A 72,089-nucleotide genomic window follows, 5' to 3' on the forward strand; every position below is an offset into this window, starting at 1 on the left:
GGTCACACGCTCGCCTAGAACACGCGCTAAGCATAAATCGCGGACTTTAACAATAACAAGCTCAGACGCCAGGATGAACATACCGTTCCTAGCAGCAGTGGCAGTGGGCTACCAAAGGAGGAGGAGGATAGTCAGGGCCAGAATATTCACACCCAGAACCAGCCTTTTCGGGATGCCTGATGACCAGGTGTATGGGAGGTACAGGTTTCCACCACACATCATACTGGACCTGGTGACTGAGTGGGAGGATGACCTCACATCACCCACCCTGTGCTCCCAAGCACTCAGCCCCCTGGAGAAGGTCCTCAATGTACTGCACTTCTTAGCCACTGGATCATTTCAGCGGACAAGTGCCATAGTGGGTGGGGTGTCACAGGCCACCCAGTCACGCTGCCTACACCAGGTCTTGAACATCATGACTGCACGCCCATCAGTCCGCAGGCACATATACCTGCCCAGAACACCTGCAGAAAGGCATGCTGCCGCCCTGGATTTTTACGCAGTGGCACGATTCCCCAAAGTGCTAGGTGCCATCGACTGCACCCATGTGGCTCTACGTCCCCCCAGGGCATCTGAGCACATCTATAGGAACCGCAAGCACTGGCATTCCATCAACGTGCAGGTAGCATGTAATGCCAAGGGAATCATCACCTCAGTATATGCCAACTATCCCGGCTCCACCCACGACAGCTTCATTTACCGAATGTCCACCCTAAGCCGGGACCTAGAAGCTGGGCGGCATGGCGATACATGGCTGCTTGGTGAGTATGTATGCCACTGCACATGCATGCATGTTGGATACTGAGCAAGGTCACAACCTCACCAATGATACCAATCCCCACCTCCACAGGGGACAGTGCCTACCCTCTCAGCCCCCACATGATGACGCCAATTCGGAACCCCACCACGCCACCCCAGGTAAGATTTAACACAGCCCACATCACAACCAGGGGCATAGTGGAGCGCACATTCGGAGTGCTGAAGTCACGCTTTCGCTCCCTTGACCGTTCTGGCGGGCAGCTGTTATACGCTCCCCCAGTAGTGTGCAGGATCATAGTGGCAGCATGTGTCCTGCACAACGTTGCAACACGCCGGGGCCTGGCCGTGGACATGGTGGTGGCCCCACATCCCCAACCACATGCACAGCCGCTGCGCATGGGAGGGGAAAGGGCACGGGGGGAGGCAGCCCGTACACAGCTAGTGGCTAATTACTTCACATAGAAATCACACCCCTGTGGAGTGCACACTGCCCTGGCACATTCCATCTGACAATCAATGATGACTCAACCTGACACTGATCCTGAATGTGTGGAGAATGAACCGGGAATTCCATGTCAGCCTGAGATTGTTCACCTGGAAGTGTCACAATGTGTGCATCCCTACCCACACAGACACCACCAATGCAGTTTTGTGAAGTTACACATTGAAGCAGCTAAAATGAATACCCACTTGCAAAATGCAACAAGAGGACAGTGCCATGTCAGCCAACCCAACCCCAGCACTGCCACACGACACACCGTGCCATGACATGCTAATTGCAGGTAAACAAAGTAATCCACACAACATGACATCACTCTCACTATGTACAGTGGCACTATTAGAAACCTGCAACACCTGAAATGCTCACAGCAATGCCGGACCAACAACATACTTGAGCACGTAGTACCATTAACATGACATCAAAAATGTAACATATTAGTAGTCTCACCACCTGGAAATGCCTGCACTCCCACCACTACCAACTGTGCAGTGTTGGCGCCATGTAGAGTTGTAGGTGCACTGCTGCCAACATGGTCCCCATCGCCAGACTAGAGGTCCTTGTGTGGACTTGAGGAAGGGACCTGCAAATTGGGAGGTAGACACAGAAGAAGAGTTACACATCAATGCAACATGCAGTGTACAACACAACAGCAATATGCACTAGGAATGTATACACAGTATTGACTACAGACTGGCCACACAGTTAATGGGAGTCCAACGTCACTGTGTAATTCACTGTCACTTGGGCACACCCTTTGCAAGCCCATGGAAACGGGAAGCAGGAGGGGTGTGTGTGACTCAAACCCAAGCATCTGAACCAAATACATTACAAGCCTGCATGTGCCCAGCCACAATGCAGCGTATGCCCACAGGAACCACGGGAGCCAACAGATCGGAGCCAACAGATCGGAGCCAACAGATCGGAGCCAACAGATCGGAGCCAACAGATCGGAGCCAACAGATCGGAGCCAACAGATCGGAGCCAACAGATCGGAGCCAACAGATCGGAGCCAACAGATCGGAGCCAACAGATCCTCCCAAAAAAATTGGGAATAAAAGAAATCAAAATAAAAATGAAAATAAGAAAAAATCAAAAATGGCCATTGATGGGCCCGGGGGGGTTGGGGAGGCCACCCAGGAGGTCCGAGGACAGGATGCACACCAGAACCCACCTGCGTGGATCCTGGGAAAATAAAACACCTCCATGGGCTCATGGCCCACACGGCTACCCTATTGTGGGAGTGTCACTGCTGTCGCTATTATCACCCTGTGCAGCTGCATCCGGAGGTGGTTGCACTATGGGAGGCAGCCCACGCAAGGCCCTAGTCTGCTCCTCCATGGCTGCAAGCATGCGGGTGTGGTAGGTCTGGTTCTGGAGGATGAGTGTGCGGAGGTCCCCATGCAACAACTCACGGGATGCCCGGACCTCCGCCCTCGTTGCCTGCATCTCAGCTGAGAGCGTACGGGTGAGACGCTCCAGCTGCTGTTCTGTCCTTTGGTGTGTGGAAGCCTCAAGCTCAACAAGAGTCGTCCTGAGGTGTAGGAGCTCCTGCCTCAGGGCTTCCCTGTGGCCCTGGGACTCAATGGAGATGGCCTCCTGCAGAGTCGCCAGTGCCGCCCGCCTGTCCCTGTTGGACCCCAACATGTCCTCCCTGTGTGACTGGCAGATGGAGTCAGTTGCCTGCTCTAGTCGCTCCATCAGCCTTTCTGGGGGGACAATGGAAGTGGCCACCCTATCCATGGCCTGAGCCATCATCTCGGATGATGCAGCCTGTTGGGTAGCCATACCGTAAATGGATTGCTCCCATGCGGTATTGCCAGGTGGCGTACGGCCACCACGTCGGCGGGCACCACACCTGTCTGGGGCAAGGCGAACTGCGCCTTGCTGTGCCGGCACTGCCTGAGGCTGCAGGACTGCATTCCCCCTCTGATCTGCTGGCCCAGGAACAGGATCAGATGTCGCGGAGTGTGACCCTGCATCCGTAACCACCAAAGGCGTAGCTGCCAACACTGACATCCCCATGGAGGGTACTGACCCTGGTGCAGGTGGGTGAGACAGAACAGAATCCCTCCCTGGAACACTCACCAGCGACGGCACGTAGGTCTCATCCGAATCAACACCTGAGTACAGCTCGGGGGAGGTGCAGCCAGAGACACCCCTTGAGAGCACGACCTGCAGCACTTGTGGGTTCTCCCCCACCACCACACCACGTCCCTCACTGGTGGTTGGTCGGCCCTGGGACACCTCCTGGGTCTGCACCATCTCCACAACCCCAGCAGTATCAGGTGCGTCTTCCCCTGCAAAGACATGAAAACAAAGTAATGGAAACAGGCATTAGCACCATGGCACACATTGAGGGCTGAGAAGCAAGAGAACCAGTACTTGATTGACATGTCCCACATGACTAAAACCCTCCCATGCATGCACCCTCACTGCGTATGAAGTGCAGGCAAACGGCACACACTGATGACACCAAGATGGAAGATGAACAAATTTTCTGCATGCTGCCTGGCAGTGGCATCACACATTGGCCTGTGATTGGCAGGTGAAACACACATGCCATCACACAGATGGCATGTACCATTGCTATTGAGTGAAGATGGAGAGGAGGGCAGCACCTATTCATTCAGTCCAGTTCCCGCATGTAATAGCTTTTCTGATTCTGACAGGTCAGATTTTTCACCTGGAGCTGCCAGTCTGTAATGGTCAAATTGCACAGGGACATGTGTGTACAAATGATATCCAGGTAACAAAGTCACTCCCCTTTACCATACCCATGTCAGACATGTGACTAGTGGACAGCGACATGCCTAGTGAAAGTGGTGGAATGCAAACAAACTGACTGAATGAACAGTGAAAAATAAGCAAATCTGTTGTGTCAAGGTGACACTTCAAGGGCAACTGGCGTGCAGTTGTGCTAGATGTCTACTGTTGGCAGAAGGGATACTGCTATGGCCAAATGCAGCTGCGCAGGAAGTATTGCATGAAGCACATGGCTGACCCATACGACTGAGGCGCACACACTCTCTCCTGGCACCCAAACAGAAGCCCTCACACACACACCATGCACATGTATGACACACACATGCATGTGCACTCACCGGACAATGCCTCGTAATCAGCCAGATCTCCCACGCCTTGGATCTGTTCCTCCGTGACGTAGGTCCCAGCGACTGACTCATGTGGAGTGAGTTCCATGTCTACTACTGGAGACCCACCTCCAGTCACTAGAGTTGCGGCATGACTTGAGGCCAGCTTACTCTTTGCCCTGCGCTTTAGGTCATTCCAGCGCTTATAGCAATCATTGGCTGTGCGCCTCACGATTCCAAGGGCACTTACGATGTCCGCAACGGTCTGCCAGTGTGCCTGGCGTTGTGCAGGTGTGGTCTTGGATCCTGCAACAATGACCATCTCGTTGTCAAGTCCGGACACATACTCGACAAGTGCATTCAGTTCGTCATCCGTGAAGCTGGGCTTCCTGGACGGGCCGGACTGTGTAGCCGTGTCTGGGGCATCAGCCTGTGCCGGACGAGCACTCTTCCTCTTCCGCTTGGAAGGTGGTGGTGATCCTGAGTGTCCTGCGCCGCTCTGGACACTAGGGGCAGGAGCCCTGGTGGACTCTGTATCAGGAGTGTGGGATTGCACACTCAGCATGGGAGTTGGTGCAGGCATTGGCTCGAGTGTGATGGTGTCAGGGGGAATGTCAGCAGCATGGACTAGGACCGACACTGTCCTGGCTGGGTGTGTGAGGGCTGGGGTGGATGGAGCCGCAGCTGCCCCTGCAGCCACTCCGCCCTGCCTCCTTGGTGCAGTAGATGACCTTGCAGCCCCAGATCCACGTGGCATGATGGCATCAACGTGCACCAGCGCACGTGTCGTAGCCCTGCTGACCTGGAAGTCAGCCATGGAGTCAGCCAGGTCTGGTGCCACAATGGGCTGGTCCAACAAGGGCTGAGCATGGATGGTGTCAGCCACTTCAGCCTCAACGGGAGGGGGGGAGGGGGGGGAGGGGGGGGGGATGATGGGTGCCCTTGACTGGTCCTCCACACATGGGGGGTCAGGCTCACCCTGCAAGTTACGACCACGTCCCCTACCGGATCCACCACGGCCACCACTTGTGGCTCTTCCACCTTTGCCACCCTTACGGAATCCTCGCCTCCCAGCCATGGCACTGATGTTAATGTGCGTATGGGAGTGGCTGTAGACAATTGTCCTGGGCAATTGGGGGTCAAAGGGGTTGGGTACCAGATGGTAATTGTACCCTAGTGCTCTAGCACGGCTGATTGTAACCCCTGGGGAAAGATGACGGGTCACGCAACGCACAGGAGGCCCAAAAAAGGGAGATGACGTGCACGCAACCCCTCCTAGACCACGTGTGCAGAAAGTAAAACCTGCACTACGCTGTGGCACCCAGTAACACAAGAATGAACGTATGCGTGTCACACGCAGCCTAGAATGACCTCTGAAGGGGTAGGCAACACACGGGGCAAGCACAGAAGTTGGATACGTGCGTGACTCACCGTCTGCCAGGTAAAAGAGCGTGAAGAATTAGCGCGTTTGGCTGGCTAAACCCCCGCCAAAAGAAGATGTGTGCGCTGTCTGAGAAGACAGGACAACAGTAGAAGGGGACACTGTTTGAGGGAACAGGCCCAGGTAAACCAGTAAAAGAGAAAAAAGAGAAAAAGCTGTCAGAGGTAACAGGGAATACGAACTGGAAACGCCGTGAAGTAAATCGCGTGTGAAACGACAAGAAGTACAGATTTCACCCACTCGCTCTCCACGAAAAGCACGTACAAGGAAATGGTGTTCTACATGTACCTTATATACAGGCCCACACGTACAGCGTCACTTACGCGGCGTGTACGTTCACCAATCACACGCTTTGTCAGTCCTGCGTGTAGATCCATTTTCACCAATCACACGCTTTGTCACTTCTACGTGTACATCCATTTTCACCAATCACACGCTTTGACACTGGGACGTGTCACGCAACAATTTCCTGCACGTGCAGGTGACTATAGGCGCGCATATGCTGTTGACGGGTTTACGCGCTAAGGCCCTTTGCTGACGTGTGGGATTTCAATACCTATCAGGCTGTCCACGCGTTCACACACGAGAGACTACGCTCCTGGCCAGGAGGCGAAATTACTGCCCCCCAGAGCCCTGAGCACGCTCCCACCTGCCATCTGCTGCTGCCTGACTGCCTGCTGGCCACGTGCCCCACAGTGCTGGTGGGTGGGGGTGTTGGGAGACATGGGTGGGGGCCTGGTGGAGGGTGCCCCTGCACTGGTGGGGGTGGTGGGAGACATGGGTGGGGGCTTGGTGGAGAGTGCCCCTGGTGGCGGGGGGTGGTGGGAGACATGGGTGGGGGCCTGGTGGAGGCTGCCCCTGGTGGCGGGAGGGTGGGGGTGGTGGGAGACATGAGTGGGGGCCTGGTGGAGGCTGCCCCTGCACTGCTGGGGGGGTGGGGGTGCAGGGGGACATGAGCAGGTGTGCAGGGTAGTCCCCTGTTTTGTAGACTGCCTGCAGGGGCCGTGGAGGGTGTACAGGGAACACCTGTGAGGACCCACCCAGCCTAATCGCGTGTGATGATTCCCACGCACCCCTGTAATACACGTACCCTGGCTAATCGCGTGTATAACTTCCCGCGTACCCCTGTAATACACTTACCCTGGCCAATCGCGTGTTAAACTTCCCGCGTACCCCTGTAATACACGTACCCTGGCTAATTGCGTGTTGAACTTCCCGCGTACCCCTGTAATACACTTACCCTGGCTAATCGCGTGTTAAACTTCCCGCGTACCCCTGTAATACACTTACCCTGGCTAATCGCGTGTTGAACTTCCCGCGTACCCCTGTAATACACGTACCCTGGCCAATCGCGTGTTGAACTTCCCGCGTACCCCTGTAATACACGTACCCTGGCTAATCGCGTGTTGAACTTCCCGCGTACCCCTGTAATACACTTACCCTGGCCAATCGCGTGTTAAACTTCCCGCGTACCCCTGTAATACACGTACCCTGGCCAATCGCGTGTTGAACTTCCCGCGTACCCCTGTAATACACGTACCCTGGCTAATCGCGTGTTGAACTTCCCGCGTACCCCTGTAATACACTTACCCTGGTCAATCGCGTGTTAAACTTCCAGCGTACCCCTGTAATACACGTACCCTGGCTAATCGCGTGTTGAACTTCCCGCGTACCCCTGTAATACACTTACCCTGGCTAATCGCGTGTTGAACTTCCCGCGTACCCCTGTAATACACGTACCCTGGCCAATCGCGTGTTGAACTTCCCGCGTACCCCTGTAATACACGTACCCTGGCTAATCGCGTGTTGAACTTCCCGCGTACCCCTGTAATACACGTACCCTGGCCAATCGCGTGTTGAACTTCCCGCGTACCCCTGTAATACACGTACCCTGGCTAATCGCGTGTTGAACTTCCCGCGTACCCCTGTAATACACTTACCCTGGCCAATCGCGTGTTAAACTTCCCGCGTACCCCTGTAATACACGTACCCTGGCCAATCGCGTGTTGAACTTCCCGCGTACCCCTGTAATACACGTACCCTGGCTAATCGCGTGTTGAACTTCCCGCGTACCCCTGTAATACACTTACCCTGGTCAATCGCGTGTTAAACTTCCAGCGTACCCCTGTAATACACGTACCCTGGCTAATCGCGTGTTGAACTTCCCGCGTACCCCTGTAATACACTTACCCTGGATAATCGCGTGTTAAACTTCCCGCGTACCCCTGTAATACACTTACCCTGGCTAATCGCGTGTTAAACTTCCCGCGTACCCCTGTAATACACTTACCCTGGCTAATCGCGTGTTGGACTTCCCGCGTACCCCTGTGATACACGTACTCTGGCTAATCGCGTGTTGAACTTCCCGCGTACCCCTGTAATACACTTACCCTGGCTAATCGCGTGTTGAACTTCCCGCGTACCCCTGTAATACACGTACCCTGGCTAATCGCGTGTATGACTTCACGTGTACCCCTGATATGCACGTTTCCCGCTTTGCGTTCCTTGTTTGGCAGCCCTGTAACTGGTCCAGGGTTAGCGCAGCCCTTTGCGATGATTTAGCGATTTTGATGGCTTTTCCTTGCGCAAGGGCGTTCTTGGGGGCGTTACTGGCGCTGCTGCAGGGTCGCTGCGATACTCTGCGCCACGGCTGGTTTGGGAGCATGAAATCCATGAATACGCTGTGCGCGGAAATCGGTTTTAGCGCACGTGCCTGGCGCAGTCAATCGCACGCGGACACTCTGCGCCAGCCGCTTGCGACACTTTTCAGCGAAATTCTATGAATTACCCTGTATGTGTCCTGGGATGTTCGTAAATAAACAAAATTGGGGTGTCCTGAGGACGCTATGCCTGTCCGTATTGTTCGCAGACAAGTTGAAACTGTTCTAAGAACATAGGCTGTGTCCTAAAATGTTTGTAAAGAAACAAAATGGGAGTGTCCTGAGGACGCAATGCCTGTTCGTATTGTTCGCAGGCAAGTTGAAACTGTTCTAAGAACACAGGCTGTGTCCTAAAATGTTTGTAAAGAAACAAAATGGAAGTGTCCTTTGGACACTATGCCTGTCCATAATGTTCGCAGGCAAGTTGAAACTGTTCGTAGAACACACGCGGTGTCCTGAAATGTTTGTCAATGGACGAAAAGTGGGTGTCCTGACGACGCTGTCTGTATTGTTCGCTGGCAAGATGAAAGTGTTCTTAGAACATATTATGTGTTCTGGGATGTTCGTAAATAAACAAAATTGGGGTGTCCTGAGGACGCTATGCCTGTCCGTATTGTTCGCAGGCAAGTTGCAATTGTTCTAGGAACACAGACTGTGTCCTAAAATGTTCGTAAAGAAACAAAATGGGAGTGTCCTGAGGACGCTATGCCTGCCTGTATTGTTCGCAGACAAGCTGAAACTGTTCTAAGAACAAACGCCTGTCCATAACTGTTCGTTTCACTTGTGACGCACTTTTAATCACTGCAGGACCCGAACAGTGTCCGTAGAACACCAACGCACATGCGCAAAATAGTTTCAATGCATTTGGTGTCCTGTGGACACCCGCTCCCTTCGCGGACATGTTCGCGAAGCTATCATGTGACCGCGCCCACGATCAGCGTATGTTCTGATTGCGAACACTGTTCGTGTCCCCGAACAATTTAAAACTACATTTTCAAGTGATCTATAATATTTTCCAACACAAACTCACCATAGAACAAGTCCCACATAGTAATCATGAGTTTCTACATACTTTTTGTGACTTTTTTAAACCTTTTTTCTGTTCGATCTGTCCGCGGACAGCGCGCATGTCCGCGAACCATGCACAAGCACCCCTATAAAAGACCACGCCCTAGAGCTCATTCTCATTTTGTTTCTGGCTATCCTACAGAGCACAGCACATTTTCCTGCCAATTTGCAGATTTTTAACGCCAAGCTGATGGCTTCCGTGGCTCCACTACTGCCACCTGGTGCTGCATCTGCGTCAGCACCACCCTCACCTCCTCCACCACCACCACCTCCCCAAGGCCCTGAAGAGGGGAACAGGAGTGGGGATGCACAGGAGGAAGAAGAGGATGATGAGAATGAGGTAGTGGAAGTCCCTACTACCAGCACTCGACGTGAGTCTTGGGTGTGGCGGTTATTTACCATTCGTGGTAATGGTCCTAAATTGCGTGCGAACCAAGTCACCTGCAATGAGTGCAAAATGGTACTCAGTCTCGGGAGGCATGGTTCATACAGCTTTGGGACAACTACCATGAAGCGACATCTAAAGTCATTCCACTCGGGGGCCGTTCGCAAAGTTGTACCTTTCGAGGAGCGTAGCAGGTTGACTTTCTCTACTTCATCCTCTGTTTCCGATCCTGTCACCACAAGGAACACTCCTGTGGGACAGTGTATTCCTCAAGCTGCCTCACAGGCCATACGCAATGCTGATGACCCTTACCTTTCGAGGGTCACAGTTGTGTGTATGTACTGCGATGCAGTACTGTGCAGGGGGAGAGACTTCGTAGTGCTTTTGAGGCTATTGTTTCAGAGCACGAAAAAGTCTGCTCACTACCCAAGTGAAAACCACTCTACATCTTCCACTCTCAGCTCGCTCTTTCTTATCCCCGTGGTTGGTGTCCCCCCCTTACCCTCCTTTCCCCTCCTCTCCTAGTGTGTCTTGTATAAAAAAACAAAAAAAATTGAAAACAACAAAAATCCTAAAAAATAAGGCTCTTTTCAGAGCCACCTTTTACAGTTAAAAAATAGAAGTGAAAATAAATGAAGCAGGACTCTGTGTATTTTTTATAAGTCCACGGACAGTCTGCAGACATCTAAAATTTTGGGGTGCTACCCTATCATAAACATTGCACTTTTATCTGGAAGAAAGTGTTGGCTCTGAAAAGAGCCTTTTGGTGGTGGTTTTTTGTGTTTGAAAAATTTGAAATGCTCAACACCTACTATAAAATGGATGCTGTAATTCCAAAAAAGTTTGCAATGCATTTTGTACATTTCTCAAAGAAATCTGATTGCCAGCATAAGTAAGATGGACTCCATCTCTGCGAAAAATGTATGTACTACGAAACATAATATTTTCATTGTGAAAAGAGGACATGCCAAAATCTCTTAGAAAGGCACAAACAGCCTTATTGACATTGCGCCTTGCTTTCTCCATTTGTGGACCAAATGAAGAAGAACGAAGCCACATTTGTCTCTGCGCAATCCATGAAAAAATTACTTGAGAATTTGGAAACATGTCCATCACCTTCCCAAGTCCTTCTTTCATTGCAAATTGCAAAGAAATTCCAGACACATGTCCTAAACTGTTCCCTCCACAATGAATTACAATTATGTCTGGATGTTGCTCTGTCTCCAAAGTAGCACAGAGAGGTAGCAAGTCTAACCACTTCATTCCACGTACTCCATGCCGGTGCACTTCCACATGTGGGAATCCAAGATCTACAGCTACTCCACAACTTTCTGCATGCACCTTCAACCAATGTATCCACGAGTCTCCCGAAATCCAAATAATCTGTTTTATTGAAACACACAGCCATAGCTATCTCTTCTTATCTCAGCAAAAATAGTATCTGAGAAACTCTCTCCTGGCACAACACACCCACTAAACTTTCCTGACCAATCCCTTTCTCTGCTCATTCTCATTTGCATGGCTCCCCAACCCAAAAATCCCCGGATGTAACACCTGATGTCCGCGAACTACCGCCATGTCCGCGGACATATCGTAACATGAACAGTCCTTCTACCATTTCCTTTTCACTTTCTGTTCCATTCCCTCATTGGATATAGCTGAGAAGTCACATGAACATCCACCAATCACATCCAAGACCTCTACATCTAACTGCATCATCATAGATCACCACTTTAAATGTACTGTTAATCTCTGAGTACAAGTGTCATATCATTGGAAAGCACCTTCTACAGGAAATACTGTACAAGTCTCCAAGATGTCTACTTGCAGCTGCATGCATATCCATTTGCATGAACACAAACTACAGGTATGCATATTTTCTATATAGTACATGTACAATTTTTATAGATTCATATAAACAGATTAACTGACTTTTAGCTTTTATAATCTATAAAATGAATGTACTGTCATTTTTTCCATCTCCTAAAATCAACTCTCACTTCCTCTAAACCTATCTGCTATTTAATTTCTTTTTACACACACATTTTCAAAGCATGTTGAACTAACATATTTAAAGTACAATATGAAGAGTTAACATACTCAAACAAAATTGCATGCACACAGGCATGTTCAAAAAACAAACAACAATACTTGTACAAAAATGTAAACATTTATTTACTTATATTTATATACTGCACAAGCAGCCCATGGCATTGAGGCGCTGTTACTTACAAGAGCTTAGTTACAGAAATAGTGGTATTCAGTGGTACATTATGAATTCCACAAGGCGTACAAATGATATTTTGGTTGGTACAGTTAGTCTTTGCAATAAAGTTTATGCATTAAGAACATATGATATGTATTCGACTGGTGCGACGCATCTTATGGAAATAAGATAGTTTTCATAATTTTGAGGAACGTGCTGAGGGTCAATGTCAATTAAATTAAAAACAATGCTATATACAAACAAAATTCCTTATTTGTTTTCTTTACAATTGCAGTGAAGACCATTCTCCTGAAAAGAAGCAGCCCAATTTGAAGTACAAAGAACTAAGAAGAAACCTTCTCATTTTAAAAAAAAGTAAGTTGAATACCACCATATTATTTGTACTATTATTCAAACACACTGTAATGTTAATTCATGCTATTTATGTGTCTAAAAATAGAGATTGTGTACCATTCTGCCTACAAATCCCAATTTCTTAAACAGAGATTTACAGGCAGAATGACACACAATTTCTTAGTTTTCGACACACAAATAACCCAACTCAACCCCTAGAATTTTCATATTATAGAACAAACAACTGTTTTAATTGTATACCATTAGATTTACTATTTCTACTTCTCAACACCACCAGCTTACTTCCTACTATCATCTGAACCCCAGTTTAGTAGCACATAAATTCAAAAATAGCCATCCCAACTAGTTGTAGTTGCCCAATGCACAATCACACACCATTACATACATCTTTATTATCTTATTCACACACTCATGCAAACAGCACACATACATTAAGAACACCCCAACCCATACCTTCTTTATTTTTTCAACAGACCCTAAAGAATGCCTACCAAAAATCAAGTCCGTAGAAAGCAACGCAGAAACAGAGCAAATGAAAATAGAAGTGTCCAAAACAAGCATCCATCTCTAGCAGAATTTGTAAAAAAAGTTAAAACAAAACAGCTAATACAGTCATTTAGCGAAACAAAACAAGTTTCAAGTACAGAAACATTGCCTCCTCTGTCAAAATGTAAAACAAACCACAAAACAATTAACAAAAAATCAGCTACCACTACAGATGAAACTGCTACTATAAATCTTGATATAGTGCAAACTAAGCATACCAAAAAAAAGTATTTTAGCAAAAATGTTTTGTCACAGAGTCCTGCAAAATCTTATAAAAACAGGAGAGAAATCAAACTCAACCCTTAAAACCTATCATAGGAAATTAATCTTAGAAGCGTTGATAGACAGTGCAATCCTTCTCAAAAGAAACTTATTTATTTTAGTGTTAAACAAAATGAAACCACTAACAAAACTAATGACTAAATTACAAAAAAGACTTCTCAATAAACGAAATGTCAACAGAAACAACTTCTTAAGTATCTGTGGAGGTGAATGGAGTGCAACTACGAGCACAGAACCATACTTTAATGAAGAAGCATACAAACAAAAACAAACAAATACAATTGCCATACATAGCAGTGGACGAGGTTATGAAAAAGTTAATAATACCATAATGGAACAAGAAATACTACTTACAAAAATATCCCCAGAAAACTTAGAATTACCTTTCCATTCAACTGAATCAGAACGTCTAGTATACAAATGGCCATGCACGTCAATGTGTAAGCCAATGTGTAACATTCCCAAAGAATTTTTCAAGTCTTTACGCCAATTCCTTAATCAATATGTGAAAGGCAAAGACAAAATGAAGATTAAACTACTGAAAAATATGGATACCTGACCAGTGCGCAAGTACACAGGACAACAAGGACATTCATTGGCCTGCATTTCAGGACCTACTTGCAAAACCATCTACCATTATATCAAAATGATATCAACACATCATTCAACTATAAGAAATCTAGTCTATAAACTGTACTATGCTAAAAGTCCTGCTTTAGCACTAGCCAATTTAAATAACATTGTTCTACATGGTACAGCAAAAGACCTACTTGAAGAAATCGACTATATCCAGAACAAATATTTTGCAAGTGAAAGCCACTTACAGAATGAAATAGCTTTAAAGCAAATTAGCAACAATTCTATGCATGGCAACCTTCTACTACACACATACAAAAAAGAAATACTGAAATTTAAAAGTACACTGCTGAAATACCAAACCATGTGTGTGTATGTTGCCGTAGAACTTTCTATAAAAGTAACACAAAAACTGTAGACCTAACATATAAAATAGAAAACAATGAAGATTCTAAATGGTTTGAATTAGCACTCTACCTTATCGCAGAAAACAAATATGAAATAACTGACCCCTTAACACTTTGCAGTTACTGCACAACAAAACTTGACAACAGCCAAACTCCTTCACGTGCTATCACAAATAATTTGGAATTATATCCACTACCAAAACCCCTACAACAACTAAGGGGCCGATTCATGGAACCAACATGCGCCGAAAATCTAGGCGCAAGCATGCGCAAGCATGCGCAAGCGGAAAAAAACAGGCGCACACGCACGCGTGCGATTCATGGAAGTCCCTGCGCGTGTTCACCGCGGGATGTGCGCCAAACCCGTGCATGGCGCACAAGTCACTGCAACATCGCGAAAGGCGTGCGCGACGGTGCGCGACGCACACAGTGAAAGCGCACAACCTCAGCGCACACAGCAGAAAGTGGGCGGGACATGGGGCGTAACACGCGGAATGGGGAACAACACGCGAAAATAAGGGCGTAACTGGGGATGTACTGCACGGAAGCGGAGGGAACGCCCACACGCACTCGAACCACACGTATTCATGGAATGGAATAGGGCAAACCCACGCACAGCCAAAGCCACGCACAAGCTGAAACACGGCCGCCACACGAAGGCAGGCGGTAGAGTCCCAGCGCATCAAAAAAGTGGCGCCGCTGGAAGTAAAATAGGCGATAGAGCGGGGTACGTGTATTCCGGGGGTGCGCGGGAAGTTACACATGCGAATGAGCGGGGTACGTGTATTTCAGGGGTGCGCGGGAAGTACCACACGCGATTTGGCCGGGTACGTGGATTTCAGGGGTGCGCGGGAAGTTCCACACGCTATTAGGCCGGGTATGTGGATTTCAGGGGTGCGCGGGAAGTTACACACGCGAATGAGCGGGGTACGTGTATTTCGGGGGTGCGCGGGAAGTTCCACACGCGATCGGGCCTGGGGGAGCGGGCTGCGTGGATTTCAGGGGCTCGCGTGAAGTTTCACACGCGATCGGGCCTGGGGGAGCGGGCTGCGTGGATTTCAGGGGCTCGCGTGAAGTTTCACACGCGATCGGGCCTGGGGGAGCGGGCTGTGTGGATTTCAGGGGCTCGCGTGAAGTTTCACACGCGATCGGGCCTGGGGGAGCGGGCTGCGTGGATTTCAGGGGCTCGCGTGAAGTTCGGGGTACCAACCACCGTCTGCCTTGCGTGTAGAAGAACGCGTAGCCAACACCCGCTGTGAAGTAACAGCGTGTGAACCCCAACGGATGGAAAACACACGCACCGCACGAAAAGCACGCGGGATCTCCAAGCCCTGCCAGGGCAACGCCCGTGCGCGAAACATCACACGCGCTTACGCGCTAAGGGCCTTTGGTCCAATGAAATCGCGTACGCGTGCTGACGTGCCTACGCGCTAAGGCCCTTTCCTCGAATTACACGCTGACGTGCAGATTTTTCACGTGCAAATTCACTCCGTATCAAGCTGGCCACGCGTAAGCACACGGAAGACCACGCTCCTGCCCAGAAGGCCGAATTACTGCCCCCCATAGCCCCGAGCAGCCTCCCACGAGCCATCTGCTGCTGCTGCCTGCCTGCCTGCCTGCTGCCACATTGCCCTGCCATTTGGTGCCTGCACATCAGCCATCTGCAGGGGTCCAGTTGCTGTGTCCACCCCTGCTGGAACAGTAGACTCCCGACTGGGATACCATCGCTCCACAGCCCAGCCCCAGGACCCAGTAGCCCACCCACGCCTGCCTCGGGGGTCGCCATGTCGGGGCAAGCACCACCTGAGACCAGTGGCGACCCCCAGCCACAGAGGCAGAGGGCCACCAGCTTCAGTGAGGAGGAAGTTGGTGTCCTGGTGGAGCATGTCCTGGGGCATTATGATGCCCTCTTCGGAAGACCACGCGCCGACAAGGAAGGACGGGAGAGGATCTGGGACGATGTTGTGGTTGCCATCAACGCGGAGGGGGTGGCAACCCGCGACATCAAGCACATCAAGAAGCGCTGGGAGGACTTCAGGTCCAGGACCCTCAATAAGGCCCGGCGCCTCGCGGAGGGGGGCCGGGCACGCCTGACTGACATCCAGATGAGGGTCCTGGAACGCGTAGACCCAGCGCTCCACGCCCAGATCCTTCAGAGGCAGACCCGTCTGGAGTTGGCCGGTAAGTGGCCAGGCATTGCTGTGTGAGACAGGGCATGTTGCAGTGTGCTGGTTGTCTGATACATGCCTGTATGTGTGACATAGGCCATGTACGTATGTGCGTGTGCAGGGACATCATGGTCAGGCATGTGAGTACAGTGATGTGTGAACCACATGGTTGGTGCATATGTACAATTGCAACATGGGGGGCTCTGCGCGGAATGGACACATGGAAGCATGGCAGTCTCTGTTCCTGGACATGGGTGGGGGTGAGGGATGGGTGCTGGTCCCATGTACACGTATGGTGTCCATGTGTGTGTGTCTGACCTGCGTGTCTGTGACTTGTAAATGCCATGGATGCATGACACATGTCTGTGACAATGTTCAGATTCACTGATGCAGCCTAGTCATCCTTGTATCCACTGCATCTGTGGTGTGCGAGGCCGGATGGATGGAACTACGGTGAGGTGTGTGCATGTGATGGCAAGGCCCATGATGCATGTGAGTTCAAAACCAACATTGTATGAATCATGAGTCCCTTGGTCATGTATGCCAATTTCCATGGCATGCGCCATGCCTGTTACTGCATGTGTTTTGCCTGCACTGACCCATGTGTTGTGGAGGGACATGATGGAAGTGATGCATGACAGTGCCACTCATCTGCTATTGCTTCCTGTCTAGGGGACCATTGTACAGTACCCTAATGCTTGTGTTCTATGTCTCCCTCTACACAGTGGCAAGTGAAGAAGAGGGCGGAGAAGGCGCTGTGGAGCAGAGCGGCGGGGATGCCGCCATGGCTGCAGCGGAAGGGGTGGGTGAGCCCCCACAGGGGCTTGCAACGGCGGAAGACGGCGTGGAGACATCCAGGTTGGTGGTTTCCACAGAGGGGGAGGAGGCCGCTACTGAGCCACACATGGGGCCTGGTGGGGGCATCCCCGCTGGTGCAGTCCAGGGCCAGGGGCAGGAGGCAGCACAGGTCGCCGTGGAGGGGCCTGTGCATGTCACTGTCCCTGACACTGTGACTGCACCACCATGCACCAGCAGGGATGCCCCATCCCAGGCCCGTCCGCAGGTAGGGGAGTTGTCCATGTCATCTGACACTCCTCTACCTGCGGACGTGGGGACCCCTGGCCGTGTGGAGAGGGTCCTGATTGGTGTCGCGTTGCGCACGGCTGGCATTCGTGATGAGGTGCATGCTTCCCGGGAGGAGCATGCACATCATCACGAAGAGCACCGTGCGTACGTGAACCATTTGGGAGCCGCCATGGTCGGGGGTTTCCTACATGTGTGTGGCCTTCTGGCGACCCTCTCCTCCTCTGTGGAGGCTATGCGCCAGTCGTGCTCAATGCCGTCTTCCGGCCCAGATGCCACCAGGGCCCCCTGTGGACCTTCCCCGACCAACGCAGCCAGCTTGGTGGGGACCCCATCCCTGCCACAGTCGGGAGTCGAAGGTCCAGCAGGGGTGGACACACCCGCAACTGTCCCCCTGCAGATGGAGGATGTGCCGGCATCATCTGGCAGGGCACGTGCACGACGGCATCGGTGGATACCATCAGCCTGGATGCCGTCGTGCTGGCAGAGGCAGTGGCGTCGGAGGCAGCAGCAGGCTGGACGTGGGAGGCATCATGGCTCGGGGCCATCAAGATCAGAGGGGCAGGCATCGGCTGGAGGGCAGGAGAACCCTGGAATGGCAGTGTCTTCCGTGTGGGAGCAGTTGGTCCAGCGGATAGGTGCGGAGCGGCAGCGGGCGGAAGAGGAGCGGCTCTCCATGGTCAGGGCGGAGTTCTCCATGCGTCGGGCGTTGAGGCGGGCTGAGTGCCTCGAGGAAGCTCGCAGGGAGTTTGAGTTGAACACGGGGTTGTCCCTGCGAGACCTCGGGGCCAGGACAGAGTCCCGCCTCCGGGACATCGACATGGAGTTCGATGATGCCCTGGCCGGCAACATCACGGAGTGAGCCGCAGGACTTGCCCGCTGCCATTGTATATAGTTCTTTAGTTAGTTAGTGGTAGGTTTCCTTTATTTTCTTTATTTTTCTTTGGACCGCTCGGACAATGGCCACTTTTCTGTATATATTTGTAGTGTTAGGTAGTAGTAGTTTTCATTTGTGGTGTTGGGCTCATGGACCCTGGGATATTCTTTTTGCATCGTTTTTATTTGGACAACATTTTTTGGATTTATATGTGTGTTCTCCATGACTCAGTTGTTTTTCCTTATTTTTTTCACCCATTTTTTTCCTTTGGACTACATTAGTTTTTGAATTCCTTTGTTTTTTGATTTTTTCTATTTGTTATCGGACATGGACCATTTGTTTTGTCATCCCCATTATTGTGTGTTTCATTTCTTTAGTTCTTTTTCATCTTTAATACATATTTATATTACTTTCATTTGTGGTATTTTCTCATTGGTTTCATGCATTTCATGATATGGGTTTTGACATTCACTTGCACCCATTGTGTAATGGATATGGATTCAAACAAATATACCTGGAAAAGGGGCAATATTACTTCAATGATTGATTTTTTTTGTGTATCCGATTTGTTGCTATCATGCATTGATGCTGTTACAATTGGGGATATAATCTATAGCGATCATGCTCCCATTACCATTAATACTTCTATTGTTACGAATCAATGGCATGTTAATCAGTGTATGCATGCCATTGAGATTAAAAGAGAAAATATATCTCTTAGATGGAATCCTACCTTATGCAAGAGACTAGTAGAGAATGTATCAAATCATCTAAAACATGTGGTCAATTTTCTAATGCCGGAATTATACTCTATAGAATATTTAAATCAGATGATCAATGATTGCATTAAAGAAGCTCTTAATAAATTTGGAATAAAACAAGCTTCTTTTGTGACAAATCACAAACATAGATTTAATTATAAGATTAAAATACTGAAAAAAACTAGAAATCGCGATATACGAAGGCTTGAATTAGCGAAACTTCCTGATAAACTTTATTCATTAAAAAAGAAGAGTATAGTCCTAGAATACAAATTTAAAGTGAAGGGAGTACACATAGAGCAATACAACAAAGAAAATTGTGATATGATCAAAGCTATTTGTAGTAGAAATTCCCGCGAAATTTGGGCTGCCCTTAAAAAAGGGGATACGGCGGATATCCGTAATGGATCTATAATTAACGCTGAAACTTGGACAGCTTATGTTAAGCAAAAATACGAACTACCAGTTCGCTTTGTTAAAAACCAAGATGATGTAGAGCTATCAAACACTGACATAAAATTTGTATGGACTACCTCTGATATTATGTGGGCTATCAAAAAATTATCTAATTCTCGTGCCCCTGGCCCCGATGGGATCCCATCGTGCGTATATCGGTCCGATCCGATTTTTTGGAGTATGATCTTAAAAATTAAGTTTGACAATATTTTAATGAGTGGCACTATTCCGTCTTCATGGGTTACTTCCATTCTTATCCCATTGTATAAAAAAGGTGATCCTAGATTGCCCGAGAATTATAGACTGATATCGTTAACAGATGCGGCGGCAAAGGTGTTCGCTATTTTAGTTATCTATGAGCTTGATAAACATCTAGCAACTTATAAGACCTATTCGAAATGCCAAGTGGGATTTAGACGTCAAATGGGAACAACCCTAAATGCCACTATAATGAAACATCTGATTGCCGGAGTGAATAATAATGAATTGAGCACAATTTACATTGCGTCCATTGACATGTCTTCTGCGTTTGACACTGTTGTGCGGAATGTATTATGGACCAAAATGCGTAAGTTGGGAATTCCGGAATATCTGATTTATTGGATTAAGAAATACCATACCAATACATCTTGTAGAATTCATCTAGCTCAGGGTGGTTCGCTAACTGAACCTGTGCAACTTCATCTTGGTTTAAAACAGGGCTGCAATTTTGCTGCACTACTGTTCAACCTTTATCTCTCTGATATAGATAAACTTTGGGAATCCACTCTGATGTTACCAGCAAGGCTATGCTCACTAAGAATACACTGGCTAGCCTTTGCAGATGACCTTATCTTTTTTGATCTAACTCCTGCTGGTCTTCAAGCTAAGTTAAATACATTCATAAAGTTTGCGTATGAACATAATTTACAACCTAATTCATCCAAGACATGCATAATGATTTTTAAATCAAATAAGAAACTTAAGAAGTTCAACTGGAATATGGGGGGGACGCGTTTGTGCGAATTACAAGAATCCATTTACTTAGGATATCGTTTGAGCAATGTGAATAGTATAAAGTCATGGGTGGAATATCTAAAGCTGAAAGCCAGACCACTCTTAAGTCAGATGAAATTTATCTTTCATAAGTTGTGTAAGTTTTCAATGACTCCGTTATTAGAGTTTCTTACATTAAAGGTTGAGCCAATTCTTTTATACGCTATGGATATTTGTGTTGGTAATTTGCACAAGCAACTTGATTCCATACAGGGTACTTTAGTGAAGAGAGCTTTATGTTTAGCTATATCAATCCCGAACTGTGTTATTAGACATGAGTTGGGATTGATTTCTTTATCTACGAGGTTTACCTGGCGGGCGCTCTCTAACTATTCCAAAATACTTAACTATCCTGATAATTCTTTATATCAGGATCTTTTTGAATTTACTAAGGGTTGCTCATCCAGATCGTTCACTAGCTACCTTAAAACCATTGCTAAAATTTTAAATAATTTGGGTACTGATCGTGATGATTTGCTTATACGTCCTAACTATGTTAAACATAAATTATTTGCTTACGACTGGTGTAACACTCTAGAGGAAATATCAAATTTGAGTACCTATAAGGAATATGCAAAATTCCTACACAAAAGAGATGGCTGTTGTGATTATATAGCGTTATTTCCGTGTAATAAAACCAGAATGTATTATATGAGATTTAGATTAAATCAATATCATACACTCGAACGAACAAAATTCTGGGGAATTGCAGGAACTAACTCAGGCGCCACGAAGTGTCGCTTTTCGAGGTGTAGTGAACAGAAGGAAACGCTAAAACATTTGATTTTAGAATGCCCATATTTTAGAGATGTACGAACTAAGCTTTTTCTACGATTTATAAATGTGAATTATGCAGATTGTATGATATCTCTTTGGACTCGACTGATGCAAGGAAACGAGAGATCATTAATCTTTGCCTTAGTAGAGTTCTTGAAAGTAATTGAGAAAGAGATTTTGTTAATTCAGTGTTAAATTTGTTTGTTATTGGGTTGTTTTCTTTTAAAAATTGTGTTAAAGCTTTGTTCTACTTTTATTAGTTTTATTGAGATGTTTTGTATTTTGTCTGGTTATTTGAATTTTTTGTTTGTAATAATGTGCTATTTTGTAAAGGTTCATTGAACTATATACAAATAAAAAAAAAAAAAATTGAGTTTCGTCAGGACCTGGGGGCAGGGGGACATGGGTGGGGGCCTGCTGGCAGGTGCCCCACAGTGCTGGGGGGTGGGGGTGGTGGGAGACATGAGTTGGACATGGGTGGGGGCCTGCTGGCAGGTGCCCCACAGTGCTGGGGGGTGGGGGTGGTGGGAGACATGAGTTGGACATGGGTGGGGGCCTGCTGGCAGGTGCCCCACAGTGCTGGGGGGTGGGGGTGGTGGTAGACATGAGTTGGACATGGGTGGGGGCCTGCTGGCAGGTGCCCCACAGTGCTGGGGGGTGGGGGTGGTGGGAGACATGAGTTGGACATGGGTGGGGGCCTGCTGGCAGGTGCCCCACAGTGCTGGGGGGTGGGGGTGGTGGGAGACATGAGTTGGACATGGGTGGGGGCCTGCTGGCAGGTGCCCCACAGTGCTGGGGGGTGGGGGTGCAAGGGGACATGTGGCTTGGCTGGGGGGCATGCCCATGGTGGATGGGCTGCCTGCGGGACATGACCAGGGGTGCAGGGTAGTCCCCTGTGGTGTGGGCCGCCTGCAGGAGTCGTGGAGGGGGTAGGGGGGAGACCTGGGGGGACCCACACTGGCAATTCACCTCTTCAACTTCCCGCACACCCACGTAATACACTGCCCCACTCGCACAGGCCCATTCACGTGTAGAATTTCTCGCGCACCCCTGAAATTCACGTACCCAGCCCGATCGCGTGTAGAATTTCTCGCGCACCCCTGAAATCCACGTACCCAGCCCGATCGCGTGTAGAATTTCTCGCGCACCCCTGAAATCCACGTACCCAGCCCGATCGCGTGTAGAATTTCTCGCGCACCCCTGAAATCCACGTACCCAGCCTGATCGCGTGTAGAATTTCTCGCGCACCCCTGAAATCCACGCAGCACGCTCCCCCAGGCCCGATCGCGTGTGAAACTTCACGCGAGCCCCTGAAATCCACGCAGCCCGCTCCCCCAGGCCCGATCGCGTGTGAAACTTCACGCGAGCCCCTGAAATCCACGCAGCCCGCTCCCCCAGGCCCGATCGCGTGTGAAACTTCACGCGAGCCCCTGAAATCCACGCAGCCCGCTCCCCCAGGCCCGATCGCGTGTGAAACTTCACGCGAGCCCCTGAAATCCATGCAGCCCGCTCCCCCAGGCCCGATCGCGTGTGAAACTTCACGCGAGCCCCTGAAATCCACGCAGCCCGCTCCCCCAGCCCCGATCGCGTGTAGGATTCCTCGCGCACCCCTGGAATCCACGTACCCAGCCCGATCGCGTGTAGAATTTCTCGCGCACCCCTGAAATCCACGTACCCAGCCCGATCGCGTGTAGAATTTCTCGCGCACCTCTGAAATTCACGTACCCAGGCTCATCGCGTATGATGACACCCGCACACCCCTGGAATACACGCTCCCCGCTCTGCGTTTGCTGCTGCCCTTTGCGCTGGATTGGGAATTTTGATGGCTTTTCCCTGCGCGAGGGGCGTTCTTGGGGGCGTTACTGGCGCTGCTGCAGGGTCGCTGCGCCACTCTGCGCCACGGCTAGTTGTGGTTGTTGGAATCCATGAATACGCTGTGCGCCTGAATGTGTTTTGGCGCACGCGGCTGGCGCAGACTACCGCACGCGCACACTGTGCGCCAGCCGCGTGCGCCACTTGTGCGCTGGATTCTGTGAATCGGCCCCTAAATGTATGTAAGAGCATCATAATTCAAACAGTGCACCCCTTTCAAGCAATAATACGCCTTCAACCAAAAACAGCAAAATTACCTCCCTCTGAATAAGTGAAAGGTATTCGTGGAAAAGTAGTGTATTTACCATTAGATCTAAAGAAAATGTGCACACTCTAGGAGTGCAATGTCCAATGGAGCAATCTTTAATTATCTTAGTAAATGGTGTACCTACAAAATACAAAACAATGTGGCAATAACTGGTAGATTTACATAAAGTTAGATAAGCTTTGCAATATTTAAAAGACAATAATGATTGCTACAAAGAAATTAATATTGAAGAAAACTTGAAGGATACCACTGAAATAATTCAAGAGACACAAGAAGCTGGTCAATTTGAGCTCCTAGATCCTGCTACAATATCCAATACTTTAGACCATTATACAATTCACCCATTGCATTCTAATGACACTGTAGAAGATGCACTAGAAACATACCAAATGCGTCAAACAAAAGGATCACCAATCAGCATATGGGGAAAAAAGTATAGAAGCACGTGCTTTTCCTCTACTTTTTCCTACTGGCAAAGGAGGAAGGTACGATGATAGACCTATTCAAATAACAGCATCAGAATATCGCTCATTACGGATGTATTCTGAAGATCCCAGATTTAGACAAAATGTGGAATACATATTCCACCTACTCTTTGAAAGTGAACTAGCAACTTTATGTTACAGAGTTGCACACGCATTAAAATCAGGATCCCACTTTAAAAATATGTCAGCTACACAATTATTGAAAAAAGTGCAACAAAAAGATGAGGTTTTACAATCAAATGTTACAAATCTATTAGCAAATATGCGTGGTACTAAAGAATACTGGTTTCGATGTCACAGAGATGTTCGTTGTATAATAAGAAACCTTGGCCCACCCACATGGTTTGTTACATTAAGTTGGGCAGAATATGCATGGGAAGATTTACATGATTTCTTACGCATATCAAACAAAAACAAAACAAACATAGATATACTAACACCTGGAGAACTTTGTTCTCTAGATCCTGTTAATGTTTCAAGATATTTTCACCATCGCTTCATTGTTATGCTACACTTTATTTGTAATAAAACTGCTCCTCCCCTTGGAGAAGTGCAACACTTCTTTTGGAGAAAAGAATACCAAGCCAGAGGAGCACCACATATCCACATGCTTTTATGGATTAAAGATGCTCCTACATTTGGTCAAGACAGTGATGTCACTGTTTTACAGTTTATTGAAAAATATGTCACTTGTCAAATTCAATCAGAAGCAACAAATAATGATCTCCAAGCACAAATTTTACAATTTCAAAGACACAAATGTGGCAAATATTGGCGTTGCAAATACAAAAACAAAGGGAAATACTACAGCCGCTTTGGTTTCCCTAGACCGGTTACAAAAACAGGTCAAGTGAACAGCTTCATGTCTTCAGTTAGACAAAGTATTAAAGGCAAATCACCTAAAAATACATATTACATAAATAGAACAGAAGAAGAAAAATATATCAATGATTACAATGCAATCATTTCCACTTATGGAATGCAAACATAGATGTGCAGTACATTGCAGACAACTCCACTGCAGTTGCACGATATGTTACAGCATACTTAACCAAAGCAGAAAAAACAGAGCTACAAGACCTCTGAAATGACCTGTCATCAGACAAGACACTTTCTCAAAAATTATACAGCTTGGGCATAAAAATGCTCTCCCATAGAGAATGCGGCTCCTATGAAGCAGCAGATCGTTTAACTGGTACTGCTTTGTATGGAAAATCTGAAAATATAGTATGGCTAAATCTTGGTCCTGCTAAATCTAGAAAAAGAGTTCTAAAATCATACAAATATATAGAAACAATAGCCAAACATGATCCCAACAGCCAAGACATTTTAAAAAACAATTTGCTGGACACATACTACCCAAACAGAAGTACCACTTTGGAAACCATGTGTCTATACCACATAGCCCAAAACCTCACATACAAAAATAATATAAAACCCGATGAAAAAAAAGGTAAATACAGAGTGTCAAATTGTGAAGGCAGCTTAGTAAAACTCACCAAACCAAATTTAATTAATCATATCAAATTGTCATTAAAGACTCCTCAACATAAAGAACTATATTACATGTCCCTGCTACAACTCTTTAAACCATGGAGAAAAGAAGAAGAAATACTAGATAACTATGACTCCTATGAAGACGCTTTCAAAGCAAATGAAAGCACTATAACTGATATAAACTTTACACAGTACAAAACAATGTTGCACAATGAACAGCAACACAAAGAAGAACTGCAGGCCCAACTAGATAAGGACACTCCTGATAGTAGTCAACCTTCTGTATCAGGAAGCTAAGAACCACTGGGACAGCCACTAATAACACATGAGGCAGAATTAGCTATGACAGAAGTAGAAAACACCATGTGTCAGTATGAAGATAAAGAAGACTTAACTATACTACAATCAAAACTAAACAATGAACAAGGTAGCATTTTTGAAGAAGTAACAAAAGAAATTGCACATGGTGTACAACATGAAAACAAAAAATCATCAGTAAATTCCTTCAACAATTGACAAACAACAAACTGTCAGCTGTTGTCACTGCCCCCACAGGTTTAGCTGCCTACAACATAGGTGGTGTTACATTACACCGATTACTACTATTACCAGTAGAACACCAGAACAAATTAGACTATTACAAACTTTCTGCAGAAGCTGCAATGGAATTACACAGAGTATTGAAACAAATTAAAATGCTACTAATAGATGAAGTGAGCATGGTCTCCAACCTAATGTTAGCCTTGATTCACCTAAGATTACAAGAAGTACTCAAAACAAACTACGAAGAGCTCTTGAGAGGAAAACACATTATTGTTTTCGGAGATCTTCTTCAATTAACACCAGTGAAAGGTGAGCCTATTTTTAAAACCTTAGGACACAAACTCTGCCATAAAACTGTTGGCAGCATTTTAAATGTCAACCTTTGGCAACATTTCCAATACAGAGAATTAACACAAATATGCGGCAATCTGCAAATCTCCCTTATGCCAACATCTTAAGAAGTATTAGAGTTGCTATATTATCAAGAAGCACAAACAATATTGAAAACCCGGCACATTCATGCACTTTATGGCCATAATGCATGTGCTACGGATGTTATGGAACAATTATCCCACAAAAATGTAAATTGTATGGCCTTAATGCCAACTCTTGCAAGCTGTTTCAAATTCAATGAAACAATGTTAAAAAAAGAAATGCAACCAATAATTCAAATTAGCGCCACAGACAAACTAGACATACATGGTATGACACTACCCATGTGTGAACAAGCCTCAACGAGACTAAATAGTTTAGAAAATTCAATCTCTAACACAGCTGGATTGGAAAAAATATAAAAATTATCCTTTAATTGCAGAGTAATGCTTAAACTTAACCTTGACGTTAATCAAGGACTAGTTAATGGAGCCCTGGGTACAGTTGTTGGCTTTCAAACATACCCACGTGACAACAACATTCAGTTTGTCAATATTCTCTTTGACAAACTTTCAGAAGTGAAAAGGATAGGACGCTCAACAGCTCGATTCCTTCTCTTCAAAGACATGTATGTACAAAGAGAACAATTTTCTCTAACTCTTGCATATGCATTCACCATTCATAAATCACAAGGTCTTACCCTAGACAAAGCATTGATAGACATTGGTAACACAGTCTTTAAAGAAGGCATGAGCTACGTAGCGCTATCACGCTTACGTACACTTGACGGTCTATTTCTAATCAACTTTGATGCAAGTAAAGTAAACGCTGATATTCCTTGCATTTTAGAATACAATAGACTGCGTTCACCATACACCCCCCATCTAAAAACATATCCTATTCCACAAAAAGTAAAATGTTGGAAAAGAAAACTAAACCAAACAGAAATGCAACAGGATGTCACTGCAAATTCTCCAAAGAGATTAAAAGAAACTAATAGTTCATCAAGTACCACAATCAAAAAAGAAGCTATCAGGGAAAGTAAACCAGGTACTTCTTCAAAAAAGGAAGACAAACTCCAAAAAAAGCACTCAGATACAGAACTATCTGGTCCATTTAAACTTTCAAATGTAAATGGTGTAAATTGCTACGCAAATGTAGCAATGAATATTCTATTTCAATTACCACCAATAGTTGACAAAATTTACTTACACAGTACAGACCAATTGTGTTTGCAAATGTTAGTACTTCATAGAAACGCAACAAACAATCCTGACAACACGTATAGTGTTTATGGAATAAGACAACAATTGGACTACTGTGCTGGAATGGTGAAATTCACTATAAACTCACAGGAAGATCCACAAGAATTTCTAATGTACTTACTACAAGTACTGGAAAACAAAAACATACCTATAAATGAAATCTTTCAGATTTTATACATGTGGAAACATACACACACTCTGTGCAACAATGTGACACAAGAACAAATCCCCAATGAGCGCTTTGTGTATGTATCAATACCTAATTGTGAATCCGTTCCATATCAGCAACTTGTACAAAATGCAAACCATGGTAGATTATGTCCTAGCTTCAATTCAGATAATCACTCCACCTTACTAATACAAACACATATTAAATACGTAATACTAATGCTTCTATGTTAAAATGCAAATGGTACCAAAAACAACTGCAAGCTGACTGGATTCACACATGGTCAAGTATCACTTGGTAAAAAAACCTTCACAATAATAGGTATAATCTACCACACAGGAGCCACAACCAATGCAGTTCACTATACTGCATATATAAAAAAGAATTGTGCATGGTTCAAATGTAATGATAGTACCATTACTCTAAAGCAGAGATTACCAGCAAATCTTACAAACTCGTATTTAATCTTCTTAAAACCAAAATCTATTAACTAAACTGTACTTAAACATTAACTAAACTTTTATTAGAAAACTATAAACTGTTACAATATGCCAACAGCTATATAACTGCCTCAAGATTCTACAACAACTAAACAGATACATAAATACCACTAAATTATATAAAAAAAATAAACAGTTAGAATACGCCAACTGGTATCTAATTACCCCAAGATTTTCAATAACCAAACATATAAATCAATACCACTACATTATAACAACAAATACACAGTTAGAATACGCAAAATGGTATCTAACTACCCCAACATTTTACAATATCCGAACAGATAAATCAATACCACTTCATTATAATTTATCAAAACCAACATTTATTAACTAAACTGTACTTAAACATTAACTACACTTTTATTAGAAAACTATAAACTGTTACAATATGCAAACAGCTCGATAACTGCCTCAAGATTCTACAACAACTAAACAGATAAATAAATACCACTAAATTATATAAAAAAGATAAACAGTTAAAATACGCCAACTGGTATCTAACTACCCCAAGATTTTCAATAACCAAACAGATAAATCAATACCACTAGATTATAACAAAAAATAGACAGTTAGAATACGCCAAATGGTATCTAACTACCCCAGCATTTTACAATATCCGAACAGATAAATCAATACCACTTCATTATAATTTCTTAAAACCAAAATGTATTAACTAAACTGTACTTAAAGATTAACTAAACTTTTATTAGAAAACTATAAACTGTTACAATATGCCAACAGCTATATAACTGCCTCAAGATTCTACAACAACTAAACAGATAAATAAATACCACTAAATTATATAAACAAATAAACAGTTAGAATACGCCAACTGGTATCTAACTACCCCAAGATTTTCAATAACCAAACAGATACATCAATACCACTACATTATAACAACAAATAGACAGTTGAATACGCCAAATGGTATCTAACTACCGCAACATTTTACAATATCCGAACAGATAAATCAATACCACTTCATTATAATTTCGTAAAACCAAAATTTATTAACTAAACTGTACTTAAAGATTAACTAAACTTCTATTAGAAAACTATAAACTGTTACAATATGCCAACAGCTATATAACTGCCACAAGATTCTACAACAACTAAACAGATAAATGAATACCACTAAATTATATAAAAAAAATAAACAGCTAGAATACGCCAACTGGTATCTAACTAACCCAAGATTTTCAATAACCAAACAGATAAATCAATACCACTTCATTATAATTTCTTAAAACCAACATTTATTAACTAAACTGTACTTAAACATTAACTAAACTTTTATTAGAAAACTATAAACTGTTACAATATGCAAACAGCTCTATAACTGCCTCAAGATTCTACAACAACTAAACAGATAAATAAATACCACTAAATTATATAAAAAAATAAACAGTTAGAATACGCCAACTGGTATCTAACTACCCCATGATTTTCAATAACCAAACAGATAAATCAATACCACTACATTATAACAAAAAATAGACAGTTAGAATATGCCAAATGGTATCTAACTACCCCAGCATTTTACTATATCCGAACAGATAAATCAATACCACTTCATTATAATTTCTTAAAACCAAAATTTATTAACTAAACTGTACTTAAAGATTAACTAAACTTCTATTAGAAAACTATAAACTGTTACAATATGCCAACAGCTATATAACTGCCACAAGATCCTACAACAACTAAACAGATTAATAAATACCACTAAATTATATAAAAAAATAAACAGTTAGAATATGCCAACTGGTATCTAACTGACCCAAGATTTTCAATAACCAAGCAGATAAATCAATACCACTTCATTATAATTTCTTAAAACCAACATTTATTAACTAAACTGTACTTAAACATTAACTAAACTTTTATTAGAAAACTATAAACTGGTACAATATGCCAACAGCTCTATAACTGCCTCAAGATTCTACAACAACTAAACAGATGAATAAATACCACTAAATTATATAAAAAAATAAACAGTTAGAATACCCCAACTGGTATCTAACTACCCCAAGATTTTCAATAACCAAACAGATAAATCAATACCACTACATTATAACAAAAAATAGACAGTTAGAATACGCCAAATGGTATCTAACTACCCCAACATTTTACAATATCCGAACAGATAAATCAATACCACTTCATTATAATTTCTTAAAACCAAAATGTATTAACTAAACTGTACTTAAAGATCAACTAAACTTCTATTAGAAAACTATAAACTGTTACAATATGCCAACAGCTATATAACTGCCACAAGATCCTACAACAACTAAACAGATAAATAAATACCACTAAATTATATAAAAAAATAAACAGTTAGAATACGCCAACTGGTATCTAACTAACCTAAGATTTTCAATAAACAAGCAGATAAATCAATACCACTTCATTATAAATTCTTAAAACCAACATTTATTAACTAAACTGTACTTAAACATTAACTAAACTTTTATTAGAAAACTATAAACTGTTACAATATGCCAACAGCTCTATAACTGCCTCAAGATTCTACAACAACTAAACAGATAAATAAATACCACTAAATTATATAAAAAAAATAAACAGTTAGAATACGCCAACTGGTATCTAACTACCCCAAGATTTTCAATAACCAAACAGATAAATTAATACCACTACATTATAACAAAAAATAGACAGTTAGAATACGCCAAATGGTATCTAACTACCCCAACATTTTACAATATCCGAACAGATAAATCAATACCACTTCATTATAATTTCTTAAAACCAAAATGTATTAACTAAACTGTACTTAAAGATTAACTAAACTTCTATTAGAAAACTATAAACTGTTACAATATGCCAACAGCTATATAACTGCCTCAAGATTCTACAACAACTAAACAGATAAATAAATACCACTAAATTATATAAAAATAATAAACAGTTAGAATACGCCAACTGGTATCTAACTACCCCAAGATTTTCAATAACCAAACAGATAAATCAATACCACTTCATTATAATTTCTTAAAACCAACATTTATTAACTAAACTGTACTTAAAGATTAACTAAACTTCTATTAGAAAACTATAAACTGTTACAATATGCCAACAGCTATATAACTGCCACAAGATTCTACAACTAAACAGATAAATGAATACCACTAAATTATAACAAAAAATAAACTGTTAGAATATGTCAACAGGTATCTAACTTCTCCAAAAATCTGCAACAAGCCAATATGTAAAGCATTAGACAGAAACAACAAGTGAACACTGAAAACAAACAAACAAATAGACTGTAGCATAACAAAAAAGTTTTTTTTTTAATCCAACATGGATTTTCTTTTCTCCCACAGACCCAATGATTTTAGCAACAAACACAGAAACAGAGCGAATTGCACAGTACACTGGTTTGTAATCTACTAAATATGAGGGTTAAAAAAAAAATGTTGATTATTCAGTGTTATAAGTTGTTACAAAATACCAATACTAACATGATCTTTTGTCACAGAAATAAACAAGAAATACATGTACCACAGTTACTAAACCAAACAGTAAGTTTATTATATTAAGTACAACCATAACAGCAAATCACACCCATAGTGACTTATAACTTTGCTGCCTATAAATTTGATCTTGTCCATGCACCCAAGACTATAGACCCTGCCCACAACCACCACAGCATATCACACCCATAGTGGCTTATAACTTTGCTGCTTACAAATTTGTTCTTGGATCCAAAAGTTATAAGCCACTATGGGTGTGATGTGCTGCAGTGGTTGTACCCAGGGCGTAGAGTCTTGGGAGCATGGCCATATGGCCATGCTCCCAAGACTCTACGCCCTGGCCGCAACCACTGCAGCATATCACACCCATAGAGTCAAACATTTTAACTATACCATATGGACACTTTTAATGTCCGCGGACATCATGAGTGTTCTTAGAACAGTTTCAACTTTGCTGCCTATAAATTTGATCTTGTCCATGCACCCAAAACTACAGGCCCTGCACACAACCACCACAGCATATCACACCCATAGTGGCTTATAAATTTGTTGCTTATAAATGTGTTCTTCAAACCCAAAGTTATAAACCACTATGGGTGTGATATGCTGCAGTAGTTGTGGCCAGGGCATAGAGTCACTTTTAATGTCCGCGCACATCATGAGTGTCCTTAGAACAGTTTCAACTTGCCTACAAACAGTACGGACAGACATAGCATTCTCAGGACACCCTCATTTTGTTTATTTACAAACATCCCAGGACACATAATGTGTTCTAAGAAAACTTTGAACATGCTTGCGAACATGTGTTCTTAGAACAATTTGAAATTGCTTGCGAACAGAACGGACAGACATACCGTCCTCAGGACACCCCCATTTTATTTATTGATGAACATCCCAGGACACATGATGTGTTCTTAGAACACTTTAAGCTTGCTTGCGAACAATACGGACATGAGTAGTGTCTTCAGAACACCCCCATTTCGTTTATTTAGAAAATGTTAGAACATCTGCGTTGTCCGCGGACAAAGCGAACACAACAGGGGGGTCTACCACCTAAATAAATAAAACATTTAACCCATTTCTTACTCCCCCACCCTCCCCAACACTTACACACAACAACACACTGTACTAACTAGTATTTTTCAACAAAGTTTCACCGCGCTGTCCGCGGACATCCGCGAATCCAAGATGGCAGGCGTTCCTGAAAATCTGATGCGTTTCATGCTCTTCACCGTCCAATCAATGAACACGTTGCACAGGGAAGTGTGTCCGCGGACCGAACATAGATATCGCACATTTTTTGGGACCTACTTTTTGGTCATTTTAAAAAAAACTACTGGACGGATTTTCACCAAAGCATGCTTTCGGGACCAAGCCGCCGCTCCTGGTCCAAATTTGGTGAAAATCCGTCCAGGGGTTTGGGCTGTAGGTGTGAGCAAAGTTTTTTCCCCATTCAGGCTATGGGAAAAAAATAAGTTTGCCCCCCCTGGACCAAACCTCACAAACTGTGCAAAAATTCAGAGTGACCCATATACTTTTTTTGCAAAGTTTTGTGAGGATTCGTCCAGGGGGAGCGAAGTTATAAGCCACCTAAAAAGGGCTCTTCCCATGGAAACAGCAACTTAACCATAACTACACAGCCACTACCGTGGCTGTGTAATATATATATATATATATATATTCAGTGAAAAAACTTTGTTAAAAGGGATGTCAACAATGACATTTGTGATATCATCTTTGATGTCCTGGGTGTTAGTTTTAGCAGTGCACGGTTGCTTATTTTACCATAACTGCCGAATTTCAGGGGTTTTTCGGTTTTACTTTGAACCATAACGTCCCTTTAACAAAGTTTTTTTACTGAATTTGATAGGTTTTTAGTAGCGCAACTTAACCATAATGTCCCTTTTAACAACGTTTTTTCACTGAATTTCATAGGTTTTTAGTAGCGCAACTTAACCATAATCTCCCTTTAACAACGTTTTTTTACTGAATTTCATATGTTTTTAGTAGCACAACTTAACCATAATATCCTTGACTTTATATACATGTAACATAGAACATACTGAACCCCTAGCTAGTGATTTCGATGTCCGCAGACTACCGCCATGTCCGCGGACATATCGAAAATCTGAGCGTGGTGAATGTAAATTTAAATAGTGTGCCCCATTTCCCCTTTGAGGTTGGCTCTGAAAAGAGCCGTTTTTTGGGGGGTTTTTTTTGCAGATGCTTGACAGACACCTGTTATTTTGTATTTTTTTTTTAATTTTTCTTATTTTTTCTCCTAAAATCTTCACATAACCTTCTCCAAAGCAACCCTTACATTCCAAAACAGAATGTCATTTCCCATAAAAGATAAGGAAATGCCATCTTCTTTAAAATAAGCAGCATTACTGGAATCAATATTCTCATTATTACAGAAGAACATACCAGCTCTAAGCATGAAGGCACACATGTCTCAGTTGATTACACACCTAGCTGAGGACAAAAAACTGAACTATTGTCCCATATTGCCCTAGGTACTAATCCAGAAAAAATTACTTTGGCATTTGGAAGGATGTTCATTACTACTTGGACCAAGTGTTCCAAATCTGCCAACAAAGTAGGGGCACTGACATAGCCCAAATGGAAAGCACCATAGTGCAAAACTACCACTGTTGATCCTGCCCATATCTTCACAATATTGTACAATTCCCTGTACATTGCAATCAGGCACAGTGCTCCACACCACCTCCACTCCTTTAACATCAAAATTCTTTGCAACATGCCTGCATTGAGCATACTGTTGTAAACCATGCACAAACATATCTCCGAGCACCAACACCCTGACTTTCTCCACTTCTGCCATCTTCACTACACACAGTCTCTTTGAACACAAATCCACAATCTCAACATCTGATTGGCTGATCCCTACAGCCTTCTTTCCATGCTGGATTTGCTGGAAAACCCCGGATGTAGCACGCCCTGTCCGCATACCGCATAACTCTTAGACAGCCCTTCTACCATTTCCACTTCATTCTCTGTGCCATTCCCTCATTGGATACAGCTAAGCAGGCACACAATATGGAGAACGTCCTCAGAACACCCCCATTTTGTTTATTTTTGAACATTTCAGGACACCGCAAGTGTTCTTAGAACACATTCAACTTGCCAGCGAACAATACGGACAACGACCTCAGAACACCCCCATTTTCTTTATGTACGAACATTTCAGGACACCGCGAGTGTTCTTAGAACACTTTCAGCTTGACAATGAACAATACAGACAACGTCTTCAGGACACCCCCTGCGAACATTCCAAGACCCCACGAGTCTTCTTAGAACACTTTCAACTTGACACCGAATCCATTCTCTTTATTTATGAACATTTCAGAACAGCCGTGTTGTCCGCAGAAAAATCGAACACAACAAAAGTGTCTAGCACATAAAAAAAACAGAACATTGAACCTATCTCATACTCCCCCACCCTCCCCAAACACGCTTACACACCAACACACTCCACTTTTTAATCCAAGTTTCACCACGCTGTCCACGGTCGTCCGCGAATGCAAGATGGTGGGCGCCACAGATAATCTGACGCGCTTCATGCATCACGCCGTCCAATCAACGAACATGTTGCATGTCCGCGGACATCAGGCAAGCCGCTCGGCCAATCAGGGCACTGTCTGCAGAGCGAACCGGGAAGTCCGTCCGCGGAGCGAACGGAGATATCACTCATTTTTTTGCCTTGCATTTTGGTCATTTAAAAAAAAAACTACTGGACGGATTTACACCAAATTTGCAAAAGCACGCTTTCGGGACCAAGCCCCCGATCCTGCCGCAAATTTAGTGTAAATCCATCCAGCGGTTTGGGCTGTAGGCGTGCGCAAAGTTTTTTCCCATTATGTCTATGGGAAAAAACAAAAGTTTTGGGACCCCCCCCTATAACTTTGCCCCCCCTGGACCAAACTTTGCAAAAAAGTGGGCCATATACTTTATTTTTTGCAAAGTTTGGTGAGGATTCGTCCAGAGGGAGCGAAGTTATAAGCCACCCAAAAAATGCTCTTTCTATGGAAACACCAACTTAACCATAACTACATGGACGCTACCACGTCCATGTAATATATATATATATATATATATATATATATATATATATCCGCCCTATAGTTAAGATGAGTCGGGACACATAGGAACCCCTCAAAATTCTTTTGTATTCGAGTAACGGATTTGGACAAAATTTTGAAAGTGATTAAAGGTCCGCAGGGCGTCTGACTGTAAAGTATCGTAAAGATTAGTTGCAAAATCCAAAAGTTATTAAGCGTCCAAAAATTCAATTTTTTCTCCAAAAGTGCAGCCTATTTCCCATTCATTTTCCCATAGACAAAAAAGGTTCAGAAATGAAACGACCACCATCTTGTTTTTCTCTCGATTCAAGAGGTATTCGAGGATATAGCCAAGGTTATGGGAAAATGAAACACAGTAAAAAGCTATTTTCAGGTAAATAAACATACAAATGCCACCAGGATACAGGTGGGCGGATATGGCTAGAAAGCACTGAGTGAAATTTGGATGTTGGAGGGGGACCAGGGACTGAGTTTGCAACACAAAGGTTTCTGTTGTCTCGGCTATAGCCGCAAGCAAACTGCGCCATAGAAGCAGCGTGTGCTCTGGGGTGAAAGGGAGAAGGCAGGGGAGGTGAAGAAGCCATCTCGGGAGTGGAGGGAGCATTTCTTTTTATCAGCTGTTTTGCCGATATTCCGGGTTATACCCCGGGATATAACCGAGATATAACAGAGATTACAAAGGACTACAGTCAGCCACTGTTATGTGTAGTTCAGTACTCAAGGTTACATTTTTATAACTATAGTGATGTCAGGGGGTGAAAAATCACTGGCTATGCCGAAGACCATGGCCAGTGCCTCAATTGCCATCCGGGTCTCCCGTTCATGCAGTAACCAGGACAGACCTTGTTTAGTGTCAAAGAGAGGAAGGGGCCAACCTCCTCAGGCCATGTTGCCTGATAACTGAGCCAACCTTACAAGACCACTTAGCTGAATGGACTGGCCCTTTTCTTGCTTTGAAGCTAAGCAGGGTCAGCTCTGCTTTGAAGTTGAGCAGGGTCAGTCCCGGTTACTGCACGAATGGGCATCTGAATTATTTACTTTTTTAAAACCATGCTACTCTCAGTCCTTCAAGGTTTTGCACTCACAGAAATGCTGTGCCTTTTGCTGAATTGCATTCTGGTATTTGTAGTCTCCCAGTCAATAATAAAAAAAACAGGTATTTTTACAGCAACAGTGGGTTTACCATCCCTGCAGTAACTGGGGCGATCCCTGCGTGTCTTCAAAGTGAGGAAGGGTTCAGCCCACTAGGGCCATGTTGCTTAATATATGGGCCCCCCTCAGAAGAGTACTTAGAGAAACATGGCCTAAGGGGCTTGGATCCTTCCTCGCTTTCAAACTAAGCAGGGTCAGTCCTTGTTACTGCATGGATGCCAGACAATCCATGGTCCTGAATGCCAGGTGTTTTCTTTGTTTTGAATATCTCATAATACACAGCCTCAGCAGTTTTATAAAACAGAAAAAATGAAATTTAAAAAATCACATTTATGCTGAACATTGCTATCAGAGAACCCTGGCCTTAAAGAGTTTGAGCCGCAGCACTTAACAATTATGCTAAAATTGTGTTATTGTTTGGATCTCCACAAGTTACATACCTAGCCTTTTATCATTAAAAATACTAAATTATAAGCTAAGTGTGAAATGTATGCCCCATGAGGCACCAAGCCATTAGGGCCTAGCAGTGAAATGCTGGGCCTTGATTGAAATCTGGCAGACCAGGGTTCAAGGCTTTATGTTTTTTTTTATTTAACTAATTTAATTTAATTAAATGAAAAGCAATGCAAGTGGGAGTTGGGAAGGTTTGTTGCAGTGCAGTCCTGTGATCTTATTTAGCATGAGGGCATTTAGACATGGCTGAATGTCAGCCACATCCAAACATCCCTCGTACCAAAATAACGGTGCTGAAAAGGGGTTTACCGCTTATAGAACGCTGCTTAACCAAAGTGGGTCATCCATGACAAATAATTTAATCTCACTGCGCATTGCCTAAAAACATTGTGAGTTCTCAAAGTTTTAAATATCTCATGACAAAATGCATCCGCATTCTTTTTTTTTAACTGTGATACTGTCAGCCCTTGAAAGTTTTGCACCCAGAGACAATTATTTTGCCTTTTGCTGAATTGTATTCTGATATTTGTAGTCTCACAGTCAAGATGGGAGGAACAATGCCACAATTGTACACTTTTGCCTAACATAGTTCTATAAGGATTTATATCATTGAGTGACACTATGGTATGTGTACTTTTGAAGTTAGCTTTATAAAGCAGAGTATTGTTGAAAGACAGACATGGGGGTGAGGAGGGGAAATGATGAGAGGGCAAGTAAGTCATGAGTATTTGCCGACAATACGGCAAGAGAGTTTGCAATCCTGGACACTGGTGCAGTTATTTCCCCCTGATTGTGGTTGCTTTTCAGGGCATCAGTAAAGGACACATTTGGGTGGACAGCGTAACTTTTTTTCAGAGGGCAGATGCAACCCCCTTGGTTTTTTTGAAGGTCGTAAGCTTGCTCAAGTATTTGCAACCAGGATTTTACTCAGGTTGTCATGTTTCCAGTGCAGGCACTTACCCACAACACCACAAGCACTTGTTTTGTATTGGGATTTAGTTTTCCATGGAATATTTCACTACAGAGTGCTGGGCTTAAAAGTTGAGCATCTATTACATTTTGCCAGCATATTTATTGAAAGATTTCTTCTCTCTGTTTTTTTTGGTGTTCATTGGTTTTTTTAAATGTCCTATGCTATTTTGTCTTGCGCACTTTTGTCTAAGGAGCAGGTATGTATTATCAATTAAGCAGTATACCCCGGGGTCCATAGTTATAGGGCCAGGGGCATTACCAGAGTTGGTAATGCTGCCGCCACAAGGGGCATATAGCTATTATTACCCCGGCCCACAAGATCTGCGTGACCGGGGCACTAAAAGCATTTTTCGTCCCAAAACACTGCTGCATTTCGGGACAGAAAAAAAAATGACCAAGTAAATGGCCATCGGGAAAAGGAAAACGGAGTCTGTTTTCCCTTTCCATGGCAGTCATCGGGAGCGGACGTTCCCAGCGCATCCGTTCCCGAAAGACAACAGAGAAGAAGGTAAGTGGGGTTGGGAGGGAGGAAGGAAGGGGAAAAACAAAAAAAGAAGAAAAAAAACATACCTGTGTCCCCGGCGGGGGACTATTAAAGCCTCCAGCCATGTGGAGGCTCGGAGTGGGGATGTCCCCGCTTCAAGTCTCCAGACGGCTGAAGGCTGCCACGCCCCCCGCCCGGGACAAAGGCATGGAATCCAGGGATTCCCGGCAGGGTAATGCCCTGGCGTGGGCCAATCAGAATGGTCCTTTCATTCTGATTCACCCTCTTCGGGTACTAATGTTAATTATGTATGGAATAACAAAAACCTTTTAATTGAAGGAAAAAACTTTTGTTGCAGGGACGTTAAGGTGGGCAATACATTGAAATAAAACCCTTGAAATTGGCATCAGTGATGTGATTTGTAATGGCATCAGTGTTCTCATACAACATGTAATTAGTGATGTCACCAGTGATGTGATCTGTGATGTCATCATTGGGGTCATAGGCTGAGCAACAGAGGGTGCAAAGTTAAGGTAGCTTTAGCTGAATTGGAGGGGTTTCTTTAGCTGAATTGCAGGGGTTTTGTTGGATTAAGTTCTCACCTTAACATGCCTGCAATAAAAGTTTTTTCCTGGAAAATATATATGTGTATATTCAGTGAAAAAAACTTTGTTACAGGGATGTTATGGTTCCATGTAAAACCGAAAACCCCCTGAAATTCGCCAGTTATGGTAAGCTAACCAACCATAACACGCACCACCACCGTACACTGCTAAGACTAACACCCAGGACATCAAAGTACTTGACATCATCATGTGACCACAGCCGCGCTAAGCGTAACGAACACTGTCCAGGCCCCCAGACACCTAGAAAGTGTTATTTTCAGCAATCCAAGGTATTTTACTGGGAAAGTTCACCCTTGCACATCTCCCACACTATGTCCCTGGCGATCTGCATATTTCTGGGAATTTTTGAGCCCTTTCTTGGTGTTCGTAGTGTCCTGGGACAGTGCGGGTATCCGCAAAGCGGGCCCCAGTACCCCTATAAAAGGCTGCACCCCAGAGCTGCTCCTTATTCTGTTTATGGGCTTCCAGGACAGAGACTGCTCCTTGTTCCATTGGTTTGCTCTAGCTCTTTGAAACAGTTGTCCTGATGGCATCCATGGCTGCTGCTGGTGCTACTGCTGTCTCAGCAGCACCCCCATCCCCTCCACCACCAACCCCTCCCCGAGGGCCTGCAGAGGGGAACAGGCATCAGGATACAGAGGAGAGTGATGAAGAGGTTAAAGAGGATGAGCTACTGGAAGTCCCTACTACTAGTTCTCAACGTGAATTTTGGGTGTGGAGGTTATTTACCACTGTTGATGGAGTATCAAAAGCATGTGCACACAAGGTGACCTGCAATAAGTGCAAGTTGGTGCTGAGTCTTAGGAAACTGGGTTTGTACAGCTTTGGTACTACCTCAATGAAGCGACACCTAAAATTGTTCCACGGTGGGGATATTCATAAGGTTGTACCTGTGATAAACATAGTAGGTTGAGTTCCTCTGCAGCATCCTTTGTTTCCGATCCTGCCACCACAAGAGACACTCCAGTGGGGTAGCGCATCCCTCCAGCTGCCTCGCAGGCCATACATGGTGCTGTTGATCCTTACCTTTTGAGGGTCGCAGTATTGGGCATGTACTGCGACCCAGTACTCTGCAGGAGGGGTGAACCTTCGAAGTGCTTTCGAGACTGTGGTCAAGGAGCATTAGAAGAACTGCTACCTACCTGAATAAGGCCCACCCTACATCTTCCTCTCTCCACCTGCCCTTTCTTATTCTCATGGTTGATGTCCCTACCTCACCGTCCTTCCTCTTCCTTTCCTTGTGTGTCGAGTTTAAAAAAAAACAAAAAATATAAAACAACAAACATCAAAAAAAGGCTCTTTTCAGAGCAAACTTTCACAGTTAAAAAAGAGATGTGTCAATGAAATGTGCAGGGCCCTGTGCATTTTAGAAATCTGCGGAGAGTCCGCGGACATCGAAAATCTGTGCAGTGCTACCCTGTCACAATGATTGCACTTTCTCTGGGAGGAACTAGTGGCTCTGAAAAGAGCCTTTTTGTGGTGTTTTTTTGTGTTCCGAAAACTTCAAATGGGCAACACCTACTGCAAAATGGATTTCTCTAATTCCAAAAAAGGTTGCAATGCATTTTGTAGATTTTGCAGAAAAATATGAATGCCGGCATAAGAAAGATGTGCTCCATCTCTGTGAAAAATGTGTCTACTAGGAAACATAATGTTTTAATAGTGAAAAGAGGATATACCAACATCTCTCAAAAAGGCACACACAGCCTTGTTAACATTGCGCCTTGCTTTCTCCATTTGTGGACCAAATGAAGAACAATGCAGCCACATTTGTATCTGCGCAATACGGGAAAAATATATATCCATGACTTTCCCAAGTCCTTCTTTCTTTCATTGCAAATGGCAAAGAGATTCCAGACACATGTCCTAAACTGTTCCCTCCACAAAGAATAATAATAATGTCTGGATGACAGTGTGTCACCAAAGTAGCACAGAGTGGTACCAAATCCAGCCACTTCATTTCACGCACTCCATGCCAGTGCACTTCCACATGAAGGAATCCAAGATATACAGCCACTCCACAGCGATCTGCATGCACCTCCATGAATCAATGTATCCATGAATCTCCCAAAATCCAAACAATCTGCTTTCTGAAACACACGGCCATAGCTATCTCCTCTCTTCTCAGGAAAACGACTTTCTGACAAACTCTCTGCTCACACACCACATCCAGTAAACCATATTGACCAATCCCTTCCTGTGCTATGTCTCATTTGCATCCCTCTCATCCTCAAAATCCATGTATGTAATACGCGCTGCCCGCGGACAACAACGCTGTCTGCGGACAAATCGAGAAATCTGAGGGTGGGGAATGAAAATTTAAATAGTGTGCCCCATTTCCCCTTTGAGGTTGGCTCTGAAAAGAGCCTTTTTTTTCTTTTTTTTGGCAGATGTTTTCAGGCTTCTTTTTAGGGTTTTCTTCAGATTTTATCTGTTACATGACTTCACAACAACTTCCTGATTGTGGTCTGCATATTACCAAGAAATATTGCATGACCAAAATCTGTGAAAGCCATTCCATTACAAGAAAAAATTGCACCATCTTCCAAAAGGTTCTCATTTTGGAATGATGACATGCCCACAGAATACATAAAACAAGATATTCCTTCATTAACAAGACATCTTGCTATGTCTTGTTGACGATTAAATATATGACAAGGCATCCATGCAGTCCTAGGTGGTATATGTGAAAAAATTATTTTAGAAGATGGAAACAGGTGCATCAGTTCCTTTAGCAACTGCCTCAGTACACCCAGCAAACTTGCTGCACTCAGATAGCCCAAATACATTGCTCCACAATTTACCACCACAATATCAGGAGTGTTAAAATAAGCCATATTTCTACAAAGTGTATAAACACTTTGCAAATGTTTCCCTGGCACATCACACCAAGTAGCCTCCACTCCCGGTATTCCAACATTGTCTGAAATGCCACACATGTTTGCATACCACTGCAGATTAGTAATATAATGATCTCCCACTATCCACACTCTAACTCTGTCCATCTCAGTAACCACAGACATCTTCACAGCATACAGCAATGAAAATAATGAATACCCTCTCTCCCTATGAATGACACCCTCAGCACCTGATTGGCTAATTCCCCTAGTCCAATTTCCATGCCAGATATGCAGAGAAGCCCCGGATGTCGCATGTCCTGTTTGCGAACAGCCGCGCTGTCCGCGGAGTGCTTATAACTGGGGCAGCCCTTCTACCCTTTCCACTTCACTCTCTGTACCATTCCCTCATTGGCTACTGTTAAGCAGTCACACAACCATCCACCAATCACATCCAAGAACTCTACATCTAACTCCATCATCACAGTTCAGCACTTTAGATGTACTGTTGATCACTCTGAGTACAAATGTGCTGTGATTGCAAAGGACCTACATCAACAACTACTATAAAACTCTCCAATACTTCTGCTTGCAGATTCATGCACATCCACATGCATGAACATAAACTAGAGCTATGAATACTTTCTGCACAGTATATTTACAGCTCTTGTATAAATACATATAAACAGGGTAACTTCCACTTACCCTGTATAACCTGTAGAAAAACCTACTGTCATTTCTCCCATCTGCTATGATCAAGTGTCACTTGCAAAAGTGTTTGCTCTCCAATGTTCTGTTTACCCATATTACTAACTGTAATGTGCAAACTGTTATACTCTTCATTCATTCTGTCATTTGTGTAACCACTGCCACCTATTTATCCACATTTCAACCATAATAGTATTTAATGAATTATAGTGCATTGGATGTACATACAATTTCCTTTCTATACATTCTGCATATTTTACATACAATTTATAATTTGAACTTCCTTTAGAAATTATTATAATAGTAATCAGACACAACACACACACCTATCTAACAAAGTGTCATATCATGTTAAAAGATGGGCAAAATAACAGTATAATTATGGAAAAGGGCTTTCTAGTGTTTTATAAAATGACACACAGCCAAGATGAGTACATGCATCTTTATTTATGCACACAGATAGCCAATATCATTTGAAAGGCTCACTGCTGAAACAACACCACTGCCTCTACAACTGTTCTTCTAATCTACACAGCTCTCTCATTCCAGCTGGTTGCCCATTCCGTTCTAGATTTCACAACAAAATTCAATTATGCACAGGTGCAGTCATATCTATCACATCATCTACATCTATGTACAGTGTTGTAAAGCAAGACATACAACATCTCCCCCCTTCCCTTCAGTCTGCAACACAAGCATCAGGTCCTTCCTTGCAACCCTTACTTTATTTCAGACTCTCCCATCTCCAAGCACCACAGAATCACCCAGTACTTAGTAATCACCTACTGAGTAATAATCTGGTGACCCCATCAAATCCTTTGGATTTATTTTTCCTAATCAGCCCACATGCCACATTCAAAATGTTTGGTAGCATTGTAGAGTTATGCTGCAGTGGTTGTGGCCAGGATCTAGAGTATTCGGTGCATGGCCTATGGCCTACGGCCTTTGGCCATGCACCCAAAACTCTAGGCTCTGGCCACAACCACTGCAGCATAACACACACACAGAAACAAAAACCTACCAAATGACCACAACCCAAAAACATAATACATCCACCTCAAAACTATATACTTCAATTAACATTCTAAAAAATAATGTACTAAACTAAAATAGCCAGTAGTGCGCCCAGTGCTTAGTATGTCCTACAGCCTACAGCCTTCGGCCATGCACCCAAGACAATATGCCCTGGCCACAACCACCGCAGCATAACACATCCATAGAAAAAAACACCTACCAAATGACCACAACCCAAAAACATAATACATCCACCTCAAACTATACACTTCAATTAACATTCTAAAATATAATTTACTAAACTAAAATAGCCAGTAGTGCGCCCAGTGTTTAGTATGTCCTCTGACAACCGCGCTGACCGCGGACACCACAAACAGAACACGGCCTTCTCCCACATAAACAAATAGAGCATTTGACCCATCTCTTACTCCTCCACCCTCTGCAAGCACTCATAGACACCAACACACTCCCCAAAATTGGATTTATGCTCACTTCCAGCGCATTTCCGCGCATCCAATATGGCGGGCACATCGAAACAATTTGACTCACCTGACGCCTCATCCCATCCATTCAGAGAACACGACGCATGTCTGCAGACACGACGCAAGCCGATTATCCAAACGGTGTCCTGTCTGCGGAGCGAACAGGGAAGTGTGTCCGCAGAGCGGACATAGATATCACTAATTTTTTTGCCTTACGTTCTGGTCGTTTAAATAAAAAGTACTGGATGGATTTACACCAAATTAACAAAAGCACGCTTTTGGGACCAATCCGCCGCTCCTGCCGCAAATTCAGTGAACATCTGTCCAGCGGTTTGGGCTGTAGGCGTGACAGAAACTTTTTCCCATTATGTCTATGGGAAAAAAGAAATTTTGGGACCCCCCTATAATTTTGCCCCCTTCACCAAACCTCACCAAACTTTGCAAAAAAATTCAGAGTGGGCCATATTCTTTTTTTTGCAGGTTGGTGAGGATTTGTCCAGGGGGAGCGAAGTTATAAGCCACCCAAAAAGTGCTCTTCCTATGGGTTTAGCAACTTAACCATAACTACACGGCCACTACCGTGGGCCGTGTAATGTATAAGTCATAAGGATTTATATATTGGCAGACAACTTTATTATGTAATTGCTCTGCTTGCAAAATAATCTCTATAAACCAGAGTATTTTTGGACCTCTTAAAAACCAAAATCTAACAAATATATGTACCAATTATATCTCAGACGGATTGTGGGTTCCTTTTCAAAATGTGATTATTGTGTTTTTAAAAGGTTCATTCTATGGCTAAGCTATTATGTAGTACCTCCCGAGCAAAGGGGGAGGATATGGATTCAGCTTGTTTCACATTATTTCTTGAAACTATTGCCATTAGGTATTTGACAAAAATGACAGTGGTTGTCCAAAGGTCTGAGTGTCATTAGTAACCTGTTCCAAAGGATGGATCCTGCCTACCCAAACATCTTCCACCAAATCTCTTTTGCTGAATGCTGCAACTTCTAGTGTTTCGGGGATGAGGATCTGTAACTGTGTGCTCATGGGGTCTTTTTTTAAAATGTCTTCCTAAGTGAGGAGGACCTTTGGACCAAAATGCTTTGTCAATAGGTCAAAGGACTTTCCATGCTCTGATGGGGAGCCAGCTGGGGATAGCAAGGCAGGACTAATGTGATACCTGCTTTTCTTATGGATCACTTGAAGTTGGTAAGGTTGTTAGGAGACCAGGGAGGAGGCTGCTACAGAAGCCATGGTGAGAGATATCATTAAAAATGTGATCTGCACTTTTGAGACATATTGAGATGGGGCGATATGCACTTTTAGACAGGAAGTTGAAAGTGGGATTTTGTGGGATTTTGTGATGAACTTGTGAATGTGAGTCCAGAAGAACAAAAGATTGCCAAAGACAATGTCCTCATTTTTTGCAGAGGGAAAAGGGAGAGAGAGGAGCGAAGGATGGAGACCAATTAAAAGGGAGGGAAGCGGGTATCAAGTTGCCATAATAGGTGATTTCAGTCTTTATGACATTTAGGCAGAAGTTTTTGTCAATCGCTTAATCTTCAGAGATGGGATGGAAAGTGGGAGCAGATTCATATGGCTTGAAGGCGTTCTGAGTGTCATCAGCATAGGTTTGAAAGGGGGCAGTGTCGGGTGTCGGGGAGTGATGATGTTAGTGAGAGGTCTCAGGTTAGTGTTGCAAAGCCACAAGGAGAGGATGGACACTTGAGGAACTCTGCACTGTTGAGTTGTAGGCTTGGACAGGAAAGGGTCAGTCCTGGCTTGGCTAACACGATCAGACAAGTGTTTGGCAGAAAGTCCACTTTCCTAGCACATGTGCTAGCTCCCTGTACTTTTTTCTTGGCTTTTCTTGGTTTGTGACTTGTTTTTCTAAGCTTAACGCAAGCCTGGGTCAGAAGAAAACAAGTCACAATTAAGGTTCTCTGCATAGATGCTCTACCTTAAGAGTCCCTTTTTGCCGTTGTAAAATGGTTCCACTGAATGGACTACATTTTACCCGGGTGAATGGAGGAGCAACTCACCACTTCATCAAAAAGTAGTTGTTGCCTTGAAGAAATGAGGGTTCACTTGACTGTAACTTGGCCCCCTTTGAGTGTATGAGAGGAAGGGGTACAATCAGCCTGAAACCATTTCAGACTGTCATATGCAGATGACTTCCTGGGGCAGTGTGATGCATGACTGTGTGTGAGTGACCTTTCCAGAATGCTTGGGGGGGGTGGTCTACTATTGGTTGACCATACCTCTGTTTCAATAATGGTGTGTGATTGGGTGCGGTGTTCGCTCATTGGTTTCGAAGGGAGATAAGGGCAGACCCCCTTGCCCACTCACCTTGAGTACAGCTGGATCTCCCAACCTGTACTCTAATTGACCTGAAGCTCAGCACCAGCACCCTTTGACATCCCAAAGAATTAATGGCAAAGCTCTACCTCTCCAAAAACAACTGAAGGAACCCTCAGTGGTGCCCTTTTTCCCTGATCCGGTTAGGACAACTGGATCACAGCTCCTGCTTGAAGGCCTGTCTCCCTGCAGCTCCGGATTATACCTGCATCTCCAGATCCAGAAGCGGTGCCCCTTCACTGTTAGGACCCTGCTGAACTGAACCAATAATGTTTATCACAGGAACCCAGGCAAATGCTCTGGTTCCAGCTACCGTCACCTGAGACTGTGCTGTCTCAAATCATGCGGCCACAACCCAAAACTCGCCTTCCTGGTCCATCCTACGTAGTTGCCTTCTCACTAGCCTTCTTTCTTGAACTTTTATGTATTATCTGCTCTTTGTTTGGATATCCCCAAGCTAAACCCCTCCTCCGAGGCCAGAAACTGTGCCAGAGGATGACATGTAAACCCTGAATACCAGCAACACCTAAGCACAGCCATCTCACCTTTCTACTCCTCTGGCCCAAACCCTAACCTGATAAACTCCATATTTGAATGATGTTTTCACATAATAATGCTTTATATGATTTGTTTTAGTTCTTGGAATTTTAATATTTTATGGTTGTTCTAAATGTAATGAAAGTGTTCTGTTTTAGTGGTTTTGTGTAAAAAGTCACAATTGTCTTTGGCTAATGGAGGGAGGGAGTGTAGGAGAAGGGGCTCTGAATTTTAGCAATGAGCATCATTTTTGCATGCACGTGATAGCCTAGGTTTGAATTGCAGTAGGGGTTTAGGGGTTGAAACTCATTTCTGGACTCAAGAGTGTGAGTCTAAGAGAGAATTAAATGGATGCACGGAGCACATGATTGAAATTGCACAGAGCACATGATTGAAATTGCATGTTGCTTCAGGATGATATTTCAATGGACTGAGGTGCACTAAACATAATACTAATATACATTAACATAGTAAGCCAACCCCAGTTAACAAGTAACTGATACCCCTCAAGAACATGTAGTGTAAATTAGTCTTTGTGAAATAGGCTGGAGGTAGACGTGGAAACTGCATGATGCTCTTTAAATTGGAAATGAAACATGCAGGCTGAATTTGCGCCTGGTGATAAATAATGTGAAGATTCGTACCACTGAAAACAGGGCATTGTATTGAGCAGGAAAATCATGGAGAAATATATCTTTTTCCCTCAAGCAATCGTTTCAGTGGAATGATCTGCTCAAGGAGAGGTATTTCCCTTGAGTGGAAGGGGAATTTAATAAAAATGGCTTTGAGAGGGAGTAGCTTTCAGACATTTTCGGGCACTGGGAGACGAAGTGACAGAGGATGACTAGGCATGCTAAATTCAGCGCTGGCAAGCTGTCTGATGCTGGAGCAGTCCTTATCGGAGCGACCCTGAGAGAGGCAAATGCGGAAAGATTAGGGAAGATCACCTTGCCAAAGTGAATCAGAAATATCACCTATATATCTTGGTAAAAATGAGTATAAGTGAGGGACTACTGTTTTGAATGAGGTCGGGTAGTCATATTAGGTGCTGTCTATTTTTAAATGTGCATGTAAATCTGCATTTATGTGTTGAAAGTTTCTGCTATGTTTTCTTTTCCTTCCAAAGTGCCTTTCTCTTGCCCAGTGCCACGTTGCCAAGGACAGTTGGCAAGACTTGGCACATACATAAACAGAAAGCTATTGTCATGATCCCTGTCCCTTGCCCACTTAGGCTAAACACTGGAGCCAGACCACAATCCCCCACATGGTCCTTAAAGGCCTCCTCATCTGATCTGAGACCCACTTGGAGTCAGACCTGGCACCTGTGGTGCCAGGCTCATACATGACTCAGAGGACAGACTTGGCACTGGACTTGGTAATGCATTTTTGGGCAATATGGATGCCCCCACATAACTCAGTTCCATGAACTGAGCTATGAGGTCTAGCTTTTTGGGTGTGGTTCGACCTAGGGATACCTGGGATCCCTGGAGGCTATATAAACCCAGCCTGGGCAGAGAAATAGGCTTTGCATTACTCTGCGCCTGCAGCGTGACACTCACCGTGTTCGGATCGGTCTCCTGAAGGCCTTCGCCTTTCCTCCACATCCCGCTTACCTGAAAGAACAAGAACAGCATTAACATCACACTTACCTTGAGGAGAATCCTGCTTCCATCCATCGCTCCTCCGGTTCTGTGGACAGCATTTCGGCGGTGTCTTCTCCATCTCGGAACGCTGCACCCTGGAAGAAAAGAACGAAGAGAGAAGACATTAGTAAGCATGCTCGCATCCCCGATTCTTCTAAATCAGCAAGAAGAGTCAAGCGCTTACCTGAACGCGAGCCGCTCATGGTATCATGAGTTGTCCAGACAGGCGAAGTGGCGTCCCTGTGGATATTAGGTGAGCGTTACAGAATGCATAGCCTCATACCATAATCCACCTGGATGTCATGGAAATGTCAGAAAAAGACCAGTTAGCCCAAATGCTGGGGCAGTTACGTGCTGAAGTACATGGAGCCAGACAGGAGACCAATACCCTGAGGAGAGAGTTGATAGTCGCTAAAGAACGCAATGACGACTTGAGCCAGCAACTTCTCTAGTCACAAGCGCGACATGCACCGTTGCCCGGTAACGTGTCATCAATGCCTGTACCATCAGCCAACCCTGTACAGATAATCCTTCCTCGGGCAGTTCCTTTGGCCCAACCTGAACGATTCACGGGACACCCCAAGAAGTATGCAACATTTATGAACCAATGCCGTCTGCATTTCCTTTGTAGGCCTGGGGCCTTTCCAAATGACCAATCACAGGTTGCTTTCGTGCTATCCTATCTGAGCGGCAGTGCTGCAGGCTGGTTTGTACCCTTTGTCAGTTAGGATGATCCGTTGCTACAAGACTTCAGGGGTTTTCAGCAGGAGATGGAGAAACTCTTTGCTCGTCGTACCCATTGACAGGCATTAGACAACGAACTTTTGTCCCTTCGTCAAGGAAAGCAAGACCTATTAACATATATAGCAACCTTCAATAAGCTTGTGGTTGAAGCAGGATGGCCAGAGGAGAAGAGAACCACATTATTTTTCAGGGTCTACAGGGGGAGTTAACAGATGTTTTTGCTCAAGTGGTGGATCCCCCGAAAGACTGTGCAGAGTTCATTAACCTTGTGGTTCAATTAGATCTTAGGTTGCAAGACCGAAGAGCAGATCAAATCAGACTGAACACTCGCCCTATGTATCTACGATCAGAGGACAATGTTTCATGAACAACAGAAAGTTCAGGGGAACCAATGCAGATCGGAGGGGTCAGGGCCCCCTTGACTAAGGCTGAAAGGGACAAGAGAAGGCAGCAGCAGTTATGTTTGTACTGTGGAAAGTCAGGCCATTTCCTTAAAGAGTGTCCAGTGAAACCACCAAGGAGAACCATAGAGGCCACGGACAAAGAAGATACCAACAAAGAATCGGAAAACTACCAAGCTCGGCAAGTGTAGGGGTCCATTTGTCGAGCGAAGAAAGTGAACTACAGACCTCCCATTTTGCATTGTCTGTGATCTTGATCAAACACCAACAACCATCTTGGATGCATGCCGTAAAAGCGTACATAGACAGTGGAGCAGTTGGGATCTATATGGACCAAGATCTCGCAGCAAAGATGGGCTTCCTTTATGCCCTAAGTCAACCACTGACACTGTCACCACTGTTGATGGTACGGAAATAGCTTCTGGTCCAGTATCCCAATGCACCCCAGTGTTAACCCTTCTGTGCCAGGATGGACACCGGGAATCTATCGCTTTTGACCTCATCAATGCACCCCAGTTCCGGTTGATTTTAGGAATGCCGTGGTTGGTAGCTCACAACCCTCGAATTGATTGGCGTGCAAAAGAGTTGGCCTTTTCGAAAAGTTGTGCTCATACTTGTTACCATCAAGGGAGAAAATCAACTGATACTGGCACCCCTGTTCATGGAACAGCGGCAACAACTCTGGGGGTAACCGGTACCCTGCCAAGTGAATACCAGGACTTTCAAGATGTATTTCCGAAAGAACAAGCTAATACCCTACCACCGCATTGACCATACGATTGCCAGATCGACCTGATACCCGGCGCACAGATCCCTTGTGGGCGAATCTGCCCACTCACAGAACCACAAAACCAGCATCTAAAGTCCTACTTAGATCAATACTTGGCAAACAGATTCATCCGCCCCTCGAAATCACCCGCAGCCTCTCCTCTATTCTTCATGCCGAAGAAGGAAAGGGATTTGAGGACTTGCATCGACTATCGCGCATTAAACCAAATCACTGTGAAAAATCGCTACCCTCTACCACTCATTCCAGAACTACTAGACCAGGTTAAAGATGCCCAGATTTACACCAAGTTCGACCTTAGAGGAGCGTACCATCTTGTTCGAGTGAAAGAGGGTAACGAATATAAAACTGCTTTTCGTACCAAATATAGTCTGTACGAATATCAGGTAATGCCCTTTGGCCTTTGCAATGCTCCCGCTGCATTTCGATACTTCATGAACAATGTCTTAAGGGAATTAATCGATGTCTTTGCCCTAGTTTATATTGACGATATCCTGGTATATTCCGCCTCAAAACAGGACCACGTCAAGCATGTTCGATCTGTTCTGGCAAAACTGCGCCAACATCAGCTCTATGCCAAACTTGAAAAATGCTAATTTCATGTCTCCAAAGTGGAGTTTCTTGGTTTCATCCTCATCCCAAAAGGAATTTGAATGGATGTACACACGGTAGATGCTATCCTCAATTGGCCATCGCCAAATTCATTTAAGGGAGTCCAGAGCATGTTGGGTTTTGCAAATTTCTACCGCTGATTCATCCGGGGTTTTCGCAAATAGTGCATCCAATCACATCATTTCTAAGAAAATGCAATAAGAAGTTTCAATTGACAGAAGAAGCAGAAAAAGCCTTCTGGGAACTCAAGCTAAAGTTCACTTCTGCCCCGATTCTACGTCATCCTCACCCAGACCTCCCATACGTGGTGGAGACAGATGCCTCAAGTATGGCAATGGGAGCTGTTCTCTCACAAAAGGACCCAGAAACGGGTCAAATACACCCTGTCGCCTTCGGTCGTGTAAATTCACACCACCCGAGCTCAATTACGCTATCACGGACAAAGAACTCCAAGCCGTCAAGTCAGCCGTTAAGGCATGGTGACATTATCTCCTAGGTGCCAGACACACAATCACCGTAATAACTGACCATTGAAATCTACAGTACCTAAAAACAGCAAAGGCTCAATCTTCACAGCAACTACGTTGGGCCCTTTTCTTCACTGCATATGATTACGTGATCACGTTTCGACCGGGAGTTAAAATCGGAAAGGTTGATGCTATTTCCTGTATGGGTATTGACAAACAGGTATACAAGACACCCAATCCAATAGCCATTATTCCAAGTGACAAACTCCTGGGAATTACAGCAACCATGATTCAGAGCCAGTTACATGAAGAAATCCGAAGCTTGATGAGTCCCGAGCAATTACAAGAGTGGAGTACACAAGGAGAACATCACACAATAAAAAGCCAACTACCCTACTTGAGGAACCGTTTATTCCTGCCGAATAAAGAACTACAAGAGCAAGTCATGTCCGGTTATCACGACTCCTTAATTGAGGGCCATCCTGGAATTGCAAAGACTCTAGCCAAGGTAAAACAAAGTTATTGGTGGCCCACGTGGCGTAAGGACATTATCCAATTCATCCTATCCTGCGGTGTATGTGAAAAAAATAAATCATCAAAGGAAAAACCATCTGGACTCCTTCAAACTTTGGAAACTCCACCAGAGCCCTGGCATACGCTATCCCTCGACTTTATTACCGATTTACCACCCAGTCAAGGATTTAACACCATTCTAGTGGTTTTGGACCTATTATAAAAAATGGCACACTTATTTACTCTTAAGGGTCTTCCAAACGCATCTACTTTGGCAAAAGTGTTTCTCGAACACATTGTACGGCTCCATGGGTTTCCTTCGGTACTGGTCTCGGATCGAGGTACTCAATTTGTGTCCAACTTCTGGAGGAAGTGTTGTTCTATGGCCCAAATCGACATCCGATTATCCACCAGTCACCATCCCCAAACAGATGGTCAAATGGAGAGAACCAACCAAACGCTCGAGCAGTACCTACGCTGTATACTACATCAAGTTGAAGGAAGTTGGACGGACCTGTTATGGATAGCTGAATATGCCTATTATAATTGTCTACACACCAGTACTCGGCAGACTCCCTTTTACTCCATATATGGCAGGCATCCACGCACTTCCAAACTAGATGCCCCTACTACCTTGGAAATGCCAGCAATTAAAACCATGCACTCAACCGTTTCTCAAACCTTTAAAAGGGCAGTCGAACATCTACTCCAGGCTAAGAACCGTCAAAATAAATTTGCTGACCAGCGTCGAGCAAAAGCCCCCAATTACCAGGTTGGAGACGAAGTCTGGTTGGCATCTAAACATGTGCCCATAAAAGGAACCCATACTTTCCGCCACAATACCTAGGTCCTTTTGCCATCACCTGCGTGATAAATCCAGTAGCAGTCAAACTAGCCTTACCAGCCAACATGCAAATTCATCCTGTGTTCCAAGTATCTCTCCTGAAACCTGTTCAACCTGGAACCCGTGTTACAACACCACCGAAACCAGTAGTGATCAATGGCGAACCAGAATTTGAGGTCAAGGACATTCTGGACTCAAAGTATGTCAGATCTAAATTATACTATTTAGTGGACTGGAAAGGGTACAGTCCGCAAGATAGAACATTGTTTGCTCAAACGGTTCCATCAAAACCATCAAACCAAACCAGGGCCAGACGGAAGAACCACCATGAGAGCGGCCTTAGGGGGGAGTGCTGTCATGATCCCTGTCCCTAGCCCACTTAGGCAAAACACTGGAGCCATGCCACGATCCCCCACATGGTCCTTAAAGGCCTCCCCATCTCATCTGAGACCCACTTGGAGTCAGACCTCATACATGACTCAGAGGATAGACTTGGTACTGGATTGGGTAATGCATTTTGGGGAATATGGATGCCCCCACATAACTCAGTTCCATGAACTGAACTATGCGGTCTAGATTTTTGGGTGTGGTTCAACCTAGGGATACCTGGGATACCTGCAGGCTTTATAAACCACACCCGGGCAGAGAAACACGCTTTGCGTTACTCTGCACCTGCAGCGTGACACTCACCGTGTTCGGATCGGTCTCCTGAAGGCCTTTGCCTTTCCTCCACATCCCGCGTACCTGAAAGAACAAGAACAGCATTAACATCACACTTACCTTGAGGAGAATCCTTCTTCCATCCATTGCTGCTCCAGTCCTGTGGACAGCATTTCAGCTGTGTCTTCTCCATCTCGAAACGCCGCAACCTGGGAAGAAAAGAACGAAGAGAGAAGACATTAATAAGCATGCTCGCATCCCCGATTCTTCTAAAACAGCAAGAAGAGTCAAACGCTTACCTGAACTCAAGCCGCTCATGGTAACTTCAGATCCGGAGCACGCCATCGACCTACAAAGGGAAAAGACAACACAGGTTAGCAGATAAAGGACAAGAAGGTGCCGCACATTGCGCTTTCACTCACCGCTAGTGCTCGGCTTCCCTAAGCCGCACGACACCATCACCAACCCCCTCCAACATCTAAGGGAGAAGAGAAGACATTATTAAGGGGCAAGAGACAAGAAAAGGACAGTTCACCAAGAATCAACAAACCTAACTTGTCGGGCTGGAGTTACAAGCACAGACGCATTGGGCCCGCATCAGTGATGCAACTAGGTCGCGCAACACCCACATCTACCGACGCACCACTGCACCAAAGAGCAGGATGGAGAGCACACGACACAAGAAAACAAGGTGAGGAGAGGACATAGGGGAAGGTTAGTCCTCAAGGGAAGTGGGGGTCAAGCAACCAGAGACAATAAGGTTAAAATCTGTAAATCCTGTATTTCAGGCCCAGTCCCCAGTCGAACAGATTCCAGGGAAGGGTTTGAGATCGTGAGTGGTCCAGACAGGCTGAGTGGCATCCCCGTGGATATCAGGTGAGCGTCACACTAGTGCAATGTGCTCATATTGTGTAATATAAAGTGGGCATAACTATCACTCTGTGTATTTTGTATTTGTATTTATTTATTTGTAAAGAACAGTCAAGCCAAGCGGCATATAGGCGCTAATCTTACAAGTTACACAGGCAGGTATATACAGGAATCACATAATGGGTTACATCAATATACATGTATGTATAGTCATAAAACATAAATAACAACAAATATTACAGAGTAATGCAGATAATCAGGAGACGCATGGCAGAGGTGATATCTGTACTTCAAAAAGTGATACTAACGAGGTGGTGATATCTAGTGTGCATCAGTGGGCTTGTAGAGCGAGAGGGCTGTGCTCTTGCTTGAGGAGCCATTTTTTGGTCTTTGTGCGAAATGAGGTGAAGGAAGGTTCCTCTCTTATCGATAAAGGGAGTGCGTTCCATTTCTTTGCAGCTAGGACTGGGAAATTTGCATATTTCTATTTTACGATAAAGAAACAGATTTCAAAGTAATTTGTAGTCTTATTGCATTGGTCTCTCTTATTTGATATGCATACAAAGACAGAAGTGTGATAAGAGAAATCTCAAAACCAAGTAACTGCTGTGAGCTGTGCAGCTAAAGAGATTGAATGAATGAATGTGCGGTATTTCATTTGCATGCTTTGCAAATGCTGAAACTCAGCCAAATGGGCATAGTGTTTTACTGTACATAAGGTACCACAGGGGGATGAACCATTCATCCAGAGTGTATCAAGTCCAATATTTTGCTTGCTGTTAGTGACTCTGGTAAACAATTACTAGACAATTATTATAGCACATCCTGCTATAGTTATGGCGTTGAAGCGCTGCTGCCTGTCAGAGAGGCAAAGAAGGAGTTTGATAGAACGTTCATTCGAGGTAGGGAAGAGCAAAGTCCGGTAGATAGTTGGGATGAGGCAAGGGATTCATAAGATGTTCTGGAAAGCATTGGAAGGAAAAGGTAGAGGAGGAATGTGTATAACTGGAGTGAATTTATCGTGGGCCTCCACTGTAGTGCATCTGGCACAGAGCTGAAAGGAGAGAAAGGCCAACAAAGAAATATTTCATAAAAGATTATCATACAAATAGCTCCCAACATATATCATTATCAGCGTCAGATGAGATAAAAGGGGACTAGAAAAGGCAGAGCAACCAAAGGCATTCAGAAATATGTCGGTTACAGCAAGTAAAGTCCTCCATCAACCCACCCCCTAATAGTATTTGTATTATCTACAACTAGCAATTCGCTAACTTTAAAGTGGATATTTTCAGAGCTAAGTGAGTTTTGGGACAGGCAATTGTGCTGAAAGCCTGGCGAGGATTCCCTGGCATTGTGAGACTGACTCTGCCCCAACATTGCACACCTTTAGGGTAAACTCCGAATTTCACCACAAACCCGAGAGGGAAATGCATTTGAAAGAAGAAACATGGGGACGTTTTTTTTTCAGCAAACTATTGACCAAGCTGCTTAGGAAGACGTCTCTCTGAGGCTGGCCCTGTAAATCCATTAGATCCGGCTCCACTTCCTGATGCTTTCCCAGAGTTTCTCATTCCGCTGCTTGCCAAGGAAATAGCATTCCTCATCTGGGAGGTTCGGAGCATGTGATGTGCCAGCTGCCTACTCTGCCAACCCTTTCACGCCCATGGGGTGCACCTTTTCCCCAGATGTATTCCGCCTCTGCCGAGATGCGCATCCAAATACCCATCGAACGTGCGCTACCCTGCACTGGTGCCATTTGGTTGATGCCACTTGAGATGGGTGCCGTCAATAAAGATGCCAGATGGCCCTGTGCCACTGGGAAACATACACTCCAGTCCTTTGCTTCGCTGTTTCTATAGGCATGGTTCTCAGTGCTGCATGGCAGTTGAGGCCCATACATGGTTGGTGGTTGTAGTATCATATGGCCTTTGACCTCAGATGACGTGAGAGGTAGTACAATCCGGTGACCTTTGATGCCAGTGACAATACATGAATTGACATCCTTGAAGTGGATAACACCTATATTGTAATAAGTGTGTGAGTTTATTTTAACATCAATTAATGTCTATATGTATAGATTGTTATACTTTAAAGCATTTGAAAAATTAAAGGGAAAAGCTTTCAAGAAAGAAATGACACCACAGGAACGTGCTTTCTATTCTGTTGTATTCTATTCTATTATGTTCTGTTCTTTTCAACTCTATTCTATCATGTTCTATTATGTTCTATTCTGTTCAGTTCAGTTCTGTTCTGTACTATTCTATTCTATTCTTGTCTGTTCTATTCTGTTCTTTTCTGTTCTGTTATATTCTATTCTGTTCTGTTCCTTTATGTTCTATTCTATTCTATGCCATTCTGTTCTGTTCTATTCTATTCTGTTCCGATCTATTCTATTCTGTTCTTTTCTGTTCTATTCTATTCTGTTCTATTCTATTCTACTCTGTTCCGTGTTGTTCTATTCTATTCTATTCTATTCTATTCTATTCTATTCTATTCCATTTTCTGTTCTTTTCTATTCTAGTCTGTTCTTGTTTATTCTACTGTGTTCTATTCTATTCTGTTCTCCTCTGTTCGGTTCTATTCTATTGTATGTATTCTGTTCTATTATATTCTATTATGGTCTGTTCTATTCTGTTATATTCTACTCTGTTCTTTTCTATTCTATTCTATTCTCTTCTATTTTATTCTATTCTGTTCTGTTCTGTTCTGTTATGTTCTATTCTATTCTATTGTTTTCTGTTCTTTTCTTGTCGGTTCTATTCATTTCTGTTTTGTTCTATTCTATTCTATTATATCCTGTTCTATTTTTTTCTGTTCTATTATATTTATAGAACACAAAACTAGCTCAGAAGCACCGCAGCTCTGTGCAAGATAACAATACAAGGAAAGAGAGTTGAAGGACAGACAGTAACAGAATACTTTTTGTCGACACATAGGATTAACATGGTAGCACTGTGTTGAACTCCACACAGTAACGCCATAACTGGTGTGTAGCCTCAGAGTCTAGGTAATGTCAAGGTGTGACTGAAATAGCCAGGTTTTTAGCTCATTCTGGAACAGGAGGAATGAGGCAGCGGCCCAGATTGCCACTGGTATGGAATGCCATAGAACCGGATCGTAGCAGGAGAATGACTGGTTCTTAGTTTTCTCTGTAGTAGCCTGTTTAGTCTTGAGTCTGGCACGGATCCTACTGCACGTATGCCACAACCCGTTGGAGATGTTTAACTTACCTGCCAAGTAAGCGGTGGTGGGGGGAGGGGTGGGTATCGGTTGGGAAGCCCGTAGATGATACAGGCATTTTCTAACAGGATCATGGTGAGGATAGCTACGTGCGAGAAGACTTCATAGCATACTGAAGAAAATATAACTGTTCCCCTCATTGTATCATTTTCAAGAATGACACCTAACCCAGGTTTAGTTCAAGTGTAGCAAGAGTCCCCCATCGACTGGATTTCGCAGGTGTCAAGAGTGATGGTAAGGACGCTCTGGAAGGTAAAGTGAAAGCCATCTGCTTGTACGTGATTAAGTAAGTGGGTAATGGTGAGTGCTGGGAGGTATGCTTTAGGGTTAATATAGTCCATTTTATTAAACTGACGATGCGCAAGTCTACATCGCCCAGAATACAATTGAGGGAAAAATGACAGCCCAGAACTGAGACAAGATGTCCCTGATGGCATGGAGTTATCCGGTAACCTTAGCCACGGCACATCAATGACTATATTATTCTATTTGGAACATGTATGGCTACTTGTCAAGCAACAGGCAGAAAGTAATCAGTATATGACATTAACATCAGAGCTATCCTGCCATAATTCCTTGTGTACGTGCCTGCCTGGAAAATTTGATACCGATAAATCATGCACCTTGTCCCTTCCGATCGCTCACTCCGTTCCCCGCTTCCCCTCCTCCCACTCTTGGTGCTAAGAACCTACTTCCTATGCATACAGCCCGTACCATTGATTCGTCATTTTTTCTTTACAGCAAACAAAGGTGTACATGAAATAGAATACAGGCAGACATGAAATTAAGACATGTATTAAAAACCTAATTTGTTCTCCTGTTGGGGGTAAAATGGACCCTCTAGGATGAAGCAAATTATAACACATAGCACTCGTGGATCCTGTCTGGGCTCCTTCTAGCCTGCTTCCAGTGGGGGTCCATTTATCTTCGGCGGCTCTCGGCCGGGTGGCACGCTCCGGAGCATGATCCATAGATCTTCGACAGCAATGTGGCACGAGTCATTCATTGGAAGCAGGAGATATTTTGCAATCATAGTCTATCCCTCAGCAGAACAGATCTCCATGTTTCCATTGAGACGCTAACAACTGTTTTGAAATTCAAATGAGAAGGAGATTGGAAAGTCCCCGAGGAAGAATTTGTCAGCATGGCAGTTGTGATTACCAGTGATGAATATGCCTTCACTGTGCTCCGCGCATGCAAGCCAGGCCTTCGCTGTCATTGGTCTTTTCACCTGAATCGCTCACCCTCATTGGTGGGTGAGCAACAAGGGGGGATGTAGGGATAGCTATAGATCTTTCTAATGAAAGGTTATGATGCAGGTGCTGACGTGAGCATAATTCGATGGCATGACACAGAGGTTTCCTATCATATACCAATATATTATTTATCTATTCCAACAAGGATACATATTTTGGAGAAAGAATCCTTCTCCCAGAATCCCTCACTCAATGACCATAGTCTGACTTCTAATGCCCTTGTTCAATCCTCTGCATCTCGGGCGTATACATCATCTTATCCGAACCCCCCATGACTTCCTCTTTTCCTGATTCTCCCAATATCAGCTACGTATACCTTTATTCTAATTTTATGCATGCTGATATCTTCTTTGCTGTTTAATTCATGGAGCAATGATGCTTCACTGCCGATGGCACGCGCATGTCACTTTATCTTTTCTTTGACAGTATTGGGCCTGCATTGTGCCGCCCCACTTAATTTCTGGACTTACCAGTCAATGATATGGCTGTGGTGCGGGATTACATGACCGTAATTAAGCCCAAAGACACTCTGCTCACCTTTTATCCTCTTTCCATGGTAGCATACCATTCATGAAGTTATTTGAGGAAAGGACCTTACAAGCAGTGCTTCTCCCACATCAGAAAAGTGTGGTTGATCAATGACTGATATAAGAGACTTTCTTATGATCTTCTAGGGTGATCCAATTCCAATATGCCAAGCAACAGGATGGTGACAATGCGGGGTATGCACAAACATATGTCAAATTTAGGAAAAAGAGAAAGCTTCGATACTACACTTGAGAACAGATTAGTAATTTTCTGATACTGCCAAGACAGTCCACGGCTGTGATGGTGTGGGGTCCATCTATGAGATGGGACCTCATGACAGCATGCACTTCTTCAGGCTGAGAGGTGGAGCAAGTACCAGTTAAGACACCAAAAACCTCAGACTCTCTAAGCTCACCCCCTTCAGAGGATGGTGGATCCTATCTAACTCTGACGCATCTCCGGATGAACTTGCATTACAGGACTTGCATTTTCTGTTACTGATCCGCCCTTACAGTGATACACATATGTTGGGTCCTTCTACGGCTGGAAACTTTTACCATATTTTTAATATGGTGGAATTATCCACCAAACACCAAGTGGTTTCCATTAGCCTACGTTGATGTTTTTTTTCCCAGACCATTGTGAGACATACATTAGATTCCACCACCAGGAAACACATGAAAGTAGAGTGCCCTCATCCAATTACAGAAGTGAAGTGACATGTATGTCCAGTGGTGGATCTGAAGTTAACCTAATGTGGTAGGGATGTGCCCAAGGGCATTGACAGGACTTGGGCCTGTTGTCAGGGTGGAATGCTTAATATTACAGGCCCATTAGTACAAATCTTGAATATGGCTTCAGAGGCAAGGGCCAGCGAAGAACCTCTAGATCCTGAAATCATCAGTGTGTGAGCATGCAGAGCCATGTGTTTTCTTAGGGACGGCAACGTATCTATCAGCTGGGAAATCAGAAAGAGTGTCCTGATGAAAATGAATCCAAACTGATTGCATTTGCTAATTCCTCTGTTGGAGGTTCTTCTGGGTAAGGGTTGCCTGAAGATGACACAATCAAATACACAGGGAAATACATATCCACCTCCACAACTCTATACATGGGTCAGACTTTCCTTAGTTTACTTTTCACCCTCTGGTCTCTTTTAGTGTCAGCCCTGACAGATTTGCAAAGGGCAAGCTCAATACTCCTCAGGAGGGTCTTGAAAGTTTAGCCACTATCTGCCCAGAGACTCCATGCCCTATCAATCCAGAGTAAAACCGTGCATCTTCCCCACATGATGCAACCACAAAGTGGTTGCGCGAATGGGGATAAAAAACAAACAATAAGAAAATTGATTAGTACATTAGCCAGTCTCTGCCCAAAGACTCCATGCCCTATCAATCCAGAGTAAAACTGTCCATCATCCCCACATGATGCAACCACAAAGTGGTTGCGCGAATGGGGATAAAAAACAAACAATAAGAAAATTGATTAGTACATTAGCCAGTCTCTGCCCAAAGACTCCATGCCCTATCAATCCAGAGTAAAACTGTCCATCATCCCCACATGATGCAACCACAAAGTGGTTGCGTGAATGGGGATACAAAATAAAAAATAAGAACATTGATTAGTACATTAGTTTTCATCGTCTGATATCTTTTTTAAGTTTGTAGCTCATCTGAAAAAAACATTCCGTATTCATTTTTTCAGTTAGTAGCTCAAGTTCAAATAAATTATGCTGCGCCCGAACTTTGTAGAATTTCCAAATAGGGGACAAATAGAAAGTGGTCTAATTGAATGGGTCACTATTGTTCCAAAGCGATCAGGATAGATAATGTAAATTGTAGTTTTTATTGATAAGGGATGCCATCAACATCCTATTTGGAATTACATAGTTTATCGGTTACCGCTATTAAGGGGAAGTATCTAGGCAAAGATTACCGTGTTTCATTAATGATCATTTTAATGTTGAGGATTTTGTCAATCCTATTGTGATAGTGATTCCTATCAATAAACTAATAAGAAAGTGAAATTAAATCAGGACTAGTTCAATTAAGTGATAATGGCCCTCATCACGAGTTGGGTGGTACCACCAGGATACCGCCCAACTCGTGATGAGGCCCACTATCTTCTACCACATTTTCAAGGACTAACCTTGCCATACATATGCCATATGTAGCACAATGCTGTGCTAAGTATCCATTTCTTTAGGAAATCCAGTATTTTGATTGGGATTACTCGACCGTGTGTGTCAGCACGAACCTGAGCGGGTTTCCCTGCAAAATAGTAGGTAGCCCAGGGTTTTACAGTATTCTGTTATGTCAAGTCTGAAAGTAGCTACAGTAGTTTTTAGGATGGCTAACGGCTACCCCAGAACCTGCTTATCTTCCTTGCTCAAATAAGATTTTCGTAGAAGCTGCGTGGCATGTTTGGCTGCAGGCGCCATCTAGTTCACGGTATAAGCGTGACTGTTAGAAACAAAACGACAGATTGTCTGATGGTACAATGATTCTCAGTTCCAACAACACGGGTTCCAATTTAAAGTGTTAATTCTTAAGCAAATGTTCTATGATTAAACTGTTTGCAATTATTGTATGTTCATTAGATTGTCAAAACGTTTCATTTATTATGTACATCCTCGTCTTTAGATCGTATACCAATGTTAGCTCTGGATAGTATATTGTGATGCCTTCCAATAGGTTCCAGTTTGCTTGAGGACAAATCCAAACCCTGTTGGTGTATCTCATCTAGTTCACTGATATATTGACTACTTAATTATCTGTGTTCAGAACATCGTTAATAGCTCTTAGTTCAAATATAGTCCTTGCTTCTTTCTTTCTCATTTCTGCTTCCCTTTTACTGCCTCTTGGTTTCGGTTCAATTCTCTTAATGCCACAAGACCACATGTGCTTGGTGTCAGGATTGGGATGTTGTGAGGACCAATGTTCTGCCAATGGGTAAAGTATGCTGCCTGTGCGAATTGCATGGAGGTTTCCCTACAGGCACTTTCTGCCAATTTGGTCACAATTATATGTTTAATTGCATTGTCAATGGTGTGAACCATGGATTTATCAGGTCGAGTATTTTCACCCTGCGCTGTTTCTTTGCACATTGTTTCATTGAACTACAGGATTCTGGAAGTAGAGATTTTTCTCCAAAAGATGTTTTCTTGCTTCTATAAATAAATAAGAAAATATTACTGTACAAATGCTTGCATTCATGTCATTAATACAACCACAACTTTCCAATGTAATCCACAAGGAGGAATCGGAATGAAAGAATCTATGGGTGACTCTTTTGAAAAAAAAATAGTTGCTCTCTTGAGAACATCGGGGAGATGGCAAGTACCTGCCGATTCCAAAATGTGACCAATGCACTTCGTTAAAGGATTCTGTTTCAAGGGGACCCAAGTGGACATCGGTGAGGCTCCCCAATTAAAATGGGAACTTACCCAGAGTTCCACTCTCGGTTGTGCATAATGTACACCTCAAACTAGGCTTTCAGGCATCTTTGCTTCACTTGCTTTGGGTGCCCAGCTCCTCTCGAACAAGCACTACACCTCTGATGAGCTGAAATGAGAATCTGCTTTTATTTACACCAAGTTGGCTTGGGTTGTGTTTTCCCGCTCCAAAAGGTGTCAACATTGCCTGGAAAGATAAATGGTTCTCTCAGTTTCTGGCTTGATGTGGATATAATTGTTCTAATCCAGTGTTTACAGACCTTGCCAGACTACTGATGTATGAGCAGGTAAAACAGGTTGACAGTAGAATGATTAATGTGGCTCATGTGGGTTGTTCTTCACCTAAAATGATAACATACCCAGAGCTCATTCCCTGGTTTTGCATTATGTATGTATTTGGATTTATATTACATTTGCTCTTTTGTTTGTATTTTTGAAAATGTGTTTTTAATTTTTAGTGTTATTTTTGAACGATGGCTATTATTCTAAAATGAAGTGATTGATTGATTTATTATTGTGTATTTGGCTTTCTGAAAAGAAAATGCCATAAAACGTCTGCTTTATTCCAGGTGAGCTTGGTTGTTGTTTTACTAATCCAAAAGCTGTAACGCTTTACCGTGAATGGTCAAAGTGTCTGTCATTTTCTGGCTGTGGGTGGATAATGCTTTCAAATAAATACATAAATAATCCAATGATTGAAGAATGTGTCAGAAAACGAACTTGTGATCTGAAAAAGGAGGGTGTTGCTGGTGTGATTGAGCCGTCTCATTTCGGATTCTTGCTAACCTGGGAACTTAACCAGTAGTTTCCTGGACTGACAGAAAGAATTTAATCTTGTGAAGTTGTTTGCTGGCATAGTGCTCTATTCCATCCTCAAGCCACTTGAATCCCATATGTGCTCGTTGCAGAAGCTACTAACTTTAATCCTCGTCTCGAATAGATGTATCTGTATTTTAGTGTTTGTGTGGTGGTTCTGACAGTAGGTAGTTAAGTATGCCAGTGGCTGCCTTGCTGGCATGATGGATGACTAAGAGAAGCTTGGGTTTTAGCAGCCAGTTGGGTTAAGTGCAAAGGGTGTATGTAGCATCTTGAAGTGGGGCGGGAAGGAGGGTGTGAAGGATAATCGTTATGCGAAATTGCAACTTATAGTTTGATTTTGCTTTTCAATAAGATGGGGTGTGGCTGTAACTAATTTTATTGAAGATCGTTGTAGTTTCCTAAGGGTGGGGGAAATGAATGGGAACTTGGGGCATCAGTGAACCCATAGTTACTGATGAAAACAACCTTCAATATTCTAGAGAGCCACCTCAAAAGCTGTGATATGACACACTTATATTTTAATGTTGTAAACAGAACAGAAATACCACACTACTCATATACTGTCTGCCTCCGCCCGCAGCTCCTCCTGAGGGGGTTGCAGCCAGAAAGCCAGAAAGCAATTCACCATGTGAATCTCTTGGAATACAGAGGTTCACTGAAGAATAGGTGCTTCTTGCTTTAATGGTTCCAATCATTGGCCATTTATGGGCATCTCACGAAGATGTTCATTAATCACAGACACTTTTCATCAGGTTTGGGCCTGGAATGTGTAATTGAACTGAAAGGCTTTGAAATGTATGAAGTTTGCAGAGAAAAAAAAAACATCACCACTGATAATATAAATACTACAGAGCTACCTGAAGGCCTTTCCTGGGGAATGTCACACCGGAATCAGGGCGCCCACATAAAAATAAAAATCTGATAAGAAGGTTAGCATTCCAAGATTGACAGTCTGGTAAAAGTCTATTATACTCGTGTGAAATACTGCTTTGAGAACGTGGAAGGGGATAAACAGAACCAATGTAGTTTCCTGGCTGCTTTGCATAAAATCGAGAGCATTTTGGGGGCATAAGAAAGTCCACACATCTTTCTATTTGCCAAATATGGCTATGGTAAATTAGCTGTATGCCTAAATCAGTAAGTGCATAATGCACACTGGGTTTAGGTCCATTTCACATTTCTCACTCGCCTTAGAATTAAAGGATTTGTATCCTTTAGCCATATACACTCATTCAGACCGCTTTACACAGTGAATTACAGGATAACATTTCCGTAGCTTATGTCCACACTATTAGATTGCAGCCCCCACCCCCACTGTGGATCTCACATTGTGCAATAGGAGGGAGAGTTGGTTTGCAGCTGCCTTTATGGACTACAGCTACCAGAATCCCTTGAAGCTACAAACTTGGATTACCCAGAAAGACCTGATTTGACTGCCTACCTGATGAGTGAAAGAGGCACAAAAGTGCTTGAGGAGAACACCACCAGGACTATAAGAGGCTGAATGTACTGGAAACCAGTGTGCGCCGTTCACCCCCCTTCATATGCAAGAAATATTTGGGAACACTGGACTCTGGAGAGGCTGTCCGGGATTACACATGCCCTACTCAGAAGATCCAAGCTATTGGTTTCTACGCCTCCCCCATAGGACGGAGAGTTGGTTCTTGGCTGATTTTATGGACGACAGCTACCAGAATTCCTTGGAGCTTCAAATTTGGATTAACCAGCAACACCTCATTCGACTGCCTCCCTTATGAGTGCAAGAGGCATGAAAGTATTTAGAGAACACTGCCTGGACTGTAAGAGGCTAAATGTGTTGGAAACCTGTGTGCGGCCCTTACCCCCCTTTCAGTGCAAATATATATGTAGCCTATCCTATATATTCATTGAAAATAAACTGTTAAAGGGACTTTATGTTTAAGTTCTACAGAAAAGAAACGAACAAATTCAGTGAAAAAAACGTTGTTAAAGGGACGTTATGGTTGCAAGACAAAATCAGAAACCCAATGAAATGTCCCTGTTATTGTGAACTGCACAACCATAACTCGCGCCCCCTCCATGCACTGCTCACACTAACACCTGGGACATCAAAGATGACATCATAAACTACATCATCGATGACATCACTGATGCCATCACTGAACTGAAATACGGATGGAAAGCCCTGAGAAAGATGTGTTTAGGAAATTAGGAAATTACTATCAACATATGAAAGGTCGCAGGCAAGCCTCTAATAAAGTAGTCCATGTATCACAGAGCGCACTGTGTCTAAACGAGAATGTCTACTAAAGTTTTATTTCAAAAATGGCAATCTAAAAATACATGCAATGCCAACAGAATGGACAACACATTTCCAGTATTCTTTTCCTGGTAGAATTGGTTACTTTAAATGTAGGAATAACCATATGAGCACTGCGTGCAAGGCTAAAATGAGACCTAAGGTATTAGTATACAAGAATGAATAGACTTGTGTATGAAGGTGCTGAGTATATTGATGGCATCAAGGGTTGTACATCTGGTGCACAGACAGGTAACATTTGTTAAGGTGGAAATAAATACCATGATCAGAGATTGAAACTAAGATTACAGTAAGTCATCATACATATAAAAGATACACATTGAATTATCTGTTTGTTACCGGTGTATATTTCCTTGTTTGCACACCATAAGTTCACTCAAAACACTTAGATAATTACCTAAGGAATATGCTGTGAGGTGAATGTATACATTTATAGAATCTTTAAAATATGATGGTAAGGTTTTCAATTGAATGTTTGTACTTAAACGACTTACTATCACTTAACAAAAACAACTGCACACCATTGGTGATGTCATTGTTGGGATGCAAGTGCGGTGTCCCAAACATGGAAGGAGGTTCAGACTGGGTATATTCTATTAGCAAGGAGAGCTGGACATTTAGTGTTAGCATGTGGGCCATTTGGTTTAGCATTTCTGCACACATGCTATTTGTAGATAGCTTTAACTCACCTTAGAGAGCATACCACCCACTGTGAAAGGAGGAGCAGCAACAATATTGCTTATTATATTTAGAGTTTAGGTATCAGATATTTTAAGGCCTTTGTAGCTAGCATCAGTACATTAAATTATGCTTTGTATGTATTTAGGATAACTCAGAATACACCGTTTTGGTAGTTGAGGAAAGGGTGTCTGATTATTTAGTAAGGTAAATGCTGTGGGCCACGTCAGCAAGAGTTCTGCCATTTTGAGTTAGGACCCGTTAGAGGTTGCAGCTTCTGTTAGTTAGAACATTAGGTCGCCTTTTGGAGCTTCTGTTCCATTCATTAAATGTTATTTTATTTCTCCTTCCCTCAGTGAGTATTCAGACAGCCAAGGCCCCTGGAGCAAGAGGGATGCACCAGGCAGATAGTAGTTAATGGTGCAAGGCAGAGCAGTCCACAGGATCTGTGAACGGAATGCATTATATCACCTTTCTTCCTGCCGATTAGATTAGTGCAGCAGCTGTGAATGGCACATCTTCCTGTGAACAAGGCTTGGTGTCCAGACATTGCCATGGTGTTGAACTAGATTGGGGTTATATTGCCCCATTATGAAGGTGCAGGTCCATTAGAATTACAGATGTCAAGCTAAATAGAGCATATCAGGGAAATTAATCACCAAAGGTAGTGTCTTGGATGCGTTTTTTTATAAAGCCACCTGGTTCCCAAGAGTGCTAGAGAAGGACGTGTATCTGTAATGCAAACTGATTCAAGATAAGAGTCACAATAGGTGTTGCCAAAAAGTACAGCTGCAAGGTCAAAGAGCCGTTTAGGGTTGCCAATTTGTTTGGTCCCATGAGAAAGTAGTAATGTGTCCAATTCATTGCCACAGGGTATTGACTTCATTGTTCACACTCGCTCATGATTGTGTCTTTTCGAGGGGAAAGCACATCACAAATTATCTGAAGTTGCTTTGACCAAGAAGGAAAGTCCATTGGTGCAACAAATTAGCTGAATGTAATGGATCAATCAGAAGAAAGTATTTTTGCTGACTGCACAATTAGGTCATTCGCAGTGGTTTGCACTCATGTCATCATGGATACTCAAGTAACTCATGGGGTAGGAAAATATAGGTGATGATTAGATTTGTGTATAGGGGATAGCCAATAGGAAATGTGGGATTAATCTGTATTGCATACATGTGAAATGTAGTTTTTGTCGATCTTGTCTTTAAAAATTGCAACTAACCTAGGCATGTCAAGTGAGTTTTCAGTTTTCAGTTCTATGGATCTTAGTGACCCTCGCAGACGTATTTGCATGTAATAAAACTTGCTTTTCTTGCAAAACATGCACTCCTCATTGGCCCCTTGTATTGTTTTTTATTGATAATTTTTTGGGCCTACATTACACATTTGGTCACCGTGACATGATCTCAATATTCCCCAGAGAGTCTGGGGGCACCCCGGCATGCATCCAGGGTAGCAGAGCACATCTGCAGTGACCATTCCATGTGCACAACCCTGAGGAGGTTTGAATGCGCTGAGTTTCCAAAAGGCCTACCTGATCCTTGGAGTGGGGCAATGTGCCCAGCTGTGCAGGCAATTGAAGGGGACACTGCACCGTAAGAGCATGGCGGACAATTAAGAACGTGAGTGCACTCTTGAGGGACAAACAAGGGGGTGTTGACACTTTTTGTTTTGAAGAGAGAGAAGAGGGATCTCCTCGAAGACAAGGAAAGGCAAAGCTGTGATTTTGAATGAGATTTTGACTAATAGAGCGGCAAAGCTCCCCTGCCACGGGGAATGATGGCATCATAAATAATAGTAAATGTGAAGAATTGATGTGGGATATCTCCTTTTAGACGAGGAAAGACAGCGTTGTAGTGGAAGTGACGGTTCTGTATGAAAAGGACCCAGTATCCCTCCGTCCTAGTGTGAAAGGGGCATGAGGAGGCTTGAGTTCCCTCATCTCCAGAGAAGGAGCCAGTGGAAGGGTCTACACCATTGTGTAAATAGATGTTTTTTTTATTAGTGGCCTTGTTAGTAGTTATGAAGTTAGACCTTTTTGTATGTGGGGCAGTAGTAACCCATTGTGTGGATAGGGCCTTTTTGTAGTGATTATACTACTAAAGGTGTTTTGAGGGGGGGCAGGTTTTTTCTGATTTTTTTGTTGTGAGAAATGAGACTCGTTTTGTTAGGGAATTGCAGGTTTTTTAGTTGAGATGCCGCTGGATTGGTGGTGGGCAAATCGTTTGGTTTAAATAAGGTTGGATTTGAGAAGGAGTATGGACACTCGGTTGGAACACATGTATAAAATGCTCCCGCAGTACAGGGAGAAAATTCAGAAGTACCACCATGAGTGGGTTCAGGGAATGGAGGGCAACATTTTCAAATCTTGGCCTGAGTATGGCACGCAGGATAAAAATATGTTGGAACATATGTATATGCATTTATCATCAACATATAAAGGAAAAAAGTAGAAAAATAGGCAGAGTGTACTTGAATTGTGGAATATGTTTGAAGATGTAGAGAACGGCCCTGATGACGGTACAGAGGGGGCCAATAAGGCACAAGCCATGACCCTGCCCCTATGGGTGCTTTCCTTTACAGCCCGGCACAGGGCACACCAACCTCCGGTATTCGCCCATGTAAGTAACTCGTCGTGGTAACAGAAAAGACAGACACAAGTGATCACAGTTCAAGGGTGCTTATCAAACTGTATGCAGGGGTGAGAAAAATGCCTAATCTAAACCTAAAGCTAAGATGGGAGCAAGCTACAACCACCAAATAATAATAATACAGTTCTAGAAGCGTCTTGTCAAAGAAAAAGGGCCTATACAAAAAAAAAACCTTTGCCAATTCTTACCACTAAATTACAAAAAGAGTGTGGGATAATGTTCACCAGAAAAGAAAGAAGTGTTTGCAAAATGATAAGTCAGGATGGTATGGCGGGGTCTCCCTTGCCTATGTTTTTAGCATGGGACAAGGTGTGACTCCTGAGCACAGCACACTCCTGGGCCTCTCCAGCACGAGGTTCACAAGTCTATTCAATGAAAACAGAACCTTCAAAGACCAAGGCTCTTTTCTCAATGTCTCTTGCCTCAAATTCTCTTGCCGCAATGATTCTTGCCTTAGAAGGCTTGATGGATCAAAACAACAAACAAACAAACTAAAGTTCCTTCGGTGGTCTTGCACCTTGGGTTATTGCTCTTCGCCCATTGGATCTCCCTCCGCCGGGCTCGGATCCTCTTTGCAAAATGGGACTCCCTCCATCAGGTTCACTTCAGCCCTTCAAATACTGCTTGCAAAATTCAAGAGACTTAATGGCTTTTTAAACAACCATTACTGGAAAACCCCCAGCCGGGTTCACTTTTGTCGACACAATTTTCACCAGTGTATTTCTCTTCACCCCAACTCATCCGAAAGCGTGGGTTCCCGTCTCCTAGCTTTCTTTCAGCAATGGGTCAGAGACTTTCGATTGTACAAGGGATTTGATATGACCCTTTTAGGACCACTCTGACATCTCATGCCACCCTTTTCTAGGGCCTTCTGGTACTTGCAGTTTCAACACAAAGCAAAAGGGGCCAGTGGGAGTCCTTCAAATGAGCACTCCTGTGGCGCCTGACCACTCTGCAGCTGGCTCTTGTCTGGGTTTTCCCAAACGTTCAAACACACACACAAGCTCTTTCTTCTCAGGTTCCTTGCGTTCATATAATGCTGCCATTTGGAACCTTGGGCTCAACACAGTTCAGTTTGTTATTAGCTTCCTCTGACTCACCAGCTGTGTTGAACCTGTTGGCTTGTCTTGCTTCTGGAGTCAAGGATGGTATCACGGTAGCCAGATTGCCACTCCACCTATGCTATCAATGCGGGAGGCACCCATGCACTGTTGACATCTCACGCCAGCTGTATCTCCCAGTCTTATAATTTCCCTTTTGGAGGCTTTGCGGGTCAGAGTTGAAAAGGACAAGGGCAGTTCCCCCTTTGTCGTCCCTTCAGGTCTTGCTGCCTTTCTCCTCCGTTTGAACTGCTGGTCTCGTAAAGCTGTGTCCTCATGCATTCGGCCTTACTCGTAGTGTGCTCTTGTCCTCTGCATTTTATCCCTGTGGTGAAGGTAAAGGGCTGTGAGGTGTGCGTGGTTATTGTCAATAGCCTTACTATGCCTGTCCCGTGTGTTGGGACATGTCATGTAAACGGCTCTCGTGTTAGTCCATTGTCTGTTAAGGTGTAAGAAAGTGTTCATGTCGGCAAGGGGAGTAGAGCTTGTAAATATCCGACAGGGTAGGATGCAGAAAAGGTGTTACAACGAAGGGAGTACCATGTCTCGCCCTTCGGTGTCCGACTTCCACTCCCCGAAGACCCCTCATCCAGGTGATCCTCCCCACTGGTCCACCCCTAGGAACTGGATTCAATAGTGATGGCTGTGTCTGGCCACCTGTGTGACAGATCCTCAAGGACTAGTAAGTACAACACCTTCAGGTTTCTCACACCCACTACTGGGCCCAAAAATGGAGCACCTGCAGAAAGAAAAAACACATGACTCATTGATTATGGAAATAGAAAGTAAGGCTTGCAGAGAACTAGAAGCAGTGCTAAAGAAAGCAGAGGAGAAGTTAGCACGAGCAGCACAGAGGCAAGA

This window comes from Ambystoma mexicanum, chromosome 8 (assembly GCF_040938575.1).
Source record: "Ambystoma mexicanum isolate Mex_15411 chromosome 8, UKY_AmexF1_1, whole genome shotgun sequence".
NCBI classification, from domain to species: domain Eukaryota; kingdom Metazoa; phylum Chordata; class Amphibia; order Caudata; family Ambystomatidae; genus Ambystoma; species Ambystoma mexicanum.